Source organism: Aptenodytes patagonicus, chromosome 1 (assembly GCF_965638725.1).
Source record: "Aptenodytes patagonicus chromosome 1, bAptPat1.pri.cur, whole genome shotgun sequence".
NCBI classification, from domain to species: Eukaryota; Metazoa; Chordata; class Aves; order Sphenisciformes; family Spheniscidae; genus Aptenodytes; species Aptenodytes patagonicus.
Window position 1 is genome coordinate 3562508 of NC_134949.1, and position 69964 is coordinate 3632471.

The window sequence follows — 69964 nt, forward strand, 5'->3', positions numbered from 1 at the left end:
CTGCCTTGAATTTTCCCAGCCTGCAGCCCTTTAGGGTTGCTAAATGTCCCGGGAAATTCCATTTTTGGATAATTTTTCCCCAAGAAAATGGTTACCCGCTCAATTTGCCTGGGGAGAGACCCAGCCCCAGCATGTCCTGCCCTGTTCCCTGGGGACAGGGTAGAAACCAGCTGCTGCAGCTGGTTCCAGTCGCTGGCAGGAAGCCCAGCAGCCTATGCCACCAAATCTTCTATGCTTTTGTCCCTCACACGGTGAGGACATCTCCACGTGCAGCAGCCATCCCTCCCAGTGCAGGGCAGAGACAGCAATGCCATGTAAGCCACTGATGTCCCTGCCATCCCTGCTGGAGTTACAGCTCTTGTAACAGAGCCCAGGGGGCATTTTTTTGAGGGCTCGTCACCCACTGGCTTAAAGAGGTTTCTCCAGGGGGGTTTAAGCCAAACCTGGCAGACTCTGCACTGGAGCGGATGAAGAGTGCTCACCTTGACCATCATGGTGGTCTGGATGGGGCTGGAGCCTGCAGTAGATGGGCAGGGAGGCTTTATACCACCATGGCCACCGGCACAGGGATGGTTTGAGGAAGGTCTTGGTGACTCCAGGAGGGAGGAGTGGTTCTGCAGGGAGCAGACACAGCAGAGAGCTCATGGTATTGCTGTTCACCACCAAGGTGGAAGGACGGGGTCCAGTCCTGCGTAGCTTAAGGAGTTTCTCCTGAACTAGCTCCAAGCCAATGCCTCTTTCTACCTTCAGGGAGGGCAGTAAAGGAACCACAGTAAAAATAAACAACTCTCCCAGGCGGTAATGTTCCACCTTCACCTCCTGCTGCAACCTGAGCTGCAGGTTGAAAGGTAGAGATTAAGCCAGACAGACCTGATTGCGCTCCAGAACTCTGGGCTCAGCTCACGGCTCATTCCAGCCCCACGCCGGCTGTCCCTGCTGTCATCCCAGGAGAGGGGGATTTGCACATCCTCAGCACGGGGGTTGGCACAGCAGGATCTGAACCTCCAATTGCCTCGGCCTTGGATGGTCCAGCCTGTGCAAGGGCAGGCGGGAGATGCTAAGCAGGGGGATCTGAGTTTCTGGTTCCCTGGTGTTGGAAGCAGTTGAGTTTTCCCAGCTTGGCCCAGTGCCACCACAGGGAAGATGGAATCGGTCCTCTGCTGAGCTCAGAAGACCAGCAGAGGTGATGTGGGAGGCCAAAACCCCATTATCCCACCCACATCCATTACACTTAGTTCTGCACTGGTCCTACCAGGAAAAAAAACCACCACAAGCCAAACCAAAAACCAGTCCCCAGTGCCTTCCATCCCTTTCTAAGGCCGTCAGCAACTTGTCCTGTCCCTGCCACCTCTCTCCCAGTCCTGCTGTCTCCGGGAAGCGAAGGGTTAAAAGCTCCGAAATTGCAAGAGCTTCCTCCTTTCTGCAGTGCCTGCCCCCACATGACGCTGGTTTCTGCTGGGCTTTGCCCAAATAAGTCCGTTTCCTTCTAAAAGAAGGAGGAGGAGGAAGGAAGAAAATATAAATACAGAAGAAGAAAAAAAAATATATATCTATAAGAACAAGGCATCCGCGACCGCGGAACCCAAGCGTCCGAGCGCAGCCCTGCCTCCCGCCCGCCCCATGCCGTTCCGCAAAGGTAGGGGCTGGATGGGGGGACAGCACCCCGGGATGCTCCCCCGGCCGGGGGGGGGGATCTGGGGGACCGGGGCTGGGGCTGGGCTCTGTGCCCCGTGCGGTGCTTCCTTGCGGGGGTGGGAGATGGGAGCACCGGGCTCTGCCTGGCTTTGCTGCACCGCTGGCTTTCGGGGGAGGATGGGGGACACCCCACGATGCTGGAGTTGGGGGGGGGGGGGGGCGTAGAAATGCAGCCTGCGAAAGACAGCTGTCTCCCCTCCACCTTCCCTTGGCTGTGGGGTTTTTCGTCTCTCCTTGCTCTGGGGGAATAAGCCGCTCTGGGTGGTGCAAGGGCTGAGGAGGAGAGGGAAGCGGGGGGTGGGGGGGTGGGGGGGTAGGTTCTGGGCCGGGGGGTTATTGCCGGGGGTTGTTTTGGGCGATGGAGGCTGAGAACCGGCAACCTGCGTGCGTTTGTGGTGGTCCTTGGGAGATGCTCAGCTGGAGGAGCTGTGCGGTTGGGAGCCTGGGAGGAGAGACCGGGGAGGTAAATGGCTTTTGAGAGGGGTAGCCCACCTGGGCAGCCCTCTTTCACGCCGTGGTGCTCTCCGATCTGCACCCCAAACCACCTCTTTTCCCAAAAACTCCATCCCAGCAGCTGGCAGAAATCCCCCCTGCCATCCCCTGGCTTGGAGGCGTGGGGCAAGAAGGACCCAGCTATGAGACCTAAAGCCCTGACGGCTGCTCCTGTGCTTCCCCCCGGGTGCATGGATGAGTTTTCCATCCTCCCTGGCCCGCTGTGAAGCGGAGGCCCTTAATGTCGCCTCCTCCTCATCCGAGGCGGGTATCATAGTGCAAGCATGGTTGGGCCCAGAGCAGGATGCTTGTTGTGGCTCCTCGTCCTAGCAGCTCTACTGGGAGGAGAAACAGAGGGGAAAAAGTCTTCTCCAGGAGCCACAAAGGCCAGGGGAGGCAGGGTAAGTCGGGGCGTGCAAGGACATGGGGAGAAGATGCTGCTCAGCCTCTAACCCAGGTGCTTTGCTGAAGCAGAGAGGCGTCTCCGGACCGGTGGGCAGCCCAGTGCCGTGCCAGGGGCTGGCAGTGCTGGGGCAGGGGCGGAGGGTACCGCTGCAGGGATGTTACACACTGAGGCTGGCATGGCATGAAAGGGCAGCAGGGAGGAAATGAAAATTTGGGAGAGGGCTGGATTTGTTTTTCTCATCTCTCCCTGCTCTGGGGAGGACGTTTTGGGCGTGCGGCAGTTTGCCCGCAGTGATGTTCACAGAGCCCATGATCTCAGGCGTGGAGATTTATGTTGCCTTTTAAGGCTCAATGAAGCGTGATGTGGTTCACACCCTCGCATCTTGACAGCGCAGCAGTCTTCAGGTCTTGATTTAATTTTAGGTGATAAACGGATTCGTTTAAAGCAGAAGGAGAGATGCTGGGGGGTGGGCGGTTGGAGGAAAGCAGAGTGTGTCAGGCTTTAAAAGCACTGAGCCCTTGGGGGTGAGCACGGAGAGCCGGGGGGAGCTTCCCATGTTGGAGGGCAGCTCGCGTGCAGCTCCCGCTGCAGCCTCAGCAGGGATCCCAGTGATAAAAACGATGGGCAGGTCTCCAGCACCTGGGGACACATGGTGGGTTTGCAGTAATGAGGATGCATTTCCATGCGGTCTTGCCCAGCACACCTGAATTGGGGAGGACCTATTTGCTGGGGCACCGTACCGTGCTTGCCGTCGCTGCTAGATACCTGGGGCACAGCTAACCTGCAAGTCCTCGGGACCCTGCTATGGGCAATTCGGTTCTGCAACCGTTGTGTCACCCTCGCAGCCATACCTCCTCTACAAACTTCCTCTAGAGGTCAACCTTGAAATGCCAGAGCAGCTGCCAGCAGCTCCCTGCATCAGCTTGCAGCTCCACCTTGGGAAGGTCCAACATGGCACAGAGGCCAGCGTGGATGGGTTTTGTCCACTGCTTGTGCACGTGCATGCTCAGCTCATGCTGGAGACCCTCCAAGGACCCCTACTTCTTGCAGATGGAGACTGTAAGACTCGCTTAGACTAGAATAGACTGTGTGAGTTTGACATGACAATGCTTGTAGAGGTTCTCTGTAAGGCCTGGCTGCAGTCTGTGCAGGCGTGACCCCAGCTGAGAGCATCCTGTTGGGTTGGTGGGACTCCATGTCACCAGCCGTGCCTAGAGCACTGCTCGGTGGCTGCAGCTGGGCTGTCTGGGCTTCCCAAGGGCACATCTATAAGCCACCAGGCAGGAGGGTTGTGGAGAGCACAGTCTTCTGGCTGCCCTTCAAAAGCTGCACAGAGTGAGCTGTGCATATCCTTAGTTTGCAGGAGAGTCGGGCATGAAGATATTTTCCCTGTAGTTCAACTTGGTGCGTTAAAAATCCTTGCTGAAGGTGGTGGCCTCAGCCGGATTGGAGTCAGGATGCCTGCCCGATCCTCCCAGAGGAAAATGAGGACTCCAGCCAGCTCGGCGAGAAGGCTGAGCCTTTCCTTTGGGAGCCTTTTGGGAGCAGCATCTCACCCCAGAGCTTGCTCACCGCCACCCAGATCCGGGGTGCAAAGATGAGGCTCTGCCTAAAGGCTGCTGCTCTGCAAACCCCAGGTAGCTTGAGGCACAGGGAGACTTCAAGATGTGCATTTTGGAGGCCCTGAGCTGTCTTTGCACACCCCTGTGTGTGGAAATGGCATGTCCTGGGGAGTATAATGCAAACTCCACCCTAGCTCTGACAGCTTCTCACCGCTTGCAGCTTTGGCATCACTTTTCTGGGTCTCCCTGACAAGTCTCTGCTAAATCCTCATTGTCCTGACTCTTTTCTGCCTCCTTTCTCTCTGGGCATCGTAGCCAGTGGCATTGCCCCAGGATCTGCACTTCATGTCTGTACAGCAGTTGCCACTTAGCCGACCTCAAGGCATTTGGCAGTTTCAGATATTAAAGAAAGGTATTTCTAGCAGAGATGCTCGAGGACAGCTAGAAGGAATGAGCTTAGGGCAGGAATTAATTTCTAGCAGCATCACCGCATCAGCTGGGAGCGCTGGAGAAAGTCCTGGTCCCCAAGCGGTGCCGTTACCCTGGCAAAGCCCCATCCGTGGCTACAGCTCTACTGGCAGGAGGCGTTGGGAGCTTTCACCTAAAATGCCGTTCACCCCGCCTGAAAAATGTGATTTAATTACTGCGGCTGATGCGAGGAAGCCTGGGAGCGTGCAGGTGATAAGCAGCCAGGGTATTGCCAGAGAGCGGGACGTTTGTCATTTGTCAAAGGACAAATGAAATCCTGGTGGTGTTGCTGCCTGGGAAGGAGCTGGAGATAAGACTGAAAGCCAGCGAGCAGAGATCGAACGCATGATGCTGGGAGCGACCAGCTCCCCGGGGTATGGGCACAGCCATTAGCAAGTTGGCAAGGGCATGACAGATGCATGGCGCTTCCCAGCTGAAAAAAAGGCATGGCACCATGAATATATATATTTATGGGTATATATAAAGGTGTAGGTTGGCTTTGAACTGTTGGACGGGGGGACCTGTTGGGTGCTGCTTGGATCATCAGTCATCAGGGCATGTTACTGATCCTGTGGGGTGATGCATGGCTTGAGTTGGGCAAGAAAGAGGACTCGGGGCCCTGCTAGATGAGGGGGCAGATTCTGGAGTTGTCGGTGTTGATTTTGTCCGTTGATGGTCTTCTCTGGGACCGCCGAGGAGGATCGTGCTGGTGGCAGAGGTGGGCCTGGATAGACGCGGGCTGTGGTTTGGAGAGGTGACGGTGGATGCCGTGTCCCTGCCACGTCCCTCTGCTGACATGGACATCAGCTGCGGTTCTGCGACACCAGCGCAACCCCAGACAGAGGCAGAGCTTGGACGACTGCAGCCGACTGGGCTGAGCACGCTGTCTTCGCAGGATAAATGAGAAGAGCTCATAGCAAGGTGGAGATTAGAAGAGCCATGGGCACGATGGACCAGCATTGGATCCTGTGCAGCATCTGGAGGAGCAGCCACAGCGTGCAGAGGCAAGAGAAGAAGGAGGAACGCTGGAAAAAGCACAAGCACAGCGGTCGGGGAGCTCCTGAGGGGTCTGAGGCCGAAACCTGAGCTCTGTCCTTCATCTGCCGGGCTGGCAATAGGAAAGCAAGCGGTGCCTTGTGATCACTGCACACGTGAGTTGGATTAAACATCTCTTCCCAGGCTGAGAGCGATCTGCTGGGCGTCCTTGCGGATGTCACATGGGGTGAGATGGCTCTCACCTTCCTTAGCCCTCCGGAGTGAGGTGTGCAGCGTAAGCCAGACGTCCAGGTCCCTCCGGGAGGCAATGAATGGGCAGGCCCAGAGAGGGTGCTTTGATGATGGATAGGCTCAATGGCCCCAGTGGCAACCTCTCCATCGCCACTGACCTCAAGGAGAGCCAGGCACTTGGGTCCAAGCTGGCAGCACGCAGCTGAGATGAATACGACCTTAGGGCTAGCAGGGGGCTGGAGGAGCTGAGCACCCACCGCGCAGCGGGGAGCATGAGGTTTGAAAAAACAGCCCTAATCTTCCCAGGGTCCTTCCTCCCCACATCACACCTACCTCCTCAAGGACCTATTCACTCACCTTCAGCCAAGTTGTTTGGAGATCATGGAGACTCTATAACAGCAACCCCCAAATCCAGCCCTCGGGATGCTTGCAGGGCACAGAGCTGCTCTGCAAAGAGACCTCACTGTGTGTCGCATTTACTGACCCCACTGCAGACATGTTGTGTTGGATGTTTCTCAACCACCACGTCCCAGCTACGATGGGGTGCTTCTCTGCATGGAGGTTTGCAGCATCTCACAACGCTGGGTGGAGAAGAGCACCTGGTAGACCTGCACAAAGCCCTGTTGGTGTCCACCTTCCCGTGGCTCCTCTCTGCCGGTGGCCGCCAGAGCAATCTCCTGTGAGCAGCTCCTATCCAAAGGTGGCAGAAGCTATTATACAGCGGGAAAAGTGATAACAGGAATTGTTTTGGCAGGTGGGGACGACTTTGTGGAGGTGATTTCTGCCACCAAGCGCTGTAATTTCCAGCCACGTGGTGGGAGGAGTGGGTAGGCAGCCCGGCTGCTATAACAATCCTGCTCTTTATTAAGCCTTTTCACTCTCTGTTAGCAGAAGTTGTGACGTCTTCTGGTCTCGTTTCTGCTTGCTGAGGTCAAGGAGGCTCTTGTTAGCAGGAGCAGAGGTGCCTTTTGCACGTGAGCGTGAAGGGAAAGGGCAGGACGGTGCCACATCCTGTCATTATTATTTCTGCTGCGTGTCCCCTTCTCAATCGAGCAGTTCCTTAATATCACAACTCCTGCAGAGAGTCAGATTATAACACCCTCTGATGGGAAACTGCTTTTGCAGAGTGATTACAGCTAAGGGCGGAGATTTGCCTTTCTGCAGCTTTTTGGTATTAAAAGGGATAATTCTGTCACTTTGGGCTGCTGTCTGGCTTGCTGGCAATGCCCTGCAAATCCACATGCTGCTGCATTTGCTGGTTACATCACCCGTCGCTCCTCGATGTCGTGTTTTCCTGGCAGGCTTGGAAAACTTTTTACCCAGTGCTTCCCATCAAAGGCACCGGGGAGGATTTATGAGCACCGATGAGCAACGCCTCCAAGCGACACAGATGGGGAGAAGCCGAGCGGGGAGTCAGAAGCTGCTTGGGGGGGGGGGGGGTCCTGCTCACCACAGCTCCCCGCGGGGGCCGTGATGGTGACGGTGACGGCGTGGGCGTCTGCTTGCAGCCGTCTGCTCAAAGGGCAGGGAGGAAATGTGCGGCAGAGCTGGCCCCGGTTCTCCTGACTCACCGGCTCGTGCCTGAGTCAAAGCATCGCCTTGTTTTCAATGAACACCTTTCCTGGAAGGCTAGAAACCCCCTCGTGTCCTGCTTTGCCCCCTGGCTGGTCTTTCTTGCCAGGATATTTTCCTTCTGGCTCTTGGTTTCGTTTCATCCCCTTTCACCTCACTGGCCTCGAGTGAAACACGAGTAAATGACCCAAAGGAGCAGGTGTCTGTCCCCCCATCACACCCCTCCCAGCACACCCCTGCTCCCTGCAGCTCCAAGAAAGCACTTGGTGAGCATGACGTCTCCACTGCCTCTTTGACATTACGCTTTCTTTAGCGTTTACGACCCCTCTTTGAGAGTTTTTAATGGGTTTAAGGAGCCACTGTGCCTAGCAGTTGTGTTCCCGATGGTGCTCATGGGGTCGTGCACAACCAAGCAGCAAAGCCCACCACGTCTCATGGCGTTGGTGCAGGGGAGGACATGCCAGGCTGTGGTGGGGAGGTGGGATGTCCTTCGCCGCCAGCAGCTGGAGGTGGGACCACCCCCCAACTTGCAGCTGGGGAAGGAAGCTTGTAAAGGGTGTGCAGCTCCCTGTGGGGGAGCTGTAAGGTCCAGTGGGGGTTTTTGGGACCCGCTTTGCACCCCGATCGCTCCGCAGAAACCAGCCGGTGGGAAGAGATAGGTTGTTACAGCCTCTCAGACTTCCTGAGTCTGGGAATTGAAACCACGTAAAGATGCAGTCGCTGATAGCATCTCCTCATATCCTAACCTGGGAGCAGGCAGATATGCCTGTAACCTGCCTTCCCAGGGCCAGCAACCCACCGATCAAGTTGGAACGCTGGAAAACCTTCCTCTTGGTGTCTTGCCTCACTCCTGCGTGGATGGAGGAGGACTCTCCTGTGCTGTATTTACATGGTGAACAGGCACGGCCCCGTGCTTTCTATCCACGCCGCCGACTGAAGACTGGGCTTGGTGGCCATGTTATATAGGAAAAGCCGAGCTGGCTGGGCTAGGCTGGGCTTGGACCATGGAGAAGGGTTCCGACCCCTCTGCTGGGAGCTCAGCATGGGCTTGGACTTCACCCCAGTTCTCAGATCACACCACCGACACCCCCCGGGCCACATCTCCAGCTGGCATCCCGCAGTCTCTGACATTCCTCTTGCCATCAGGAGCCCATGCCAGCAGGGCGGCTGACATGCCGAACCCTTCCCTAACACACCCTCGGTGATGGAGAAATTCATCTCGGCATAAAACGACTCCAAAGGCTTTAAATCAGATGACCACGGGTTTTTCGTGGAGGGATGTGGGAGGATTTCAAAACCAGCAGCCGGCGAGGCGTGATCCCTGTTTGCCTGGTGCGTGCGTGCACACACGCACGCGCAGGCGTGCACGCCTCTGCAGGGCACCCCACTTTTTTTTCCCCTGCATAACCACATTTTAACGCTGAAAAAAAAAAGGCGATAGCGGACAGGCCCTGGTTGGGAGTCAAGATCAAACCTACACAAGCAGTTTCAAATTTTCCTTGTGTTCTCCCCTGGGGGATTCCTTGTCTTCCCAAGAGGTATTAGGCTTCTCCTAATACCTGGGCAACTTTCCCTCTGTCTACTTTAAATCTTCCTTGCTATCGAGGACAGCTATCATTTTCTTTATGACATCCTTTTTCAAACTGAAAGCTGTTCCCAGGTTTCCCCCGCCTCCGCGTTTCTCCTTCCTGGAGCACAAAACCACTCTCACTTTATGCCCTCCCATATATCCCGGGTTGGAAATATGTCCTTGGTGTTTTCCATCCCCAGTTAAACCTCTTCCCAAAAGCATGGGGCCGGGAGTGAGACATGCCCTTCCCTGGCCAGAGTGAGACATATCCTTCCTGGGTCAGAAAACCCAATCTCCTGCATTTTCTATACCACCCTCCTGCCAAAACTCCCTGGAATTGGGCTTTCCTTTTGGTTTTTCTTTTTTTTGTTTTTTTTTTAATCTCCAGGGGCATCATGCTCTTGGTTCATAGCTGGCTGCTGAGTTTTTTTTTCCCCCTCTCCCCAGTCCTTCAGTCCTTGTTGGACGATTTCCAGCTTTATCACTCAAGGCAGGGGAAACTGAGGCACGGGAGGGTGCAGCGATACACTGGAGGCCGCTGTGATTGTGGCTTTAGTTGCTCTTGTCTGCAGATCCAGCACTCCTGCATCAAACCTGGCTGTGCCAGAGCATCCTGCAGTGTGTCCCCCATGTTGGTACATTTTGGTGTGCATCTCTGGTCCAGGCCTTACCGTAGTGCAACGCGGAGCTTCAAAATCAACCTACGTGGGTAGGAGCAGGGTGTTAAAACCCACCCGGGGAGATGTGGGTTGGAAATCGGGGAAAGCTTTGCTCAGCCCTGGAATAGGTTGTTTGAGGACAGGGTGGGGAGTCTGAGACGGACAAATGTCTCCCTGTGAAATGGCTTGGGGAGAAATGATGCTGCTTCGGGGCTGGGGAAGGGGTGACGACAAATCCGCTGGGAAAAGGAAGTGCTGCTGTGTTCCTGCGCAGCCCCAGCCCCGGTTCGGGCTGGCCTGGTGGGGCTGGCAGTCCTCGGCAGCCGACGTTTGGGCAGGGACACGGCAGGGCTGGTGCTAAATGGCTGCAACCCTTCAGACAACCTGATTTATTCCCCTCCCTGACGCCTTAGCAGTCAGCTCCGGTGCTTGTTTGTCCAACCTGACGCGGGGAGAGCCTTTTGCAGGGCAGCGAGGTGAACTTTTTTACTGGTTTATTTATTATTTTTCGGCCGTGCACGGCCCGCTGGCATGGGGCCGCTGGTGGGAGCCCACGCTCGGCCGCCCGAGAGGGACGGTGGGGACGCAGGGCTGCCCGAGCACGTGCCAGCCCCGGGAAGCCGCACGGGCTGTGCATGCCCCGTTCACGTGCACGCAGGGAGGAAACGCTGCCGGGCTCTGCTTTCCTGACCTCGCCGTCACCCAGCACTGCCACCGTCCCTCCCAGCAGCTGCAGCCTCCTCCAGAGACATGCGAAAGGGGCATGAGCAGCTATCGCGGGTGCCAGGGGGCTGCCGGGCTTTCTGGCTATTTCCAGGAAAGCTGGAGAACAGCTGAGCCTGGTAAACAACAGGGATAACACGCCGGGACAGGAGGTGTTTTTCTCCCAGCGGTACTGGCAGAAAAATTGGGTGTCTTGCCTCCTGCACCCAGATCTGGCCACAAGCCCCAAGGAGGGATGTGACTTCCTAGTTTCGGTCTCTCTGGAGCCAGGATGCTCCGGCCGCTTCTGCCAGGGGATAAGCAGGAGGATGGGTTGCACTGCGCGTGTCTTGCTCGTGGGCTTGAAGGCAGGGACTGAGTGCCCGGCCCAAGGAGACTAAATTATTCTGCCCCTAAAAATGCAGACAGGCACTGCCGGGTTATCCTGCACAAGTGGAGAATAAAGGCTCCTTAGTCACTGATACAAATTTGTTCGGAGGAAACTTGTCCCTTCATCCCAGGTATGATCCAGGCGAGCATCCCACCTTGATGCTAATAGGAGACTCTAGCATGCCCAGGGCAGAAATCTGAGGTTTTTGACTTGTTTTTCCTCCCGCTCACTGATTTTCTTAGAAATCCTCCTTCTTAGCAAGGGATTTCTAACAGGAACAGTGGGACGCAGCTGAGGCTGCGATTTGGGCTTGGGCAGTCCGACGAAGCCCCTCCACCCCCGGCACCGCGGGATGCTGCCTGGCTTTGTGCCAACACCAGTGCTCCGGGGATGGATCCGTGCTTACGAAGCAACACTCCCTTTGCAAAAAAATTAAAATAATGAAGAAAAAAAAAGGTGTTTTTTTTTTTTTTTCCCCAGCCTGGGTCCATTTCCTAGCTGGAGGGCTGGATCCCGTTCACAGCTGAGAACAAGGCTTTGGGGTGGGAAGAGGGACTCGGAAGTGGCTTCGCCGCCGAAATCTCCGTGTTGTTGAACCAACCTGAGCAGGACGAGTTGAGACAGAAGAGGCACCTGCCAGCAGTGATTTTTGTGTTTATTTGTTTCTCCAAGGTTGATTTGCCAAAGGCAGGGAATGGATTTCCTCCTCCTACCGGCTGTGAAGAACACGTACATGGGGGGATGCAGTCAGTGAAGCCTTCGGTTCTCTTAAACGTGAAATCTCCCCTGGTGGCTGCCGTGCTTCCCCTCTCCTTTTTTTTCTTTTCGTAATTTTTGGGTGCAGCTGAGCTGCTCAGAAACTAACCCAAGACAAACACGTTGGCGCCGTAAATAGGAGAGCAATTTAATAAACCATTAAATGGTTTATGGCTGTTGCAATGGCAGCAATTTGGGCAACTTCTCGGTGGAGAACATGAGGGTGGGAAGAGGTCTTTTTTGGGCATGGCTTTACCAGTCCAAATTTTGGAAAACCTGGGGTTGCCTTTTCTGGCTTGGCTTTGGATGTCCTGCCATGTCCTGCTTGCAGCGATGGGGTTGGGTGGCCTTGGCGGCTAACGGCCCGGCTGCAAACAAGACAAGACAAGGCAATGTGGGATGAGGCCGGCGTGTGCCAGCGCCGAGTCTTAGTCACCCCGTTTCGTCGATGACTGACTCTGTCTGAATGCAAAAGGACCAGATTTTTGAGTAGCATCTGAAGGCAGCAGCGGCACGGGCTGCCAGGGATCGAAGCGGTTGCGTGTGCTCCTGCACGTGTCCGAGGGAGCTGTGCTTGTCCAGGCGTGGAGGGCTGGATCGGACCCTGCGTGAGATAGGTTTTCAAGGCTATTTAACTGGTCAGCTCTGGAATGAGCATCTGTGTTTAAAGCAGGACGGGGAGGGACATGCAACGCATCCATGCTCAGAGCATGTCCTGCAGATATGGGAGACTGCAGCTACTGTGACCCTCTGGCCACGCTTGCCTTCACCCCAAACCCATGCTGGTGGGATCCCCATTAGCCACAACTGCAGAAAGACCTTGCTTTTGCATAGCTGGCGGGTTTGGGAAACGGTCTGGGCTCTGCCCATGCAAACCTCCGTGGGTCTCAGCACCCCAATGGGTGCAGACTGTAGCTCCTGTTGGCTCAACGCACGGGTCGGGAGACCCAACCGTCCATCTGACCCACGAGGCATAACAAGCACCTTCACCCAGCAGTGGGAACGAGGTGCCCATCACTGGGGAGCCCACCATCGTCCCAGGTGCCTGGGACTATCCAAGCACGAGTGATAAATGCACAACATGAAGCGAAGGAAGGTCGTGCCTTGAGCCCAAGCCCGGCTCTCTTTCTTTATTGGGAAGTTGGCAGGAGAACCTGCCCGGGAGTCGGGTGGCCGTCAGATCTCTTGTTGACTCAGGCCACTCTCTAGCAGTTGTTTTAATTCAGCCTGAGCGCCGGGTAAACAGCCGGGCTGGGAAATGTGAAACCCTCGCTCTGACCTTGCCGTCGCCGCAGGCGTCAGCCCCGGGGAGGTGCCAGCGGAGAAGCACAGACCCACCGGCGCGGTGCAGAGGAGCGCGTGGGCACGGTGGGGATGAACACATGGGGTGAGCCCATGTCTTCTGGAGCCGTTTGTTTGGTTTTCAAGGAGTGAGAAGAAAAAATTCAACCCTATTTGGGGCACAGAGTTTGTGCTGTGATTCCCTGATGAGCCATGTTGCCAGAAATACTGAAGCAGACGCAACAAAAGTGGTTTTCCCCCTTCTCCATTGTATTCGGTGGGGACAACTCATGGTCAATGGCCAACGTGTGCTTCCGCCTGTGCCATCCCCTCATGGCTCTGGCTCTCAGCTCAAGTAACAGCAGTTGTTTTGGGAGGAAACTGAGGCACTCCCTAGTGCTACGAAGCACAGCATCTTCCCTCATGATCCCTACCAAACTACCAGGTACCCAAACGCCGGTTTGCTACTCTATGTTAAACTCCAGGGCAGTAATCTAAACATTCAGCTGAATTTTCTTCCCCCCCCCCCATTAAGCCGTTAACAGCTTGTCATTGCGGGTTGCAAAATGTAAATGCATTTGAGAAAATATGTTGGCAGCAAGCTCCCCATATTGTTTCAGCTTGTCCCAAAATTACAGAGAAATTTCCCGTTAATATTTTTCATGTCTGATTGGAAAATATCAAGGAAAGAAGAAACAAATTCTGTGGATGCTTTTGGACAATTTTTTTTTTCCCCAGCCAGGTCTCCATGGCATGGAAAAGATTAAATGAAATGCACAAATTAAAAACATCTGCTAGGAATTAGATAAATGCAAAATCTTTGCCCTATAAGCAGAAAAATTTTAAGAAAATCCTGATAAGGAAATCTGGTTATTGAACTTCTGCATTACAGCAATCTGTGTGATCTGATTCTAGTGATTTGGCTCCAAAAATTGGATAGGAGAGTTGTTAGGAAATCGGAGATCTGAAAGGTTACCTGAGGAGGCTTTGACTGTAGAGAGCTCCAGCAAAAGATATGGAAACCCAGACTGACTCCTGCAGCTGAAAAAAAAAACCCCTCCTAGAGACGTCTGCTGTGTGAAGGGCAGAGCCTCAATCAGTCTTTCATCTCTTGATCATTTTTGTTCCTGGTGCAGAGAGGTCAGAACTCTCTGCCATCTCACGATGGCTTTTCAGTTGGTTGGTCCTTGGGCATTTTTCAGTGTAGTTGTGGACCTTCCTATTCTAAATTTCAACCTATTGACCATACGCTTTCCCTCTTAGTTGTGTTTCACAGACTTCCTAAAAGCAATCCCTGAAGGTCTCGGGTTTAAAAGCACATGGCAACTGCCCGGAGAAGTGGGACACTTAGACCTCACCTCTTGATGCCTTGTGGTTTCCATCAGTTGAATGGAGAGGTGAACCCTTGGGGAGGCTGATCCAGGGAACAGCTCAACCCGAGGAGTGGTGTTCGTCCCAAAAGTGGTTCTTTGTGGACGGGGTTGAGGTGTGTAGGACACTGTTGAGCAACGATCACCTGGCATTGCCTGTATCATCCCAGCCCTGTGAGGAAGCAGGGACAAGCGGGTTGTCGATATGGCAGACATGCTCACAAGGGCGTGGGTGGAAAGATCCTCAGCACGTACGCGGTTTTGAAATGTATCTCCTCATCAAAGCTTTACTCTGCCTCCCTACCTGGGACTCTGGATTGACCAAGGAATTGTGTTTTGGGTCACCTCGTGCTGGAGTGCACCGAGATGTGCGTTGGATGGCTTCAGACGTAGACAGCATGAGGTCTCCCAACATGCTCACAGGCTACAAGCACCTCGAAGATACATCTCGTCCTGGTTTACAATCAATATCCACAGCAGGGCAAGTGAATTGCTCTGGGAGTGCCCATTTCTCTCTGTTGGATGGTAGAAGCGGTCAAAGGTGACCAGCCCTTTATAGACACCCAAAACGACATAAATTCTTCCCAAATACTACTCACAGCTTTGCTGTGGATGGAGGCAGACACAGCAGGAGCCGCGTGGGGCTGCAACGCTTCCTCCCTGCTCCGCATCCCCCAGGGAACGTTTCCATCCGAGCCTCCCAGACGGTGCAGATCGTCCTGGGATGCTGCTTCGCAGGATGGCGTTTAATCACCCCCTGATCAAAAGCCCCCGGGTCAGGAGCCGTACTGATACTAGTGGGGGTTGATAGCAGGGATAAAAAAATACCCTTTTTCCTAGGCTATGATTAATCCGACGCATGCTGCTGCCTGCAAGCACCTCCTTGACCAGCAGGAGTACGAACCACCACGGTTTCTTCCCGAGAGCTTTGTATTGTAGCTTCTTGCATTACTTTGAAGAGATTCCCCAGCATCTCCCGGGTACCCGGCTTCATGACATCATTGCCTACCACTCTTTAGAAGCCTCTTGGTCACCATGGCAATGCTGAGGTTGTCACTGACCTGGGCGTGTTACATCATAAGGTGAGTCAGCGCCAGAATGAAAGGCCACAGCCTTTGCCATTGTTTGATCTAATAACCTGCAATGATGAGATAACGATCCAGGCCCTTAATGAAAGGTGGGTGTTAATAAGACGTTAGGAAATAGTTCAATAGCAAAGTCCATGGGATAATGACAGGCTGCGATTTCCGGAGGGTGACCATCTTCCACCTTAAATGGGTTGAATAGACTCATCCGTTGGGGGTTTCATGTCCATCACCGGGGCCCTGCAGGCAGGAGACCAGGAGAGCTGCATCCCAAATGCATCACTGGACTGGGAATTAAGCTCTTCATGAACACAACCAACTTCAACCATTGGGCACCTCCATGGAAACGGCTCCTATAACAATCTGTGCTCAGAGGAGGGCTGGGATTTTAGCTCCTTCCCGCCGGATCTCCAACTTGCTGCGTTGCTTTGCAGCACAAATTAGGTCTGGATCAGGTGTGAGCACACGGCTGTATTTCTGCTGATTTATCTGGAGAAGGCGCTACGGTACCATATGCCAGGTTTATGCTGGCAGCAGCAGGAGGGGTAATGTTTGATCTGGCAGCTGGGACAGAGTAACCCTGTAAACACACTTTTCTTTCAAACCAGCAGGATTTTCGTGCTGGATCGGTGCCTTGTCCCAGGTGGTTGTGGCATCTCGCTTAGGGACGAGGTAACCTGAAGTCATGTTTAACACCTTTGTGGCTTTACACCCTAAATCAAATCCCAGGACTTTCAGTGGGGATTTTCACACCCTAAAATCACAGGGCAAACGGGGAGGTGTTTCTCTGACGTAACTAAAAGTACCTGGGAGTAGGAGGCACAACCCGGTGTCAGGCTCATGTGAATATTGGCTTCTCGGCATCACTGACAGTGCCAAAACCTGAATTTTGGCTCTCTGACTGACCTGCACCCTTCGACCCTTTCTGTCGGGACCAAGCCTGAAATTTTGCAGCCAGATTTCATTTCAGGCAGAACCAGTATCAGATTCCCAAGACTGGAATATCCCCAGCCTCTTGCCATCTAATTACCCTCTAACCACTTCTAAAAACCTGTATTTGTCTCCGCAACCTATGGAGTCAATTATCTTGATGATTTAGCCCGTTTATGGGGTGAGTTCTGTTTTGCACTAGTCTTGTAAGGTCAGGAACTTTCACAGGACGTTGCTCAATCCTCCTGGACCTGTTTCTGAGCAGACCTGCCAGCGTTGAGAAATGTCCCTGCTCCAATGGATGTTGCAGGTTCAGAACGTTATTTCCAAATATTTTTTTTTTTTTTGAGAATTACAGAATGTAGTTCTCAAAAATTTACAGATGAAACTCCTTTCCTGGGATTTTAAATAAGAACGTTGGCCTGGGAGTCTCCTTTGGGGTCCTCAGTCCTGGCTACTGGACACCCATCTTACACCTCCCCATCTCTGGCCCCGAGCTTTATTGGGTCTTCCCAGGGACCCTCCAAGACCTGAGCACAGTCGGGGGCACCCACCTCTCTCTGGGGACGATGGAGGGATCCTTGAGTGATTTTACTTCTAGTTTGGGGAATCAAGATTAAATCCAGGCTCTCGCCCCTCCTTCTCCCCCATATTCATCACAGCCAGGCAATGCGTTTGCAACCCTCCCATTTCCTTTCCTATCTCCCTTTAACTCACCCGATTATAACCAAACGCCTCTAGTTAAGGCACAGATCTGGCAGCTCAAAAGGAACTAGGTTTGAACCCTCATCCTCCTGCTTGAAGGGCTCCTAAATGAAAAGAAATTTAAAAAAAACGAATGGCTTTTAGCAAGGCTGACGGCGTGGCACGACAGAGGGTTGACTTCAGGCGGAATTTACTGTCCCTGAAATAGTTTCGGTGTTGCACCGAGTGCGACGGCGACAGCAGCACGCAGGGGAGCTCAGAGGGCAGGAGCAAAAGCGAGCAGGTCCCCAAGCTTGAATTGGTTGAATACATCTGAAAAAGCACTTAAAGAAAACTATAGGGAGCCCCTTTTTTGCCAGCGGACAGTGAAATGATTATTTTTTTTACTGCCCGGGTAGTACCCATCCTTGCAAGCGAGGTCATGTGCACAAGAGCTGATTTTTGCTGCTTGTTGCTGGAGTGTTGGGAACAGTGGCCCCGTGCATTTCTGTAATCCCTTCGTGGCTTTTCCTGCCCCTTGGCTGCCGGGAAAGGCAAGATCAGCTCCCGGCGCAGCGTTTGACTGGGGCTGATACAGCGGGGATGAGCAATGCCCTGTGCCTCTGCGGGGATTTCCCCCCCTGGGGGTCAGCACTTGTTTCTCAATGTCGGAGACTGAACCCCTTTGAATTTTCCCCTTCTCTGCTTGCAGCTATTTTTAAGAAAAGCTGCACCCAAAGGCGCGCGTGCGGCAGCCCCGAGCGCTGGCTCTGCTGGTATTTCGGTGCTCGGCTGTTGTTAGCAACTAGCTGAATTTCTTACGATCGGGGAAGGAAGACCTTTCATGAGCACATCAGTTCCAGTTACAGCGTGCAATAGTCTCAAAAACTGGACGGCTCGTCCCCGGATGGGGGAACGGGTGTATTTCTCTGGCGTTTGAGGGATGGCTCAGGGGCAGCCCCGAGCACGCGATGTTCCCTGCCTCGCCCTGACCCTGCGCCCCCGGCAGGGTTCAGCCCTCCCAGTTGCAGCCCCGAGAGGTGTCGATCGGGAGCTCTCCTCTGATTTTAGGGTGGGAGACTGCGAGTCCCGTGCTGAGCAGCATCCCGTAATCACTGCAGGAAACCCCGCCTTGAAATAATATCGTGAAGAAACTATTTTGCCCGATACCTGTTCCTCTTTGGCCAGCAGCGGGGTTGATGCTACGGGTTTGATACGTTGAGGAGGAATGGGAGCGTGTGATTGCAAGGGCAGGGGGGTGAAAGGCAAGAAATGAGGAAGGAAAAACCACCTCGTTAAGAGGAGAGGAGGGAAAAAGCTCTTTTCCATGGCAGAAACACCCCGATGCGTTACAGGGGCTGATGCAGGAGCTCATCGCGATCCCCCCCTGCGGCAGCAGGGCTGGGGGGGGACGAGGGAGAGGGTGAGGTCAGGAGAGGGAGCGGTGATACCCCCACCACACGGGTACAGTTCGCACTTCGCACCTTGTTTATTTATTCTTGTAACTGAAATACCTGTGAGGGGCGAGAGGGAGGGAGGCGATTGAAACGTGCAGACACAAAGGACCGTGAACTCCAGCTGCCTCTCCAAACCCAAGCATTTTTTATCAGCCTTTGCAAAACCCTCCCCACCGTGAGCCTGACCCTCAGCAGCTTTTGCAAACTTCGAGTCCCTGCAAAGAAAGCGCCATCAGCAGCAAAATCAGCTCAGCATCCAGCGGGCGAGAGGGGGAGGCAACCATTTGGTTTCCTCCCCGACTTTTTTGAAAGCCCCCGCTTCCCCTAAAGCATCGCAGACAATTTTCTTGGCTTCTCTAGGATCCCGCTGATTTTTTTCGGAAGCGCAAAGAGCTTAGTGGTTTGTTTTTTTTTCAAATAAGTGTATAAATACCCCTCGGTCAGCCCGGAGGAATAATTTTCTCTGTTGCAAGAGGGGGTCGTTAATGCACTAACAAGAATTTGGGCAGCTGCTGCCTGACTTTTGCAACCTCCCTCCCAGGTTAGGGAGAACTATTTGTGCCCATGTCCCAGGCTGGTAAACCGAGGCCGTGCTGGAAATTCAGTGGGTCAAGCTGCCCTGCCGTTAACCGAGCACACGTGTGGCTGCATCTTTATGGTGATGTATGCACAGGTCCCAGCCACCGTCTGCAAATTTTAGCGGTGCAAAGAGTTGCTGGGTGCAGGGTTGGACCGCACGACTCGGGTCCCGCTGGGCGTCACGCACGCTGCACCCCGTCCCCTCCATGCCGCATCCTAAGGAGATGGTCCGTGTCGCACTGAACGTAGGCATGAACGTGACTTGTCCTTTCCTTCCAAGTTTCCTTTTGGGGGGGGGGGGAAGAAAAAGAAAGAAAAGGAGGATGAATCATGGCTTAGTCAGAGTTGGGGCTCGCCAGAGCAATCGCTGCCGTTGCCTGCATTTTGATGCCAGGGGAAGGGTGCCGGGGGAGGCTGGCTGGTGGTCTCTTGGTACCGGTGGGTTCTTCCGAAGGGGATGGGGAATTTAGTCCAGGATTGTGATTTTTGGGCCACATCCAGAGCGTAATTCCACCGTTTGGGGTGGGTTGCTGCGTCAGTTCGGTGTTTGAGCAGCAGAGGAACAAAAAAGGGAATTGAGGGGTTTTGGCTTTGGTGTTTCAGAGAAGTTCACAGCCTGTAAACCCCGTAAGAGACGGGTGTCCCATTCTCACAGACCAGGGTTTTTCACCCTTTTCCGCCAGACTCCCCTCCTTTGCGCTGCCCTCCCCTCTGGACCTGCCGCCTCCATCCCTCGGACGCTCGAGGTCATGTTTTCCCCATCTACCAGCAGGACCTTCAGATTACGAGCCCTGGCGTTACATTTATACCCCTGTCCCTTCGCATTTATTAAATCTCGGCAGGTTCCTGCGATGGGGTCGGTAAGGCAGCACCTCTGGCGAACGCTGGGGGATTTATTCCTCCCTCCGCACCTTTTGTCACCCGGCGAAGCAGAGGCTGCGGGACAGCATCGCCGGCCATCCCATGGCGCGCCGTGCCCGCGGTGGCTCTCAGCAAGCCGACGCACCTCTTGCTAACAGCATTTGGCTCCCTTGGCGACTTGATTTTTCGAAAAATCGCTGAGCTAAGCACCCCGTGGGCTCCTTTCACAGCAGCTGCGAGCAACAGCTTATTTACCGGTCCAGGCTCTATTTATAGGGAGCAGCACGACCCGAGAGGGGAAAATAAACCCTCTTGGTGCACCTAGTGCTGTCCTGCCCACCACCCTCTCCCCGTGGTGTAAGTGCCTTATAAATAGTAATGATGATTCTTCCAGCTGACCTCGCTTGGGGCAGCTGGGTGCTCGTGCCTTTGAAAACCAGGCCATTTATTTAGGAGCTGAAGCTTTCCGCTCCAGTTATTTAGGAGTTTTTAAGCCAAGAATTACTAGGTGGATCTAATTTGAAGTGGCTGTGATTTTAATTCAGGCGGGGTTTAGCTTCTGGGCTCCTTTCGAAGGTGTGGGGGTGGTGATTTCTGAAGAGGAGAGGAGCTGCAGAGGAGAGCTGAGCTGCCGGAGGAAGGGGGATGCCCAAACTCCTCGTCCTGTAACACCACGTGAATTGTCTTCCTTCTTCTGACTCGCGTTTTAGCCGGGAACCGAATTTTCCTCGCCCTCCACTGGAAAAGGTCCAGGATTTTGGACAAAAAAACCCCCCCTCCTGCCCTTTCCCGAGGACGGATTTTGTGCACTGTTGTGTCTGACCCCCATCCCCACCTTTGCCAGCCAGAGCGCTCGCTGCTTTCCCCCATCTTCCTTCCCACATCCCAAATCTCTGGCTCTTTTCCAGCTCCCTATAGTAGCTAATATTTTTTTTTTTTTTTTTTTTTTTTTTGCCTGTGAGTATTTTTTTCCTGCATAGGAGAGGGAAGGATTGTGCATTTTTTTACTCCATCCATCTTGGCTCCATGTAAGGAGAATAGCCCAAAGTATTGTTCTTTCTAGATGCGTTACAAGAATACAACACTTTGCTTCTAATGCCCTAAATAATAAAAAAGGGCTATTGGACACTTTAAGTGTCTGAGCTGCTACTTATCGGGCTTTAAATTTTCGAGCAAAACTGGCTTTATTAAACCCATCAAAGCAGATGCTCCCAGCTACGATGTTATTTCCACATTTCCCCGCTGTGGCATGTTCGCCACCCAGCACCCTGCCAAACGGACACCCCACACCCCCCCCCCAGCCCTGGGGGGGGGGTGCCGGAGGGGGGGTGCGGGCATCTGCAGACTTGGGGCTCCGGCATCGCTCCTGAGCGGTTTTGCGGGTGGCCCCCGGATGATGTCCCCCAAGCCCCCCCCGGATGATGTCCCCCAAGCCCTCCGGGCTGCGAACACCACCCGCTTGCTTCGGGTTGTCGTTAAGTGTTTGCAGCCTAATTTAAGGTGGTCACCTAATTTAAGGAGAGGTCACCTGCGGGAACCTGGCCACTGGATTAATAATAACGATGAGAAGCGCGATAAGGGAATAAAATAATGAGAAGCATAAAAGAATGGAAATAATACAATTAATAAAAATTATAACTAATAATACAAATCATAAACAATGAAAATAAGAAAATAATATGACCGTGCCCATCGGAGAGCGAAGCCTCCCCGGGGAGCACCCCCCCCCCGCTTCACACACCCCCCCCCCCCCCCGAGAGCCGCTTTCTGCGGGGAGGGGCGCGGGGGGGGGGGGCGGGATGCCTGGGCCGCCGGGGCCGGGGCCCCCGCCCGGGCGTCTTGCGCGGCCGCGGAGCGGGGCGGAGCGGTGGCGGTCGCCGCGGGCGGAGGCGGAGGCGGAGCCGCAGCCAGGGCATCCCCGCCGGGGGAGGCGGCCCGGCCCGGCCCGGCCCGGCCCGGCCATGTGAGACGTGAGCGACGTGCCGGAGCGCGGACCCCCGGCCCTCCGCCGGCTGCCGGCCCCCCCGCCCGGGGAGGGGCGCTGCAGGCGCCCCCGCTGCGGGACCCGCCGCGGGGGGGGGGGGGGGGGGTGCAAGGGGCGCGCTCGCCAATCCCCCCGTGCCTCCGCAGCCTGGTTAATTTTTAGTTCAGTGTTATTTTATTTTGGGGGGTTTTTTTACATCATTTTTTATTATTTAATTTTACTTTTTACTTCATTTTTGCCTTTTTTATTGTTTTCTTTTTTATTTCATTTTTTATTATTTTTACTATTTAATTTTTAAATTTTATTTCTAACATACTTTTTTTTTTTTAGCTTGGGGACCGCCTGCCTGCATGCACGCCCCCCCCCCCCCCGGGCGCAGCGCTGAGGGCACGGTGAGGGCCGATCCCCCCCCCCCCCCCGTCCCCCCCCGGAGAACAAAGGCTCCCCGGGCTCAGCGGCCCCTCCTTTGTCCCCGCTGCAGTGCGGGGGGCCGGCGGCAGGCGGCAGCGCGGGCCGAGCCCCGCCGAGCCGCACCGCCCCCCCTCCCCCGCCCTCCTCCCCCCAGCCGCCGCCTCCGCCGCCTCCGCCTCCGCCTCCACCACCACCGCCGCCGCCGCCGCCTCCGCCTCCGCCTCCGCCTCCGCCTCCTCCTCCTCCTCCTCCGCGGCGGCGCAGCGGCCGCCCCCCGCCCCGGAGGGCGGGAGCCGCCGGCCGGGCGGCCTGTCGGGCTAGAAATAGGCGGCCGCCGCCGCTGCCGGCTCATCGCGGGCGGAGCGAGGGGGAGAGAAGGAGCCGCAGGAGGAGCAGCAGCAACAGCAGCAGCAGCAGCACCGCCGCCGCCGCTTCCCTGCAGCAGCCAGGGCCGCCCCTTCCCCGACTGCCTCGCGTTGAGATTTATTTTTTTTTTTTCCCCCTCCTCCTCTTTATTTTTATTGCTTTGCAAAATAAAAGGGAAATTTTAATTTTTTTTAATTTTTTTTTTTTTTCCCTTGGCGTCCAGATTTATATCAAAATTAGCGGGCAGGGCTCGCCCTCGCTCCCTCCAAGCACGCAGCGGCGGCATTTGTGCCGTTCCTGCCGGCTTTGTGCCCTGAAGCCCCGTCCCTCCTCTTCCTCCTCCCCCGCCGTGAAGCCTTAACGAGACTCCGAGGAGCATCCGAAAGCGCCGCAGCCGCTTATTCAAACCACCCCGCAGCGGCGACTGCAACAAAAAGCCTTTTTTTTTTTCTTTTTCATTATTTCCCCCCCCTCCTCTTTTTTTTTCTTCTCCCCTCCCCCCGCAAACGCATCAAGGTGGACGCGCAGCGCAGAAAGACCTTTGTTTTAAAAATGCCCATGGAGCTGACGCAAAGCCGCATCCAGAAAATTTGGCTTCCCAATGACAACCGCCCGGCACTGCCCCGCCGCTGTGAGTACGGGCACCGCAGCATCCCCGCGGGATGGGGTGGGAAGGGAATGGAAGCAGCCCCCCCCCCCCCCCCCCCCCCGTCCTGCACGCCCCGGGGGGGCTCTTTGCACGCCCTCTCGCCCCCCCCCCCCCCCCCCTCGGTCCTCCATCCCGGTGTTCCCACCCGTTGCTATCCCGTGACTTACTTCCAGCCCTGGGAGCTGGAGGAAGGTGCAACCATCACACGGCACCTCCCCGGCCCCGTGGAGAGCAGGAGGATGCGGAGAGGCGTTGAGACACGCTTGTCCCAATTTCCACCACCCCCCCCCCCCCCCCCCCCCCCATCTCCAGCCCTGGGATTAAAAGGGAAGGGAGCAGGTTGCTAACCCCGGCACCCGGGTACCAGCTCAGCTGGGATTTCCAGGGTAGGCGGCACCTCGCTCTGAGATCTGTTAGTGATTTATTAACTGGGGGGGGGGGGGGGAAGCAGGATTAGGGCAATGGATTTGGAAAAAACCACCAGCCGTTTGCACTTTACCGCTTTACCCCGTGCTGTGCTTGGGGTGAGGCGGGAGGCAGGTGGAGGAGAGGGCAAAAATTAACGCTGAACCTTCTGCAGTGGTTTCCCTTCTTTTCAAAGCTCGGGAAAGCATCTTGAGTGTTTTAAAACCAACCTCCGCGCTTAAATAATAAAAGCAAACGCTTGGGTCATCCCGGTGTTACTATAAAACAAATCATGAATCATAACACAATACTAAAGCTCGAGAGGCAGCTCTTTTAACTCGCCCAACAGCTAAACTGACAACCTGCCAGTTGTGCAACTCCCCATAACTCTAAACAAGCGTCGCAGGAATCCACAGATCCGGGGCTGCGGAGAGCCAGGACGGAGGAGGTGGCACTTTGCAGCCTGGCAAAGGATGGAAGTGGCTTGGGCAGTTGGGTGAATCAGTCTCTCCGATGTTTTCCTTGAGCAGGCGTTTTTCGTCGCTTCGGACATCTCTTTCCCTTGGCCGGAAAGTTCCCCCTTTTAAAAAATAATAATAATTGGGGGGGGGGGGAATCTGAATTTGCCACATGTTGTTGCCCCATGGCTATGGGTCAGGCACGCAGCGAGGGACGGCTGAGCCCTATAGCAGATGTCCGCGCGGGCAGCCTGGGCTTGGCCAGGGCAGCTCTGCAGCAGAAGCTGCTGAGGAAATGGCTTTCAGCAACAGGCTGAACATCTGGGTTGCCACGGGGCTTTGCTTTTAGCTGGGTAAAATGTCTCCTGGCTTAATGCTTTGCAGATGTATCTGTTTGGTTTGATTGTCCTCAAGGACTGACACCTTTGAAAGAAATCCCTCGTGTACGCGGAGCCTCCCGGTCTGTTTTGCCGCTTTATTCACCTGGTTTCTCAGAGGAGAGAATTCCCTCCTTGGCAGAGCAGAAAACTAACGTACTTTAATATATTAAGTCACCAAGGGGCTCATTAATACCATAACGTGGCCTCTAATTATTTTCTCTCGGGGTGGGAACAAGCCGTGCCGGGCACCGTTCACTGCGCTCTATGGGAAGAGCATTATCAGGCTTTTTTAGGGTTTGTTTGTTTTTTTTTTTTTAAACTCGAGGTGGCTATTTTAAACTCGAGGCGCTATTAATTCCTCGGCAGCAACAAAGAGCAGAGCCACAAAGCCGGGTGGGAATGGAGGTATGACAGAGACGCGAGGCCGATGCCGTCCCCGGGGGGAGGAGGGAGCGGGAGCATCCTCGAAAAAGCTCCAGCCTGGCTGCTCCCTGCGTGTGAAATAATTAGTCCGATTGTCCGCTCCCTCGTCGACGGGAGGCTCGAATGGATGCGAAGTGATGCCTTCATCTGGCCTTTTGACGGCGATCCATTAAATTGCTGTCAAGCTGCACGTCTCTCACGTAGGGGCTGGGAAAGTCAAGTCGTCGCAGGCGGCTGGATGGGCAGAGCCAGGCGAGGGGAGGGGGCTCGGGTGGGGGATGCTCCAGGAGGAAAGGGGCTGCTGCCGCCTTTCTCTCTCCCATCGCTCCGGCTCGGCAGATGAGGGCACGTGAAAATACGTCGGCGATGTGCATGCAAAACCACAGCTCGCACGTCGGCGGGGCGGTAGCAGTTCCACACGCCTGTGCGCGACGCGCAGCGCAGAAACGTGTTCTCGGTGCATCCGCGAGGGTGTCAGGGAATTGCAATGGGAAAGAAGCTGGAAAAGGGGAATGTAAGACTAACGTAGAACATGTGGCGTGGGCTTCGGGGGCGGGAGGTGTGTGGGAACGCTTCTTACTAGGAGACGGTAAAAATGCCTGAAATGGGGAGGTGGCTGCTTTATCTAGCCTTTTATAGAAGCAAATTTCCTTCCCTTTTTTTTTTTTCCCCCCCCTTCCTTCCACCCACTCCGGTGAAGCGCGAGAATGCACCGACGCTGGCTTTCTAGCAGATAGAAGGCACAAGTGACGAGCTACTTCTAAATATCCTGATTGAGCCTTTCGAAAGTCATCCCTGACCTTGACTTACCGGGATAGATGTCGACAACCAGTAATGAATATGCATTGAAATCCCTGATAGCTTTCCAGCAGTGGTGAAAAGAAATGATGAATGAGGTCTTTGTGAAGCACCGGGAGCAAAACACTGGTTTCTGTTACATCCCTGATGCAAAGTTTCCTGGAGGCTTTTGTGATTTAGCTGGGTTTGGGCTCAGGTTCCTGATAAAAAGTTGCACGTCTCCATGCCCTGGTGTTTTGGGAGGTGCTTCCCAGGTCCATAAACAGATGCTTTTTCCCGGTGCAAGGGGAACCTGGATCTTTCCTTTGGCAGCAAACCGAATCGGGGAGCGATTCCTCAAATACAGGTATTTAACTCCTGCAGCACCCTTTGGAGGTGTCATGTGTGCGCCCACGCAGCGTCAGCTCTGGGACCGTCTCAGCTGTCTGGAGCCAAAGGGGCATGAACAGTACCCGGCATTGTCCCCGTCCTCTCGGAGTGCCGTTACTTTAATGGCCCCAAATTCTCTTGGCTCGGCTCTTTTGAGATCCTTTGTCTGCTGGCAGGTAGGGAAAGGAGGAGTTTCTTTATTCAGGTGTTATTCCTTCCCCCCCCCCTTTATTTAATATGTGGTTGTTTTTTGTGGGGAAAAAAAAAAAAAAAGACTTGCACCCATAGGTTGGTTGAGGATGTGAGACTGATGGAGAGGAAAAATATATATTTTTTTTCTTTTTTTCTTTTTTTTTTCTGGATACGTTGCACAGCCGCCTTGGTACCCCAGCACGCAAAATCAGCGCTTGCTGCTGAAGTCGCTGGGAGCTGGCCCCGGCTTTTGAAACGCGGCACCGGGGGTGCAGGTTGCGCAAAGGGAGCAAGTGTGAGGGCAGCTCCAGCCTGAGGAATGTGGAATATTTAGGAAAAAAAAAGACAATCTCTTTTAGATAGTTTTCTCATCTCTTGCCTGCTGAGTCTGCCTTGGCGAGACGGCCAAGCAGATGATGAGTGGCTCTTCTCTGCCCTTCTGGGCACCAGTGCTGTAACTCTTCCTTGCGGCCTTAATTCAGTTTCTTTAGCTGTTGGATTTATTTTTTTTTTTTTTTATTAGAAAGGGAGGGAAATCCCGTATGCTTTGCACGCTCTCTGGATGCCTCTCGGTTTGTTTGCCGTTCCCAGATCTCCGCTGAGAAAAATCTACCCCAAGCCACCACCCCGTCCCCATCCCTGGGGAGCCCCTCGCATCCCCAAATCGCTCTGCCGCTGTCGCCTGGTCCCACCTGCGGGCAGCTGGGATGGGCAGGCAGAGCTCTCCGCCCAGACCGTAATTAAGCTGCATTTTTATGGCTCTGCCACCAGCCACTCACTCCCTGCATTCCTTTGCCGTGAGGTCTCCGGGCTTGCCGGATGGATTGGGTGAGAAATCCCCCGGAGGGTCTCGCCTATTGGGGCTGGTCTCTGCCTTCGCTGGGAGGGCTCTTGGCATGTCACGCCAAGATGACATGAAGGCGGCATGACAAGGGCGGCATGAAAGGCAGCTGGCTAATCCAAATTCCATTAGGCATCGTTAAGATCTTCCTTTCCCGTATTTGCAGTGCTTGGCTTTGCGCCGCGGCCTTTCATGTGTGCAGCACCATGTGAGAAGTACTTCTGCAGGGCAAACCCTGGAGAGGAGCAAGGGTGAGACGTGGGAGAGGGATGCTGCCATGTTACGTGGTCCACGGGGTGTGTGGTCCAGATAGTCCAGACGCATCCCGTGGCACTGGGACCAGGCTGTGGAGGAGTAAAAAAATTCCCAAACTGCATTCCCAGTCCTGCAACCTCAGCAATTTCTTCCAAACTGAACCAGGAATTTACTTTCTAAAGGATTTATGGGGGGAGAAGCGATTCACCTGGGCAGCTGGGCAGCTGATTTGTCTGCATTTTGGCCATGCTATTCGGGTGAATTGGAGAGGAGTTTCTCTTCACTTGCCAAGACATCACTAAGTAATGCCTCTGGATTTATTTCCAGCTGTTTGACGTGGGCCCTCTTTAAAACAACACCCCCCCGCCCCCCCCCCCCCCCCCCCCAGCTTAAAATAGGTTTAAGAGGAAAAAGGGATAAGTCACTCATGTACGTGCTTTTAAATGGCATCCTGGCCTGTATCAGAACTAGTGTGGCCAGCAGGAGTAGGGAAGTGATCGTGCCCCTGTACTCGGCACTGGGGAGGCCGCACCTCGAATACTGTGTTCAGTTTTGGGCCCCTCACTACAAGAAGGACGTTGAGGTGCTGGAGCGTGTCCAGAGAAGGGCAACGAGGCTGGTGAGGGGTCTGGAGAACAAGTCTGATGAGGAGCGGCTGAGGGAACTGGGGTTGTTTAGCCTGGAGAAAAGGAGGCTGAGGGGAGACCTCATCGCTCTCTACAACTCCCTGAAAGGAGGTTGTAGCGAGGTGGGGGTCGGTCTCTTCTCCCAAGTAACAAGCGATAGGACGAGAGGAAACGGCCTCAAGTTGCGGCAGGGGAGGTTTAGATTGGACGTGAGGAAAAATGTCTTTACTGAAAGAGTGGTGAAACATTGGAACAGGCTGCCCAGGGAAGTGGTGGAGTCCCCATCCCTGGAGGTATTTAAAAGACGTGTAGATGTGGCACTTAGGGACATGGTTTAGTGGGCATGGTGGTGTTGGGTTGACGGTTGGACTCGATGATCTTAGAGGTCTTTTCCAACCTCAATGATTCTATGATTCTATGATTCTAAATGCCAGTGGTTCTGCAGTCCTCGGGCCCTGCTTGTCTTCAGAAAAAACAGTTAGTTGCGTTTGCATGTGTATCAGCTAAAAAGCTAGCAGAAGTTTTTGGAAGGTGGGATCTTCACCCACTCTCTGTGGGTGAAGATCTCGGTGCAGACCTGGTATTTCAGCACAGCAGCCATATCTGAAGTGCGCTGCTGTGAGGACTGGACCAAAGTCCTTGGCCATCCTGTAGCTTTTCACAGAACCGGCTAAACCGCGGGAATGGGAGGTTGTGTTTGCCTTGGGTGTTGTTTTTTTGTGTTTTTGGGTTTGTTTTTTTTTTTTTGCAAATGGGGAAACTGAGGCACAGAGGTCCTGCAGGGAGCCTGGGGCAGCTGCTGGTTCCTTGCCCGCTTTGCAGCCATCAGGATGTTCCCCTCTTGCCTTGGCTGGCAGGTTGTGACTCCCACCCCCAGGTCTGGGTGGCACCGGGGACGCGTTTGGGTCGGCATGGCTTAGCTGGGACAGTTGCGTCTCACCGGTGGTCAGCTGCAGAGCCGTCTGCCATGCCCCCTGCTCTGACATGTGCTCGTTCAGCAGATCCCATTGCAAAAATGAGTCAGTGGATTCGCCTGCTCAAAGTATTGGTTGTCCAGGCTCATGAGAGGGATGCACAGGAGATACTGCAGAGATGGTGGTGTGCGGGGAGCGGAGGCTCTGACTTTCCTCTAGCTGCTGAAGGACTTGGGGGAAGGTTGAGTCAAGAGCAAGTGCCTTGTAGGGTTGATACAAGATGAGCTGGAGGATTAACGGCTGCTCATGTTATGCTTTCTCTTCCTCCTTGTAGCCTGTGGGCCGCAGCTTGCCAATTCCCCCACTGTGATAGTGATGGTGGGCCTCCCAGCCCGTGGGAAGACCTACATCTCCAAGAAGCTGACTCGCTACCTCAACTGGATCGGTGTCCCAACGAAAGGTGAGGTTTTCGCTGGCTGCCTGGGAAAAGCATGAAGTCTGGATCCTTGGGAGATGCTCAAGGAGCTTAGTCCCTTGGGGAGTGGAAGGTGGTGGGGGATCTTTCCGAGATCCCATGGGCCAAATCTCCATGTCCTCCCATCGCTTCCCATCGCAGCCCAGGTTCTCCTTCGCTTTGAAGACCAAGGGATGCCTCTGAGCCTTTTGCTCTAAGGATGTCACTTCTTGGCCCATTGCTAGAAAGTGTTATCTGCAGGAGCTGCACAGCTGAGTCAAGCTGAGCTGACGCCCGCTCCTGGTTTTGATGGTCTTTGCCTTTCCCACGCAGTTTTCAACGTAGGGGAGTATCGCCGCGAGGCAGTGAAGCATTACAGCTCCTATGACTTCTTCCGCCCCGACAATGAGGAAGCCATGAAAGTCAGGAGGTAAGTGTGGGCGCTGCGTCTGTGCTTGTACCCAGGTCCCAAATGAGTGGTGAAGCCCACGGCCCGGCAGCGGGGTTGCCCAGCTTGTTTTAGGGGGCGAGGGACAGAAAAGCTGGGCTCTAGCTCGAGATCTCCTTGCCTGCTTAAGGAGGGCCTAACTTGGGCGCCGGGAGCTGAAAACTGAAGTTGTCAGGGCTTGGTGGCTTCAGGGTCACCAGTGCATCCTCCATCAGTGGTACCCTAAATTCACCTTCAGGCTCAGCGATGTAGGGTATGAGGTCTGCCATGAGGTTTGGCCTTTGTTTCTTCATCTACCATTGCCTCTGCTGTGAAGACCAGCGTGCCGCTCGGCACGCATAGCTCTTGTATTTTTAGCAGGCTGAGGGTGTCTTTCCTAAATGTCCCTGGGAGAAGGGGAGAGGTGGCAAGGAGGAGCTGCAAAGCCTGCCCTCCTTTGTGGGGTTCTGTGTGCTGGCTGCTGCAAGCATCTCTGAGGACATCAGGACCACGCGTCTCTCGCCTCTTTTGCAGGCAATGTGCCCTGGCTGCCTTGAGGGACGTCAAGCTGTACCTGACGGAGGAGGCTGGCCAGATTGCGGTAAGCTCAGAGACGTGCTCCGTGGGGTTTGGCAGCAGTCCTGGTGTGAAGGCGCTGTGCCCTGTGCAGTTCGCTCTGCAGTTCCTTCTCTGAGGAATGGCTCGGGTGGAAACCAGACGCTCTTGGTGCTAATTGAAATCTTTGCTTTTAAAGGTTTTTGATGCCACCAATACCACGCGGGAGAGGAGAGGGATGATCCTAAACTTTGCCAAAGAAAATGGGTTCAAGGTTGGTACCATTGGGCTGCTGCCTGTATTGCATAGTCCACGATAGTGTGTTGTTGGTGTATCTTCTTTCACTAACGTGTTGTCCTCACGACGCTCCTGTGTAAGGGAGATTCACTGCTGGGTTTGGTTAAAAATGTGAAACTCTTCCCTCATTCCCAATCCCGAATCCTGGAGAAGGAGAGGATGGGAGCGGGGCAGAGGGAGAGCTCTCCGGTCAAGGAGGGAGGAGGCTGGGTTTAGCAAGGAGCTAAAACCTTATTGCTGGCCTTCAGGTGAGCTTTGTTTTGCTTTGCAGGTGTTCTTCATTGAATCTGTCTGCAATGATCCCACGGTAGTTGCCACCAACGTTATGGTAAGCGTGGAAACATCTTGCTTTTGTTTTCCCTCGTGTAGGATTTTCCACCTGCGCCCAGCTGGTTTCTTGGTCTTGCCAGAGTTGGTTGAGGATTAGGAGGTTTTTATCTTTTTATGATGTATTTGTCCTGGGGTGAGAAAGGAGCTTTTATCTCCCAGGAACCAGGGCCGCCTGGAAGTAATGAAGATAAAAGTTGTTGTAGCCTTTCCCCAGCTCCCTTCTATGCTCTCTGCATATCTGCTGATCTGTAACTTGATATTAAGGACAGGATGCTTTGGTGACCCCCCCCAAAGTCCCACTTTTTGGAAGCGATGGATGCAGTTAGGGGTTTAAATCCCATCAGAGAGCAGTCAGACTTGGTGTCTTCAGCCACATGCAGCTTCCCAAAATGTGTTGCGGTCTGCTTTGAGAAGAACAGTAGCTCAGCTTAGAGGTTTCTTGCCACTAGCTGAAGTCTTGGCTGGGAGAGCAGCATAAAACGTTGCTTCTCGACTCCTTTGGGAGCTGCTGTATCTTTGATTTCCCACCAGCAGAAGAGCTCCTTTACCCGTTAGGCTCAGCAGAAGAGCTCCTTTACCCGTTAGGCTCAGCAGAAGAGCTCCTTTACCCATTAGGCTCAGCTAGGGCAGGTAGATGTTACTTGGTCTACCTGGGCATGATTAACTTGAATGAAAGTGTCCTTTCCTCCACTGGGCTCTGCTCCAGCCTTATCTCCAGTTGTACTTCTGAACTTTGCGAGCCATTTTGTGGTGTCTGGGAATGCATTGCAGGATACCCAAAGTCTGTGAGAAGGGTTTTGTTGGGTTTTGTTCTGCCCCCGGGACGGGCTCCACAAAGGGTGTTATGGGGGGGGCTAGAGCAAGCGTGGCTTTTGCTCCTGCTGGGAGCTGGTGTCCCATGGCCAGCGATCAGCTTTTTGGGAGGTTGTACGCAGCCTTTTCCATGATGCTAATAAAATGCTCAGTTTGCTCTTTTTTTTTTTTCTTTCTTTTTCCTCTTTGCAATACCGTGAAGCTAGATTTTTTTTTTTGGAGGATTTAATCCCTTTCTCTGGAAACTAATGCTTGAAGGGGGAGAAAATGAACTACTAGCTGAGCGTAGGTTTTTGCTCCACGGGGTGCTGCAGATGAATGGTGCTCTTAGTGCTGGGATCAGTGCGGAAAATACGCTGCGGGCCTGGGGCGCTGCCATGTGTGTCGCTTGGTTGTGTTATCCTGTTGGTTTCAGGATTGCATGTGAAGTTACTAATGTGTAATGCTGCTGCTCAAACACAAATCTTCAGGAAAAATAGCCTGTTAGAATAGTGAATATCCGGAGCTCTCATGAACGTTGCCCGTTTCTAGCCTCTTTCAGCCCAGTAGCTCGTAGCAAACGCTGCACAGAAAGGGGTTGAATGTTGTTATCCTGCTACCTCAGATGGTGGACAGCCAGGTTGATCTCAACCTCCTGGGAGCTTTATTCACTCAAAAGGCCCGGGACAAGCATCTTGCCTAAGGTTATGCACTTTCCATCCTCAGCTTGAACTGTTTAAACCTGATGCTTTTCTTTAGCCATAAAAAAGCTCAGTTTTCCCACTGTGTTGGATGGTGACGTGTTGCCCCAACTCTTGGGAGAACGGGAGCAGACTGATATGCATCTGTACTGGTCGTGCAATGGTTTATACCAGATTTTCTCACCTTGTGCTTAGTTTTGGGTCTAGTTTACTTCTTTTCTGTCTTCTCATAAGTGATGGCTGTAAACTGGCTCAGCCAATAGCTGGATCTTGACAGAACTTTGAAATTTGAGATTAGTATGGTCTGGCTTGGAAAGCTTCCTAACCTCTCCTTGCGGTGTGTTTTCATTTTTTCCCTTGCCACAGGAAGTAAAATTGTCAAGCCCTGATTACCGGGACTGCAATTCGACCGATGCCATGGAGGACTTCATGAAGAGGATCAATTGTTACCAGGCCAGCTACCAGCCACTCGACCCTGATGACTATGACCGGTAAGAGACTGTGCTGACTTTTGAACTGGCTTGAATGCCTGCCTTCTCCCAGGAGAGGAGTATGGAGCTGTATTTCACTTTTTCTTCAAAGACGTGACTGTGCTAGAATAACATATGACCAAGCCTCATTGTGAATTCGGCTTTTTCCTTGAAAATGCTGGTTTTCCCCAGCCTTGTGCCAGGGAGCCAGGCACTGAAACCTTCCCAGGCTCTTCTGGGCTCAGATACGCTGGTTCTGCAGGTCTAAATACAAAGGTTTTGGAAAAGCAGTTCTGTTTGAGTGTTTCTGAGATGCTTTTTGTCAGTTAAAGGAAGGGAATGCTTGAACAGGCTCAAACTACAAGGTTGAGCAAGCCCTGTGGTTTCTGCCTAGTTGTGTGCCATGGGAAGACCTTTGCTGTCCTGCATGACCATGCAGGCACCTCCCAGCCTTTCCAGTGCTCACAAATACGTCTGTGTGCTCTGCGTGGATAATCCCGGTCCTGCTGAGCCCTGTCCTAGGGAGGAACATGCTCCCTGCTAGTCCTGTTTAATCCTCTTTACGGCTGCGACGAGGAATGGCGATTACACTGGTGTTAGTTAGCTCTCCATCAATCGCCGTTACCTGTTGGCTTCCTGTTGAAAATAGCCTGCAGGAAATCCTTTTAGCTGGGTGATTATGTTGACTGAGATACCTCACAAGGCTGTTTTTTCAAGGATGGTGTTTCTTTCTTTCTGCTTTCCCCACTGGCAACCCCCTCATCCTTGCTTTTCCTAGGGAGCTTTCTCTCATCAAAGTCATCGATGTTGGCCGGCGGTTCCTGGTCAACAGGGTTCAGGATCACATCCAGAGCAGGATCGTTTACTACCTGATGAACATCCATGTCCAGCCCCGCACCATCTATCTCTGTCGGCACGGCGAGAGCGAGTTCAACCTCAAGGGGAAGATTGGAGGCGACTCGGGCCTCTCCAACAGGGGCAAGAAGGTGAGGGAGAAGGGAACGTTCCCTTATGGCTTCTAGGAGTGATTTGGCCGTAGCAGATGCCATGCATTGGGTTAAGTGTATATTTGATGACGGCTGGGGTGCTCAGAGGAACCATCTATAGGGCTGGTTAAATTTGGGCTTGGGCATGGCCTCAAAACAAGACTTTCCAGCCATCAATGTTACATGTAGGCTTGCATGTAGTTAGGGGTTAGCAGAGGTCGGGCTGCAGAAATCTCTAGGAGAGAAGGGTATGAGTATCTTCATTGAGTTGGTTCAGACCCTGCACAGGCAGGGCGGGATGTAGAAGGACTGCTGCCACCCTTCGGTAGGGATAGCCGACTCCAAGGGTGCTTTCAGATTGCTCACTACTTGATTCTTCAAAGACACGGTCAAGCGCACTGCTTCAGGGAGGGTTAAGCTATTTTGGCTTGCCCAGACCATTTTGAAGTCCAAATGGAGTCATGTGAGGTGTGACTATTGTCAAGGACTACAGGATACATCGATTTAGCTCTATGACAAATAAGCAGAGCTGTGGTTAAGGGTGGCCAGGGATCTTCCATTGCATTGTAGGAGAGCCCAGGTTGTGGTGCTGTTTCTTGGATGCTGATGTTGTTCCTTGATGACGTTAGGTTGCCGCTTCCTCCTCTGCTTTCTCTCTGTCCTCATACCCCTCATAGCTTTTGGGGATCAATGCATGTGTGGCTGCTCTTCACCTCAGAGCAGAAGGCTAAGACGTCTGCCTATGGAAGGCAAAAGAGGTCCTGGAGAAGGCATTTACTGGGAAGCAGGGAAGAAGGCCCATTGGGAAGCTGTGGATCAGGAATCAACCTCTTTTATGTCCCACAGTTTGCACTGGCACTGAACAAGTTTGTTGAGGAGCAGAACCTGAAGGACCTCAAAGTCTGGACCAGCCAACTAAAGAGGACAATCCAAACGGCAGAAGCTCTCCAACTGCCCTACGAGCAGTGGAAGGCACTCAATGAAATCGATGCTGTAAGTATCTTTGATTGCAGTAGGAACAGCTGGATCATGCTGGTTGCTGCTTGGCGGAGAGGGTGATAGCACCGGTCTCTTCACTTTTGCCTAAATCTCGCCTTTTGTGGGGAGACTTTCCTTCTGTGGGAAAGGGTGGTACTTCTGCTGCAATACTCACAACTTGGCTTCTGATCTTGGCTCTATCCTGTGCAGATGCTTCAAGATATTGGCTCGAATGAGCGGATTAAAATGACTTTTGCTTGGAGCTGCTCCGTAGCTGACCACTCAGAGGGTTATAGACAATTGCTTCGGAGAAGGCTTTGCATGTTGGGTGTGCTGATGCTTTTTGACTTGAGCATGTCCAGTGACCTCATGGATGTCCTGTTCTGGCAGGGTGTGTGTGAAGAAATGACGTATGAAGAAATCAGGGAGCAGCATCCAGAGGAATTTGCTTTACGTGATCAGGATAAATATTACTACCGCTATCCTTCTGGGGAGGTAGGTCTGCAAGGAGACCTTCAGAGATGTGACTCTTACTTTAAACGTGGCCTTCTTGTCTTCATGCTGTCCTCTACACTCGGAGCAGGGAGGCAGCGAGTGCTCCAAGAAACTAGAATCAAGACAGGTCAGGGCTCATATTTACCTTTTGCATTGAGCTCTTGTGAAATCGTGGTATGAGAAGATCGCATTAAGAAATGTAGCACTTAACAAACAGTCCCGCTGACTTTACAGCAAACTAGTAGGAAGGGGGCTCTGGAGGTTTCTAGTCCAACCTCCTCCGTTACATCCATGCAAACTGTTGTGCTGCCCCAATTTCCTTTTCTTTCATTTCCAAAGAAGTAATTTCTACCCCTGCTCTCGGTATCGTTCCCTAAGGGTTGATGTTGATATCTCTGTTCCTGGCAATCTGCTTTCAGGGTGTGACACAATGAGGTGGGAATTGACATCAGTTCTGGATGATATTTTAGGTTGTGAATTGGGCTTTTTATCCCCAAATTAAAAGTCACATCCGTAGACATTTAGGAAGAAATCTTTGGAGACATCCTTATGAGAGCGTGTCTAACAGGAGAATGTTTGGGGATGTCTGACACTGACTCTGTGTGTCTGGGGTTCCTTCTGGCTGCCTGTCATGGTTCTTTATGAAGTCCTTCAAAACCCTGGAGATTTTCAGGTTGCTCCAGACATTTCAGAACTTAGAAATCCTGTAGAAAATCAAATTTCAAGATGATATAGAGAGATTATGCTCAAAGCCCCTCTGCAATTGTTGCTTGCCTTCATAAACTTTCCAGGACTGTAACTGAGATGTGAATGGCTTCTTCCTCCTCTGACCGGAAGAAGTAGCTATGTTCTAGAGTAGACTAGATGAGGATTTGTTGAACTTTTCTTGTTTTTTAGCAGTAGTTACGATGGTTTAGTCAGAGGCATGAAATCCATAGATGTACCAAGACAAGGACCATTGTTTCTTGTGAGGTGCTCGTTTTCTTGATTCTATGCCGTGTCTCCCTTCTCTTCTTCTGTCTCAGTCCTACCAAGATCTGGTGCAGCGCCTAGAGCCGGTCATCATGGAGCTGGAGAGACAAGAGAACGTCCTTGTGATCTGTCACCAGGCTGTCATGCGCTGTCTCCTGGCATACTTTCTGGACAAGTGTGCAGGTGAGCTCCCTGTCCCTGGGAAGAGGATCGATCCTGCTGGAGGAGGGATGATAGACGGAGCTCTGAGGAGATGAGAGATGTGTTCAGGTCCACGCAGGGCCTGGAGCATGCATCTCTTTGGTGTGGGATGGCCTTAGCTGTTGATGAAGATGTCTAAACCTGCTTTTGGAGAGGGGATGGGATAACCCTCCTGCTTTGCTTTCTCTGCAGATGAAATGCCCTACCTGAAATGTCCCCTTCACACAGTGTTGAAGCTGACCCCGGTGGCCTATGGTAAGTGGGGCCTTTCTACTAAACATGCCAAGGGGTTCGACTTGTACCTCCTCCTGAATCCAAGCTGCCTCTGGGGTGGAGCACTTTGTAGCATCCTGTGCCCGTTGGGTTTGCTGATGGCCTCTCTGTCTCCTTGTGCTCCCTTCTGCAGGCTGCCGGGTGGAGTCCATCTCGCTGAACATCGAAGCCGTCAACACCCACAGGGAACGGCCAGAGGTGAGTGTTGCTTTTCCTCAGAGCCATCCTTTGGTGTCCCTCTCCTTTCCCCTACGGTCAGCTGGCAGCAAGGATGCCCGGGTTGGGCATGGGGGGATTGCTCAGCTAGATGCTTAGAGTGCTGCTGGAGGACTGGAGCATCAGATGGGTTCTTGCTCTGCAAAGACGTGGCCGGTCAAGGGTTTTCCAAGGGAAAAGGACTGTTGAATGTGCCTGCTTCCCACTGTGTTTGCCCAGATTAAAGCTGGCCCAGGGAAAGCTTCTCCCTGGTCTTTGACTTTCACCTGTCCAGTCCTCCGCTCACCCGAGCGGGGAATGGAGCCATGGACGGAGAAGGTGACTTCTCCCAGGTCTCCCAAGTGGCTGGCAAAGCCCAGGCTCAACGCCTTGCCCAACATTTCCTGCCTTTGTTTTTTTCTTGGCGTGCCCACGGCTCCATGTGGCTGTGTTGTGGTTTAACCCCAGCCGGCAACTAAGCCCCACGCAGCCGCTCACTCTCTCCCCCCCGATGGAAGAGTAGAAGTGAGAAAACTTGTGGGTTGAGATAAAGACAGTTTAATAGGTAAAGCAAAAGCCGCGCACGCAAGTGAAGCAAAACGAGGAATTCATTCCGTCCTTCCCATGGGCAGGCAGGTGTTCAGCCATCCCCAGGACAGCAGGGCTCCATCATGCGTAACGGTGACTTGGGAAGACAAACGCCATCACTCCGAACGTCCCCCCTTTCCTTCTTCCCCCAGCTTTATATGCTGAGCATGACGCCATATGGTGTGGAACATCCCTTTGGTCAGTTGGGGTCAGCTGTCCCGGCTGTGTCCCCTCCCAACTTCTTGTGCCCCCCCCAGCCTGCTCGCTGGTGGGGTGGGGTGAGAGGCAGAAAAGGCCTTGACTGTGTGTCAGCACTGCTCAGCAGTAACGAAAACATCCCTGTGTTATCAACCCTGTTTCCAGCACAAATCCCAAACACAGCCCCATACCAGCTACTGTGAAGAAAATTAACTCTACCCCAGCCAAAACCAGCACATTCTACCAGAGTGCCATTCTCTAGGGTGGGAGGTGGCGGCGCTGGGCTGGGGATGCTGCGGGGAGGAGACTCCTCGCATGGAGGAAAAGCCCTGTAAGGTCAGGTCTGTCTGCCCCATGCTCCACCGGGAGCTCGGAGGCCAGAGCAGGGGGATGCCAGCTCGGTGTTGGGGCTGGGCGGCCACCCAAGGCGGACCCCAGGGACCCTGGCAGTGCCCATGTCCCAGCCGCTGGGGCCTTTCCAACTTGTGTGTAGTGGCAATGGAGCCTGGCTGGATGTTGGACGACCAGAGCCGTCCCCTTTTGGCCCACGTCTCCCTTCCTTTGCTTCCCAACCTCAACGGGTGGCAGCATCTGAGCTGCCTTTCCCTCCCCACGGCTGTAGGTGGGGAAGCCGGTACTTCCCCCTGCTGTGGGGGCCATCGATGCCTTCCTCCACCACCCTTGCTGGGGATGGCAGGAGAGCCGTGGGCTGCGGGTGGGATATAGAGCAAGACGCGTGTGAAGCGCTTGGGTCCCTCCGCTCGGCTGCGCGGGCGCTGCCCCTCCGTCCCACCTCGCTTGAGTTGGAGCTTGGCGCGGTGCCGACCCTCGCTAGCTGCTCTGCCCCCACTTCCCAGATCTTCCTTATCGGCCCGGGCTGGCTCGTCTTCCCTCTTGCTTTCACACCCCTCCCTGGGCTGGAGGGACCGGCTTTGAGGAGGAGACCGATGGGTGCCTCTTTCTGTCGTGCGAAGTCATGGCTTTTGATTACCGCTAGGTGTTTTTTAGCCATCTATATTTACTTTTTTGTGAGCAGAGGCTCAGGTGAGGCGAAAGTCTGTCTCGTTTCTGAGTGCAGGGCCTTTTTGGTTTTTTTTTCCCCTCCCCTTTTTGGGAAATGACATTGCGTTCGTGAACATTTTGCGTTAGGGTTTCTTTTTCTGTGTCCAGACCTTTCAGTGCATCCTTTGCATGTCGACAGCGATTGTGGGGGGAAAAGCAGAGGCTGCTTTAAGAGAAGAAAAAAAAAAAACCAACCAAACCCAAAAAATCAAAACAACCTGCTTCTTTTTTTTTTCCTTTATAACTGTCGCCTTCTTCCCTTTATTTTATTTTATTTTTTTATTTACCTTTTTTTTTTTTCTTTGTCTCACTCTAATTTAGGAAGCAAAGAAGGGACCTAACCCGCTCATGAGACGTAATAGCGTTACCCCTCTAGCAAGCCCAGAGCCCACCAAAAAACCTCGCATCAACAGCTTTGAGGAGCATGTGGCTGTTTCTTCCGCCCTGCCAGGCTGTGTTCCTCAGGAGGTGCCCACGCAGCTGCCGGGACAAGTTAGTTGAACTCTTTTTTTTTTTTTTTTCTTTTCTTTTTTTTTTTTCTGTTGTTGTTATTCTCGTTGTTTTATTGTTTGTCCTCCTCCTGTCGCTCCTGAAGCTGGGGAACGGCTTGCATTTGTTGCAACCTGTGCTGCTGTCTCTGAGATACATCTTTCTCCCGTGGCTGCTGTCCCTCCCTGCCTTGGGTTGGTTTCGGGAGCACCCGGCGAAGGGTCGCTGTTGATCCTCTCTTGGGATTTGAGAGCGCTGTAAACCCTCCAAAGCTCTAGCTGCGTTAATTTAGTGCCTTCACCATCTGGCATCATGGTGTCACACCCCTGGGGAGCCGCATCCCTAAGAGTGGGCAGGACTGAAGGGCTCGTGCCTTCCCCCTGGATGCGCTCAGCTCTGGCGTAGACCTGGGCATTGCAATAAAGCAAATATTCTTGCGCTTCCCTTGAGAAGGAGCTGCCAGGACCCATCTTTGACTTGAGGGGTCTCCTCCTTCCCGGAGCAATAGGCAAAACGGACGAAAAATGAGTAGAAGCCTCTTGGCATGGTGAACCTGGTTGCCTTCTGCAGCCCTGGGTGAAACCCTGTGGGTAGCTGCCGTGATGCTCATGTGTCCTCTCCTCTTTCACCCACCCGTGAAGGGATGTAGAAGGAGAGACCTTGCTGCACACTTCTCCAGGAACAAAACCCCCCTCTCTGTGCTCGTTAAGGAGCTGGGGTGGTACCAGAGAAGCAGCATAGGAGCCCCTTTGCCATGCTGCCCTTCCCACCAGCTGCTTGTTGGATCTTGCTGTCTCACCCAGCCCCTCTTTGCGTTGTCTGTGTTGTCCGGTGTCCTCTCGCCCCTCCTCGGCCAGTTCCCGGGCAGGTTAGGAAGGGTGCCGTGCTCCTCCAACCGCTCTGCTTGGTGGCCGCTTCACGTGAGCCTTCCCACCCCGGCAAGCACCGAGCAGGGCAACTCGGTCTGTCCCTCGGCTTTCGGGGCTCTGCTTGGGCTGGTTGAGTCTTGCAACAAACCCTCCGATGGCTTCAGGTTTGGAAGCTCTCGCTGTTCAGGTGCCCCTCGCTGCTGTCCGGTGTCCTCTGCCCGGTCTCGCGCGGCGTTACTGACACCTCTTTCCATTCTCTCTGTCTCTCTGCAGCCTTTACTAGGGAAGGCATGCCTGTAAGTACCTTCTTGCGTCTTATTCCCCCTTTCGCCCCCTTTCCATGTCTTTTGCCATCCCACTGGTTGTTTTGTTGTTGCTGTGAAACCCGGCTGGGGCGTGGACTTCTTGGAGTTCATATTTCTCTGTGTGGGGGGGATTTGGATGCGTCTTAGGAAAGGTAAAGAGGAGAGTATGGGTGCTGCTTTGTCCAACCTCTAAGTATCCTAGCTTGATTAAATGTCCCAATTTTGTTGCGAAATGAAGCAAATTATCACTTTCCCTCTATTGATGATGTCTAAATTCCCTGCCTCCTCCTTGGACAGTCATGGGATGGGAGATGATGTTGAGTTTTCCTGGGGTTATCTCCTCTGTGATAGCACGTTGTACTGTAGGTGATAGACCCGTGTGGCCTGTCTTCCCAGGGGCTCCGAGTTGTGTCTATGAGTGATGGCACCAGACTGATCTCTGAGAAGGTTCTGACCTCAGCCCCAAGCAGGGTTTTATAGCCTGCATGGGAGCAGGAGTGTGTTTTCTGGAGCTGGACTGATCCTGGGTCCTGGCATCTGCAGTTCTGCAAACCTGGATTTTTGGGAACAGTCTGCCTAGATGTCTTGGGCAGAGTAGATGCAAGGATATGGTCCTCTAGCTCTACTAAGAAAGCCAAGATGCCTTGAACATTTAATGCACTAATTATGAATAATCAAGGCTTCGACAGTTTGGCTCAGTGCTGTTAGATCCTTGTGTAATAGGGACGGGACAGCTTCTGGATAAATTTGAAGCCTTTGGACTTAATTCATGGTAACATCATTGAGCTGAGAGCAGCAGTTGTCGGAAGCTGTGCTCAAATGTCTTCTCAAAGACCAGGGAGAGTTTGGGGCTGAGCTGAGGCTGGGGTAGTGCCCAGGGGTCTTTTTGCCCCTTGTAGACCAGTTTGAATCAGCCTACGTGCATCCCTGTCCTGGTTCATTTTGTGGGCTGAAGATGGAGGAATCTGCTATAACATGGCCAGGCCTCAGCCCTGCTTGCACGTAACAGCTGGTGAACCTCACGTTTCTTCCCCTTTTAGAGTAAACCTTTTTTAGAAAAGGGAAGTTAGGAAGGTCACACTTGGCTTTGCTGGTGGATGGGTTGGGGAAGATCAATCACGCTCATGCTCCTGGGCGAATGTAGAGATTGAGTTGCTCAGCATGGCCTGCATGTCTGTGCTCCTTCCCATGCTGCTCATGGGCACAAAAAGCCCCTGATGAAGTGCCTGGTCGTCTTGGGTTGCTTTGAAAGCATTTTTGTTTCTTTGTCCATCCCTCCATCCACCTTTTTCCCCATCCATGTTGTAATGAAAAGCACTGCATGCCTCAGTGCTGGCTGGGATACTGAAAGCATGCTCTGATGTTGAGTTGGGGAGATGGCTGCATCAGGTTTTGCTAGACCAGGAGCTCTGCTGGAGCAGGCAGTGATGGTACCCATCCCAGCTGTAGGCTGGCAGCAGCATGTTTAAAATCTCCAGCTGCTGGGAGCCTGCCTCCACCTACTAGCGTGGGACTTAAAGGCTGCTTTTGAGGGAGTGAAGAAGACTCCCCAAACCAAAGATCTGGTGTCAGTAGCTCTCTTGGAGGCTGTTGCCTCATACGTGCATGCGTCCGGTCCTCACTGTGTCCCACCACAACCCATATGGGGTCAGGGGAGGTGGAAGGTACCTCCTTCCCAATTTGCACCATGGGACTTGGTTGGCAGTGGGCGCTTTGTTGCATCAGCCCTCACTGTTGGGGTCTTGACCCCCATCCAGGAGGAGCAGGGGACACCTGGAGAGGCTGGGGACATGGCTGTGTAGCTCAGAGTCCTCCTGACTGTGGGATCGAGCCAGTTTGGGGTCGCGGGATTACCTGGCGTGATGATTTCTTATCCTTTTTGCTTGGTTTGTGATCCAAAGTGCACTCTTTAACAACGACCTGATCCCCTCCCTTCTTCTCCCCTTCACTTTTCATGCTTAAAGACGACCCGTTTGTCACTTTCTCAAAGTTTTCTCTTTACTAATATTTCCAAGGTAAATGGCTGTGGTGCATGTGGCTTTTCCTAACCCTCCTCCTGTCTCCTTAGATAACAGAGAGAACAGCTCAGCCCGCTCTGCCTCATAGCCTGGCCAAGATTCCTGGTGCTTGTAAGAGGCAGTTTAGGTAGTAAAAGCAAAAAGCAAAAAAAAAAAAAATGTTGAGAAACCTTCCTAACTGTTTCCTAGTCCCCTTTTCCCCACCCCGTTCCGTGTAGTTTTGTGACCTGGGACATGTCCTTGTGATCATCTCCCCTTGGGTTTCTCCTCTAGCGGATGCTCTCCTCCAGCCACCGCCCTCGGGGCTGGTCCTGCTTGTGTTTAGCTGGTTGTCTCTGGTTTTGTGGTCCTTGCCGCGTGCTGGTGGGTGCCCGTTGTTGTCACCCTGCACCAGGGCTGTGTCCGAAGCAGCTCCGGGGTCCGTGAAACCTCATGGGGCGTCACTGGGGGAGCGGGTGCTCCTGCCATACTGCTGCCGGCAGCTGGTCCCCATGCCGGCCCCTTGGCGTGGCTGGCAGGAGCTGCATCTTCTCGGCAGCGCCAAGGATGGACAAACAGTGACCTCCTTGGTAGGCGGGGGGGGGACACTGCCCGCCCTCAAGGGGAGCAAGAGAGGTGTTTAATTTGGCTCCTTGAATGAACACCGTGATCCCCTGTCACCTTGCCTCGCATGGACCAAAGAGCAGCTTCAGAAGTGCAGATCGGGTGGGGTGGGAGGGTTGCCTTGGTTTTTAGCTCAGTTTTTAGGGATATCTCTGTCAAATTCCCACCCTGTAGTTAAAGCCAGGTGATGCTTGAAGGGAGGGGTGTGGGTAGCAAGTCAGCGCATCCCCCCTGCATCTCTCTCCCTGGGTGGACGGTGTCCTCTCCTCTGTGGTGGATGTTTTTGTAGTGACCCGTGCCGTGGCTTTCTGTTACTTCCCCCATCCCCTTCTTGATGTGCGTGTAGAAGACGCTGCCGGGATGGGGTCCAGCACGACCCCCAACCCCGGTCCTTCCCCTCTCGTTGCAGAACATGAACAACTCGCAGAAGCCGTCATGACTCCGTTGGCGCTGTCGCGAGGCCACCAGCGACGCCACCGTCGACGCCAGCTTCCCATCCCATCGCCATTTCCGAAGCTTGCTTATAAACCGGTCTCCTCCGTCTGCGGCGAGGTCGACCCTCGGCTGTTTCTACCCACGCCCGTTCATTTGCAAACCGCTCTGCTGAAGGGGGGAGAGATGCAGGAGAGCGGAGGAGAGGAGCCGAGCTCCCTGGGGTCACCACCGGATCTTTAGGCTGCAGCATTTGCTCTCCTCTCCGGCGTCCTGTTAGATCGTAGCAAGCTGTAAAGTGCTTCTAGCGCACAGGAGTTTAATTTTCCTCTGTAAGCAGTTTTGATCTCCTTTTGTATAGACGATTGGTACCCATCCGTCTCCGGGTGGGGTGTATATATGTGGATGGTGCGGGGTTAGCAGAGAAATAAGGGGAAGGGGGGGGGGGGGAGTGAAGGGGTTTTGAATTTTTTTTTTTTTATTATTATTATTATTAATTACTTTCCAAGAAAGCCCCTAACATGCTGTGCTGCAGTCCTTTACCCACGCTACAGCCTGTCGCACACGCACAGCCCGGCTCACCCAGGCCCGCGAGCACCAGGGAGGCAGTTGTGTGAAGTCCTTCACAGCGAGAACTGCTGGGTTTAACCAAAAAAAAAACCAAACCCCCAAAACATGCTTTTTTTTTTTTTTTTTTCCCTTCTTTTTTTGAATCGATACACCTTAAAAGGGTTTGCAGGGAATGTAGATCTGCTTCTAAAACTGGTCGTGAGCTGCCTGTAGTGTAGGGGGAGCCACACCGACGGTGGCTCGGGTGGTGCTTCCATCTTGGGGAGCACCCGGGGACGCTCTTGAGTTCAGGTGTGTGTTGATTTTTTGGGGAGACTGAGCACCAGTTGAGGTGCTGTGCTGGTACTTCATCTCCCCTTTCCTCTTCCTTGGAGGAAAGCGGAGATTTTGAGGGGGGGGGGGGGGGGTTGAATCCCTGCGTCATCGCAGGACTTAGCAGGTGAACAGGCTGAGCTAGGTGCGTTTTGCAGACACACAGGTCCTGTGGCAGTGGCCGGAGGTCTGGCCGGGATGCAGGAGTCCCTGTGTGGCTGCAAAAAAACCACAAGAAGGGACAGTTTTATCTGTGTTACTTTGTGTTTTGTTTTTTTTAATATATATACATGCACACGTGTGCATGTATACCTAGAAACCGCTTGGTTTTTGCACTTTATTTGTGGCAGGAGCGTAACTGTTTTATTTTTTTTCAAGTCATGCCCCTTAACAGGGGAAGCCTGAACACAGGCAAAATTTTTTTTTTTTTTTTTTTAGATTTGATTTTGCATGCTGGAAAGCTGGGACTACAAAAAAATAGTATTAGGGCATTCAAGGTGGGGGCGTGTGTGTGTGTGTGTGTGTAAAAATGGGACGAGGTCCTGACTTAGACTCCATCAGCCAACTCCCAGTGGTTTGATATGCGAGATCCCTTCTTGGCAGCCTGTCCCGGGCTGTGAGACAGTGGTTAAAAATGGCAATTAACCACTATTGCTTTGTGCAAAAGTCTGTGGATTTTGAAATTTTTTTTTTTTTTAAGGATTTTGGGTTGTTTGTTTGTTTTTTTTTTTTTCCCCCACTCCGATGTGCAGCATCTTCTCCGTGGCCATCTCGTGCTCTTTGCCTGCACGGCTCAGCTGGAGGCAGGAGGTGAAGGCAGCCAAGCCCTCCTGCAGCGCTGGGCTGGGGGATTGGAGATGGGCAGCCCTTTGGTTTCATCCTTCCCATGGCTTTCCCCGACCTCCTGGGTAGGAAACAACATCCCTACAGATGGGAGCAGAGACGTTTGGGGAGAAAGGATGATTTTTTTTGTGTGTGTGTGTTTTTTTTGGGGGGGTTTGGTCTGTTTTTCCTTTGGGGAAAAGGCGAACCACAGTGCCTAGCGCTTCAGCCTCGTGCAGCCAAAGCACGTGCTTGGAGCGGCACCGACGGCGGGAGGGGGCCGGGACCGCGCTTGCTCCGTATCCGACCGGGGGAGAGACGGTCTCGGCGGTGCCCTGCCTGTGTGAGCTTGTGCATATGTGTATTATATTCCTGTACAGATGAAACAAAGAACACCCCCCCCCCTTTTTTTTTTTTTAATAACCTCGTTAAAAGCAGAATTCTCCCTGTGTGCACGATTGACATCTGCCCTTTTGGTTTCTCTGACTTTGAGAAAAATGAATGTTTCGGGAAGGCGAGTCACTTGTCTTTTCAGCCTCCTTCCTGGGGAGTTTTATCTTTCTCCTCCTGCTACAAAAAGATAAGCCAGCAAATGCAAACATGACGTCTGGCTGCCCTGTGATCAATCCTGTAAACATGTAATTCTGCAGATGTTTTGGCGTGTATTTGTGTGTGTGTGTATATGTATATATATAAAAAAATATATAAAAAAAATCAAACAGCAAAAAAACTTAATTACCCTAAACTTTCTTCCTTTGGGAATAATAGAAGTCTCGGTAGGTCCTACAAGAAGCCTGGCATTTTTTTTCCAGCAAGGGGAAAATTGGTCTCTGAGCAGCAGAGAGGTCCTCTCCTGCTGGAGGGGCTGGTGGTAGGTGGGATGGTGTCAGCCCCATGCCATCATCTGCTGCCCCAGAAACTCGCTGCCTGTCGTGTTTCGGGTAACGGAGCCGAGGACGGGGCAGCGATGCTGCAGCCAAGGCGGGTGGGGAGAGGGGACTTGTTGAACCACACCAATGATTTCTTCCCCCCCCCCCTTTTTCCCCCCTCCTCCCGGTTTTGTTTTCCTTTGTGATACTTGAATTTATTTTTTTATTAATTTTTTTGATAGCAAAGCGCTCTATTTATTTAATGTATACTGCAAAGCTTGGAGAGAAGGGTAGTTACTTGGGGTTTGGGGGTTTTTTGGGGTTTTTTTTTTTTGATTTGTGGTATGTTAACTGTTCTGTATATACGTCTGGAATAATTGCCTGATATAAAGCTGTGCCAGCTTAAAAACAGGGTATGCCTTTCAGAAATTTGTATATTTTGCAGTTGCTGGACCAATAAAATATCTTGTTGAAATACAGACGTGACCTGGTTCTTCCTTGCGTTAGGAATTCTGGTCTCAGGGCCCGTCTCACGTGTGGCTTGGTAGCCCCAAGGGTGACCACGTACCATGCAGTCCCGCCTCGCACATACGTTCCTGTGCCTCATAAATCCCTCCCGACCCCGCAGTGAGTTTTCTGAGGACCGTCTCCAAGGGAAACCATTTGGCTCCCATGGTATGATCCTTTTTTTTTTTTTTTTTCTGACCACGTTACAGCAATTTTGAAGAGCTCATCAGTGGAGTTGAGGGTGTGATTCCTCCGAACAAGTGTTGACACCTACTTAGGGCAAGCGAATACCCCCCAAGCTCTGCTTTGTACTGTTGAGTACAAAGGTGATGTGCTGCAGTATGTCCTGCCTAGATCTTCATCTAGGCTGCAAGTTAAGCAGGACTAGCTGCTTCTTCAAACCTGGCACAGTTCTTGAAACCAAATACTTGCTTAAAATTGATTTGGTGCTAAATGAAGCCGAAGGGCTGGACAAGAGCTGTCCTCTGACTTCACAGCTGTCTTTGCCCTGAAGGCAGGAAAGAGCAGATGCCACCCACAAGCAAAGCTGTAAAATTCCCTGCAAAGTTGTTTCTTTTTTTTTGGGTTTCTTTTTTTTTCTTTTTCCTCCCTGACTCCAGAGAAAAGGAGGGGGAGGAGGCAGGGAAAGGTGTAATTTGGACATGATGCTCCAGAGCACATCTTGGGTCGATGCTCCCCATGTGGTTGGAGGCTCGTCCCCCTCGAGCAGTTGTTATTTCTGGAAGCTTTTTGGGAGCAAAAGGAGGGAAAAGGGTGTGGACCACCGTGTATTCAAGCTCAGCTCTGTGGGCAGCTACTGCTGGCTGACGTGCAACCCTTGCTCTGATCTTCCCCAGGCTTTCAGAGCAGGTTCAGCCTTGCTTTGGGCTGGGGCTTGCTGCGCTGCAGCTGGGATGCGCAGGGGCTGTCTGCCTTCTCCCTTCTCCTGATTGCCCTGTGCTATAGGGCCCCTCACCAGAGAGGGGGGGTCTCTGATTTTAAGCTTGATTGAGGCATCTGCAATAACTTTTTTCTAGGTGCGCACGCAGACACGCGAGACTTTAGGGCGATGCTCATCCCTGCAAGCATCCTGGGGGCAGGGATGACCCATGCTCTCTGGGAAATCCAGAAACCGCAAGATTATTATTTTTTTTTTAATTATTATTATTTTTTTTAATCTCCAGCAACCCGGCCGTCTCCTTGACCCAAGCAGAGACGAAACGCGCTTGCCTTATTTTAGGGCAGGGAGCGTAGCCTTGCACCCGCTTTGCAGAGAGTTCCGCGAGGATGCGGGGGCTTCGATAACGCCGCCAGCCGCGGTGGGCTGAGATCGCGTGTAGCCACAACAGCAGTGCTGCTCCCCTGCCTTCCCCGGGGTGGGCAGGGGCTGTTTTGAAGCCGTGATAACCTTGTCCTTGTGGGGGGAGCACAGGGGGAAGGCTTTGCCTCCCGGAGTGTGGCTGTGGGCAGCACTTTCAAGGCTGCTCTGCAAGAAAACGCCCCCTCCGAAAAGCCTTTTCTCCTTTTTCTGCGTGCAGGGGGCACGATGGGGCTTGTATCATGCCATCCACGCAGGAGAGCTGTGCAAGGAAGGGGGTTCATGGGCCACCGCCATCCCAGGCAGCATCCTTTATTTTTCTTCCATGTGATGCATTTTGCAGCGCCGCAGAGAGGAGACGTTCCTCAAGGCAGGGCGGCTTTAAAGGTTATACTTGGTAACAGGAACATTTCCCTGCTCCCAGTCAAGTCCCATTTTCATTAAAAAACAAAACAAAACAAACCAACCCAGCTCACTGCTGGCAAACAAGGCTAGAGAACTTGTGATTGCTAAAAAAAAAAAAATAAAAAAAGGACAGACCAGTCACGCTGGCTGACTCAGCTCCGATTGATGGCTCAGGAATGTGTCTGATACGTGCAAGGGATTAAATAAACCACAGGCAAACCTTTACAATGCAACATGTTGGATGAAGCGCAGCCAGCACCCTGCTCACCTGCCTCCGGCTGGGGAGTGACAGCCATCACGTCATGGGGTTTGAGGGGTATTTTTTTGTTTGTTTTTCCTCCTGCAAGAAAAAATAAAAAGAAATGGATATTTTGGGGGGTTGCTTTGCAGGGGAAAACAACTTGCTGCTTGTGGCTCTAACGGGAATTATTTGCAACAGCTCCAGGTATCTAAATGCATTTGTGCACTTTTGCTACAACACAGACGTCCTGGGAAGGCATATATTTCTACTGAAATATGGCAAGTTTATTTTGCAGCTGTGCACAGGCCTGTGTAAATCACATTTTCTCAGGTCCTAAACCCTGCTAAATGCCAGGGTCCCTTCCCCATCCCCAGGGTGGGCTCAGAGCCCAGGCTTCGTTCGTGGCTAAGGGAAGGCTGCATGATGTGAATATTTGACCCTTGCATTTCCCTTGCTCGTGTGTGCACCTGTGTCCTCCCTCCTCCCCGACACTGAGGGGTGCGATGGGGCAGCACCAGGCTCCTCTCCCCGAGCTGCCCCCTCCCTGGGTGTGAAACAGCCCGTTCCCATGAGCTCAGTGTGGGTCTGGGGGGTGCAAACTCGCTCCCGGCAATTTCATGGCCCCAGTAAAACCCTTCTGTTGTGGCTCCTGCTGCGGAGCCTAAGCCCTTCTCCTCCCACCTCACCCCTGCCCATTGAGGGGTCCCTGGGCCCTGGCACCGCACGTCTCTGCCAGCCTCCCCAGTCAAGTGGGCAAGGGTCCCACGCTGGTCCCATCCTTCAGCTTGCCTGCCTTCAAGGGAGTCACCACTAGCTGCTGGCTCCCCTTCTTCCCACCTGCCCATCGTGGCACTGAGAGCCTCTTCCACCCCTGGCCATGCACGCCTTCGTTTTTCACCAGGCAATGTCCCACTAGCAGTAGATGGGAAGACCTACCACGCTGAAGTCCTGCTCTTTCCAAAAACCACACAGACTTCGAGTGTTTTTTGAAAACCTCTCTGAATTTAAAAGGTCAAGTAAAAGAGGACCCACCTAGAAGGAAAGGAAGGGGACAACAGTAGCCATGCCACCAGCAACAGCCATCCAGTCTGCAGCTGGGCCTGCTCTGATGCTTCTAAGCCCTATGAGTTGGTCCTGCTGGAGAAACCTCCATCTGCAGCCCCTCTCTTACCCTCCTGACCACTGCAGAGCATCCTCCCAGCCCTGCTTCCCACCCTGTGCAGCAATGAGGAGCAGCCATCAGAGCCGTTCGGAAACATTGCTGCCTTTGAGCTGCTGCTTCGAAATAGCTGGCCGGTGCCATACCTTGTGACGGCCCCTTGCAACTTCCTGGATAAATACACAGAGGGTTTATTTTTTTCCCCAGACAACAGGTCACTTGAGAAATCAGATCGTGTCATTTCCCCAGCCATGTGCTTTTCCTTTCTAATCTCTTTCCTCCTGGGGTATGACCTGGTCGCCGTGGACGATCTGGCCTCCGTTTGCGGAGCTGCTGTTCTCTGCAGCCATGGCAGGACTCAGGGGAGACCTTAAATGTTTGGTCTGGGAGTGGCCTTCTGCTGGGAGTGCTTCTGGGAAGGAACTGGATAGAAAAAGTGAATTGAAACTGAATCTAGTTGTCAGCAATGCTATGAGAAATTACATCACGTGGACGGAGGAATAGTGGTAAAAGTCAATGCCAAAATGGTTGTCATACCCCCAAAATTCACGTACAGTGCCTACATCCACAAAGTTGGCTTCATGTCTCATGTTCCCTCTGAAAGTGCCCTGCTGCATCCTGCTGATCCTCTGTCCTGCTCCGTGGTCCACTCCCCAGGACCTGTGCCTGGTCTGGGGAGACCATGGGAGGAACCAGTCCTTGCTGCCGCTGGGGCCAGGCTGGGCTCTGTGCCCTGGGAAACCTTCATTGTAAGGTTTGCTCCGTGCTTTCCTCGTGGTCTGATGCACCAGCCGACGTGTCAACATGAGACAGTCCACAGAGCAACAGAATACAAAGAAATCGGTCACCGGTGTACTGAGTGTTGCCAGGCCTCAGATCTCCTGGTAGTCTCTTCCCTCATGAGCCACCACTATCCCTTGAGGACCCGGCAGCTCCAACCCAACTGACGATGGGCTAAGTGCCTCGAGAGGTCTTCTTGAATGTTATCTCCCACGATCCTAGAGGAAATCTAATTTGCAACCTGATAAGACCATGGCAAGATTACTGAGCTTCATGACAAGCCAGACAAAACCCAACTGATGCATCTGTCCACCCAGCTTGTTGGCAAAGTGAGAAGATAATTTCCTGCTGATCTAAGAAGACTCAGAGCTAGCATGATCTGAAGGGATGGTGATGAGACAACGTTCAAGATCACACAGGCTTTGTGAATTGATTCTCCCTCTAGTACAAGGTACAGACTCTTACATTGCATCCACTCCTAGTCAGACACACAGCAAACATTAATTGGTCTTTACTGCCACAAGAGGTATCTGAGTGCTCTTCGTACTGAAATCAATGTTGGCAAAAATTTGTACCAACCGGTGGCCTGGTGCAGAAGTTAGAAAAGTGAATGGCAGCAGAGGTTGCGACTGAAAAGCACGGCTGAATTGGAGCTATGAAGAGAAACAGTAATTAAGACCTAACGAATAATTACCATGGTGGAGGGCAGCTCGAGAATGAGCACAGCCCCAAATCCAGATATTTCTAGCTGCAGCTCAAACCCCACAATTAAGCTGTGATTTTGGTCATTATGAGGAGGTATTTCCAGAGCTGGGTCTTGCCTTTTGCTGCCTTTATCCACCAAAACAACTGACTCAGCATCAGCAGAAAGAAAACCCAGCATTTTGATAAATGTCATCCAAACCAGACTGGAGAGCCTGTGTTAGCCTGCGTTGGATGCCTCCACCAAAGCTGGATGCCAACCTGTGGGCAGAGCTGCCTCTTCCTGATGAAGAGACGAGAAGGCTTTCTGGCTGGCGGGGAATGTGTTGCTTTAGGGGAGGTGGGAGGTATCTAAAAATACTGATGTCCTCCCTTGGGAGCAGGAGTCCCACCATATGGCAGCATGGAGAAGCAAATGTCACCATGCATTTCTCTGGTTCTTGGTCCGTCTCTACCTGCTCATTACTCGAGGGCACCGAGGGACCAGTGAGAAAGGAGGGGAAGGAAGCTGCAGCGCTCATACGGGTACCTGGTCGCCTCATCCACTCTGTGCTGCAAGCAAGCTGTCCTCGGGGGTGTCTCCACAGGCAGATCACACCACTGACCTGGATTTCAGGGTGATGGTACAAGTGTTAATGGCTGATTTCCTTCCTGGTACTCCCACTGACGGTGCTGCAAGGGCTGTGACCTACTCCGGCTGTTCCAGGGCTGCTCTTTTACCTTCCAGACAGTATTAATGTCACCCACTACGATGGGTGACACTACCCTACCAACCAGGCACCCTGACTCACTTGCTCTTCCTTCTGCCCAGCCTTGATTCATCTGTGACAAGTGGCAGACGTGCTCTTCTGCCACGCATCCACCTTACTCTTTCTAATTGCCTCATCCTTTAGCATTCGCTAGGCATTTGCAGCGCCACGCGTTCGCTTCTTGCTCTGTGTTTTCTATGCAATGTGTAGGCATCTCCCAAGCCTGTCCTCCTTGCGCAGTACTCCGCGGCCACCTTTTATCCTTTGACAGACTACAGACATCCTGCTCATTAACCCACTCTATAACTGCTCAACCACCACCAGCAGCTCCCCACGCCCCGTTTCGGCTGTATGGGTACAAGGGTTAGACGTCAGGTTTTTGGGGGTCTGCACTGGTGGCTTTAACCTACTGGAGAAAGGTGAGAGAAAAGATCTGGGAGTCATCCCCAGGGCAGGTTCTTGGAGGAGGAGGTTGCCCTTTCTACCTGAGATGTACCTATCTACAGCGTCAGAGTCATTGCCACAAAATCCCAATGCCTTTCCAGCTACCACTTCGATTTATCTTTCTAATATTTTCTCTAAGTTTTTCCTAAGAGGATATAATCTATTTGGGCACGTTCTCAGCAACATTTCTGCACCATTACAGGCCCCATTGGTGTGGATGAGCCCACTTTATAGAAGCTACTTGGGGCAGGGAAGTTATTTTCTTATTTAACTATAAATTACCCAGCAGGGACTGGGTGCTGTGTAAGCAAAGCATAATAAAATAATAAAGCACTAATATTCACCATAATTAATTTGTAATAATGACTGGGATGCCTTTCCAGACTTGCTAAACCAGTGTGCAGGCTTATAGTGAGTATTTCTGAGCATGGCCATTGCACAGAGACTAATTTCAAGCCTCTTCTTCTGGCATGTTTTTGCCCATGACTGGGTCTGTTGCAGAGGTGAGAGAAATCCATCTGCATCCGTTACATAAAATCACTTGCAAGAGTCTGTAAACCCTGGAGAGAGATGGGGCTGGGAGGAAAGTGAATTAAGTCAGAAGAGTTGTAATAAAGGGTTTGCAAGACTCGTGGTTAAAGCTGGCTGAAACCCAAGGCTTTCGGTTCACCAGAGAACTTCTCTTTTAAATGTAAATAAAAATAAAAACATCTTCCTGTCCCAATGGGATGGAAACCAATATTATTCTAAATTTCTAAAGCTCCTTTCGACCCCATGAACGTCACATCATTTTCCCTGTTTTGCTGAAGACGTTTTAAACAAAGCGTTGGCTTTTTTTTGGCAAAACATTCCTTTTTTGGAAAACGCCGCACTGGATTAACTTGCAGTAACGCTGGGGGAAGAAGCACCACTGATGACAGAATGGGGGATGGCCCTTCATCACTCATGAAAGATGAAATGGGGGTTTCATTGCCCTTATCTCGCACGAGGCTGGACGCCCACCTCGCCCACACAACAGGTCACCTCCAGGCACCTCCTGGGAGACCCGGCAGAGAGGAGCTACGGGCTCAGGAATGCAGATACGGCCCAGCGTGGTGTCTCTGGCATCTCACTATCATCCCTTGAAACGCTCTTGGAAGCTACGTGAGCTGGATGGCCAGCAATGCCCCGGACAGGGATAAAGGTTGGGAGAGGTAGGCTCAAACAAAAAGCCCACCTGTGTGTCCTCGGTGGTTTTAACTCAGGTATTAATTACCTTCCTATCTGCTGATCTGATCTGAGCATGTCTGCGGCTGGCTGCTTCCTCCTGACGCTGCTCCTAGCAAAGCTGCTGCTGTCTGTGTACTTGCACGGCTGTTCCGAGGGCCGAGAAGGACGGGACCGGTGCCGATTAAGGGCTGCAAGGATGTCAGCCAGCCCGGGAAGACTCTGCTATGGCTGTGAAGCCGATTTGCCCGCAGAGAGGCTGACTCAGCGGTGCTGTGAAGGTTAAGCTAAGCCAGGCAATTGCACGCCTGCCGCAGGGTGAGACCACGCACGTGTTGGGCAGCTGGGATTTGGCTGATGGGCTGCCATTGCAATAGCTCGGTCGTGTGTCCGAGCCTGTAATGTGAGTTTTGCAGCTTCTTTGGGAAGCTTTATTATTTTTTTTTCTCCACACATGTAACCTGGGAATCTGAAACCCTCTGGTATTTCCCAATGGCAGTGCAATGCATTGCACAATATTTCCCTTTCTGGTTGCGCTGGTGGGTTTTTGTGCTGGCCTGGGAGGGAGGATTGGGCTTCATGGTTTGTCTTTGGTGGCACAGCCAGGGTTTTTGCAAAGCCTGATGTTTGCCAAGAGCAGGCAGGACCCCACACAATCATAATGTCCAGCCCATCCACTGGCTGTGGGATTACAGGAGTTCTCATGTCTGTGCATCTCTTGCGGGTTATGGATCAAAGTCAGTGCAAAAAGAAATACAAGCAATAACCAATAAATACATACTGTCCAGGAAGCTGATATTTGAAGTGCTAATGAACACAAGCAAATTGGCCATCTACTTCAAACGGGGCTGCATTTGCCTCTGTGCAAAGGTCAGATGAAATATGAAGCAGCAGTTACATCCCTCTGCTGTTTTGAAGAGGTGATTTGCGATAAACAGCTGCGGGACCCATTGCTGGAAGCCGTCTGGGTCCAGTTTCGTAGGAGGATGTTCAAAGCCGGGCTGCGTGGGAGATCCACGCTAACTCACAATCAAATCGCATGCTTCAGTACACAAACACCAGAGGTCAAGATCCCTCTGGATGCGTAAACATTTGCTGCGAGGGCTTAGGAATAAATCCACTGAAGGAAATGGGCCTAATAGCTATTGCAGAATCAGTCCCTGTCTCCTCTGTTGAACCGGATATCTTTTAGATAGATCCCATTAGCTGCAGCCGAGCCGCTCTGGGTTATCATCACCTCCGCTTGCGGCAGATGAGACAAAGCACAACACTGAAGCGTTCATTGCCAAACAGATCTATTCCAGGGTGGAAATCCGGTAGCATCTTCTTTCAAGTAATTAATCAAGGGACCAAAGCAAATATGCACAAAGAGAAATGAAATCATTGTGGATTGGTCATGCCTGCAGAAAATAAAACTGTCAGGGAGGTTGTTTCTTATGCTGGCTGGGGTTATTTATAGCCGCGCTGTCTGTAGGAGTTCATCTGAGCAGGCAGGGAGCAGAGCAGGGGCTGTGGCTGCTGGGAGAAATCGGCTGTGTTTAAGTAAGGCTGGGAGCAGAGGCAAAGCCAGGCAGGATCCTTCTGGGTGAGCTTTTTTCAAGCTGAAAACGTTGGTTTGTCAAAAATTGAAGCTTTCTGCAGCAATGTGCCAGGCTATGTTTATATTGGCACACCAACAGGGTCAGGGCAAGGGCTGGAGCCGGGGCTGTGACCGTCCACGGTGTTTTGGTGTGTTCCCTGGTGTGGTGTTGGTCTGGGCTAACTGGGACCTGTGGTTGATGGGGGCAGGGGACGGCACAGCTCAGGGATGGGTCCTGGATGCAGCCACACTATACCCAACACCCAGCTTGGGTACGTGCATCAGCCGGGGGGTCCTCCTCTCCAAAGAGACTCTCCTAAAATTGATTTAATCAGAGTGCTCAAATTAGCTCCTTATTTGAGGCACACTGAGCAAGACCTTGACTACAGATGCAGTCTGTGGACTGCAGGATTTTGTGGATTATACCTACGGGGTCTGTGAACATGGCTGAGGGCAGCAGCCTGCTGTCAGGAAGCCAACGTCCCTCCACGGTGGGTGAACTGGAGAAGACTGGGAGCAGCTGGGCGAGGAGCAAAGAGGAGGCCACGTGAGCGTGATGCACACCATGGCCATGCCATGCACAGCCCCAGGAAAGTCCCAACGCTCAAAGCGAAACTCCATCCCAACGGCCGCATCCCCACCGCTTGCATGTGGAAGGGCAGAGCTGTGGGAAACCACCTGTTTCTCAGAGTTTTGGGGCAGAGGCAGAAAATGGTTTCGCCCTCAGCTGCATGCCAGCTCTGGTTAGCCGGAAGGGTGGGCAAGCAGCGCTGCTCCCCAGCTGGCATTTTGCACGTCTCCATGGGGGACCTCTCCTCTGGAGGTCGTCACCCTGTGGAGCAAACCTGACAAACCCCCGCGCTGTCCCTGCCACTGTGGCCCCCTCCATGCTTGAACAGCAGCCCCCAGCTAAAAGGCATGGCTGGGGTCATTAGACCACTGAAAGCTGCCTGTTGCGCTGGTCTCTGAGCCTGTATGTGTGTAAGTCACCCCAAGACAGGTCTGTCCCTTGATGGATGGAAGAGTTGTATTATTGTTATTTTTACTATTACTATTATTATTCTTGTCGTTGTTACTATTATTACTATTGTTATGTCTGGGAATGGCATATGTTCATCCAAGCACCTCGGGAGCCGGGAGGTCAGAGAGGGATCCAGGCTGCACAAGGGATTCAGTATGGCTCCGCTGGAGCCCAAAGCCTTTATTTGGTTTCTTTGTCCAGGAAGGGTCTGGGAAAGGAAGTGGTAAATTGTCTCTTTTCTCATCCTCTGGGATCCCCGGGCACACTTCGCTGATCCCTAGAGGGATAAATTCCTGTTGTAGCCTCTAGCCAGAGTCGCGTACCTGCCTGGATCTCCAGTAGTTTGAGTGAACAATGAACCTGTAGGGGGAAGACATCAAAACCCAGGGTTTAGATGTGAAGTCCATCCCCAGGGCATCTCCCAAAAGACAGCCAAGGTGGAAGCACAACCTCCCTGCCTTCCAGAGCCAACATCCCCTTCCCCCCCACCATGGTCCCAGCTATGGAGTTTCTGCAATCCTGTGACCTGGCATTAAGTAATCCTGAGAAAACAGCGTTCCCGTGGGGCTCATCAACCTTGTGCTCTCACCTCACTCCAGCCACTGCCTTCTAGTTTAGGATTTGCTGGGGGTGGGGGATTGCAGCAGAAGTCACGTCATCTAACGGGGCAGATGATGGACCAGCGGAGTCACAACACACAGGGGAAGCTGTAACTGGTGTCCAAATTGGGTATTTACCCCATCTTAACTTCTTCACATTGCAGTCATTAGTGCTGATGCTTTGATTTACAACCTATGCCTTGGCAAAAGTTTGCAGCTTCTTTTGCAGCTGGCAAGCAGGGTTTAATTGTCACATTGCCTAACTCTCCACCGGGCTGGAAAAAGTTAGCAGCAGCCAGCCTAAGCAATAAGGCTGTTTGACTTCAGGTGCATTTTGCCTATTCGTTTCTAATAAAGCCTGTAGACAGCATGCGGGTTTGGCAGACAGAGGCTTTGAGTACAGCGGTATTTAAAGCCGTGGGTAGTTAGTTTCCACCAGTAAATGCAGTCTGCTCACATGTGGCGAGTGGAAGAAGTGACTGAGATTTGCATCTCTGCCTGGCGCTGGCTCGGAGGCGAGAAGCAGCACAGCTGCTCAAAATGAGAGAGCAGAGCCAGGGCTGCAAGCATGGGGGAAGAGGGGAAGCAAGGGGGAGGATGTCACCACATGTCGCTGACAGCCGTTTCCAGTAATCAGTGCGAGCTGCACAGCTTAGGCAAAGCTCATGTTTAATTTACCGCCAGGCAGATGTTGGATAGCTCTCCCACTGCTTGGTCACAGGGCTTGAAGTCTCCTTTTTCTTCTCTGCTGTTGACCCAACAGAGGCAACCAGCGACACTGATCTTATGATCCATCTCTACATGTCATCTCCTGGTGAGGTTTCTTCCAGTTAATTCACTTCAATTGCTGGTCTGGCAGAACTGCTCTCTTGGCCCTGGATGGCTGAGAACAGGCATTGTTGGACCTGGATTTGGTCCTACCAGTGCCCCAAGCCTAAATTGCATGAGATGGGGGTCAGGTGCTTTGAGTTCCCTGCAGCGGGGCTCCCAGCACAGCTCCTTCTGGCTTTGCTCAGCAGGGGGGTTTCAGAGGTGCCAAACAGCCTGACCTCGCTGGCACCTCCAAGGACACCAGTGCCTTGGGAAACTCAAGTCCTCAAGTCAGTAAGTTACAGGTGAGGCCAATTAAGTCATGAGGGCAATGCCTAGAGGCTGACCAAGATGCAACCAATATTGCACGAGGCCTTGCATGGATGTGGAGCTGTAGATAGGCCCTTGCCATGCTGAATTAACAATCCAGAAGGTTTTTTGCAGAGCCCAGAGGCTGTGCACTGGGAAGTCAGTGTGGGTGGGAGGGGAGGAGAGGAGATGAGGAACCAAACCATGCCCATTGTTTAGGTGCATAAATCTAGCAAATTCCTTGCCAGCTAGTGCTTGTTTTACAAAACATGCTGGGAACAGTGTTCATTAGTTATGCAAAGCTGTGTGATTATGAAAATAAAGTCTCAGATAAGCCAAACTAGCCTGTCATGAGGTCCACAAAAACCAGAAAGTGTTTAGAGAGATGCAAAAACCGCCCTTTGCTCGGAGCACTGAAGCTGGGAGAAATGGCATCATTGCTAGTCCAGGACTGTGCATCAAGTCCTATCTGATCTCCCAGACAATGCACCAGCTCTTTGTCTCCTCCTTCTCTTGCCCAAGGGATGTTTTGACTCCGGCACTGAGCAAAGAGAAAGGCATATGTGACCTAAATCAGGTTTTACTTCTGCTCACATCCCTCTAGCTTGAGTAAACAGCAGAGGATGTGACTGAGAGCACATACAGTGCCTCGTCAACGCCTCTTCTCTGCTTCAGGTTTTTTTCTCCCTTCCCCAGAGGTGAGTTTGACTCATTCTGTATTTAGAGATGCTTCCCCTTTCCCCACACCGCTCATTAAACCTCCCTGATCAGCCGGTCCCCAGCCCACCTCTGCAGCTTTTCTTGTTACACGGAGTAGCTTTGTCCGACAGGACCTACCTCCCAAGCCAAATCCCACTGAAGGGCTGGGAAAGGATGGGAAAAAACCCCGGAGACTGACAAAACAAACACAAAAAGGCTCACTTGATCAGCCTGAGTGCCAGCCCCACCCTGGGGTGTGGAATAAACACTGGCAAGTATTTATCCGTCGCCACTCAGCATCCAAATATTTGTTTCTCTTTGTCACACGGGCATACACTCACATTCACGCTGCCTGCCAGATACCTTCGTCCGCAGCAAACCTGGGCACACTTCTGTCTGCTAAGGTGGGGGGAGGAAAGAGAGATCCTGCCTGCGAGATTTGTTATAAATACGCTAGGATTTCTAGCGATCTGATGTCTAGATGCACAAGGATACATCTGAACTTCCACCTAAACACTCTTCTGGACCACACATTTGTCTATCCATTTATATTCATGCACTCACAAATTTTTACGTCTGCGTGTGTATGCATATGCATTTATGCATGTATGTACATCTATTCACCCACATTCACCTACGTATGAATACACAGTGCTGGAAATTATCATCTGGATGCCTTGACATTAATGATGCATCAATCCAATGTTTGCAGAAGTGAATACGTGGCACATGATGCCATTTTAATCTTTGGATACACACATATACATCTTTTCTCCATCTGTCTAGTTACGAACATGCCAGTATATAGGTGTGCTTAATACCACTAAATGTGACCTAAATCAGGTTTTTCTTCTGCTCACAGAAGAAATACGTGTGTTATATATATTCTTCTTATAACAGAAGAACATATAAGTGTTCTTATATGGGAATGCGGATGAATTAAGTTAGCACACTGCACTGGTTATCTCAGCCAGAATAAACGTCAGCAGAACCATTTAACTAAAAATCATATGCCTGTCGTATTCAGCTGAATCAATATGAATCCAATGATGTCCTGATCATCTTGATGTAACTACCGAGAGAAGAATGAGATGTCCTTGTATGACTAAAGAGGAAAAGTTCCTGGCTGACCCCATGACCACTAAAGCGCTTCATCCACTGATACACTGAATTAGGCTGCAGGTAAAATGTGGAGGTGTGGCACCTGGGAGAAAAGCTTTCCGTAATGGTGAGCTCACACAACACGTGATAGCTACCCTTTGATCTGTCCCAGCTTTATGGATATTAGGGGAAATGTCTTTAGGGCAAGTCAGTTCGAAATGTTGTCCGTGGCGATTAGATAAGGGTGTTTAGTGAGAAGCTTAATTTCCTGCCTAAAATGGCCATGATGACCTGCGATGTGCTGAATAGCGATGGGCTGCTAGAGGTCAGGGAATGGGCCCGAGGGGAAGGTTTTTTTTCAGTGTCTCCAAGGATGTAAAAGGGAGGGGATTTCTCAGCTAATCTGAGTACTTTACGGAGCTGGGATTTTATCCAGAAGTGATCCTTAGGGTGATTCTCCATTGCCCTGGTGAGACTCGTGAATTTGAACTGAGAAGTGTTAAAGGCAACATGGAGATTCTTGTCCTGGCCCGAGTCTGGCTGCCCCTATACCCACAGGTACTTAACGACATGTTTTATCCCTATCAGCGGCAATCTACTTTTATAGTCTTTATGATAGTAATTTGCTAAGAAGACACAAGACTTCACTGATATATACCCCACCGCAGCACCTGCAATATGCTTCAGTGCCCACATTGCAGTTTACCTTTAAGAGAAAGGCGGGTGATGCTTGGCTCCCAGTGAAAGCAGGGGATGTGATGCCCAATTTAGGCACAGGTGACTGTCCTGGTTTCGGTTGGGATAGAGTTAATTTTCTTCCTAGTAGCTGGTACAGTGCTGTGTTTTGGATTTAGGATGAGAACAATATTGATAACACACCCATGTTTTAGTTGTTGCTGAGCAGTGCTTACACTAGCCAAGGACTTTTCAGCTCCCCATGCTCTACCGACTGAGAAGGCTGGAGGTGCACAAGAAGCTGGGAGGGGGCACAGCCAGGACAGCTGACCCAAACTGGCCACAGGGACATTCCATACCATGGGACGTCATGCTCAGTACATAAACTGGGGAAAGCTGGCCGGGGGGGGGCCGCTGCTCGGGGACTGGCTGGGCATCGGTCGGCAGGTGGTGGGCAATTGCACTGTGCATCACTTGCTTTGCATATTCTTTTATTATTATTATTACTACTATTATATTTCAATTATTAAACTGTTCTTATCTCAACCCACGAGTTTCCTCACTTTTACTCTTCCGATTCTCTCCCCCATCCCACCAGCGAGTGGGGAGTGAGCGAGCGGCTGGGTGGTGCTCAGTTGCCAGCTGAGGTTAAACCACAACAGTGACATAAATGCCCGTGTGCCATTGACTCCATTGACTGGATAGGGAGCTGGAGTCAGGCAGCTCTGGAGATCTGCTCTGCTCTCTGTGCTTTTAAGATGGATAGAAGGCACAACTCATCTTAGTCACACCAGAAAGTGGTTCAATATGACACATGCTCCACCTGAAGTCATCCTTCCACTGCTCATTGCTGTGGGTGGCTGTAAATGTGTTTTTCTTCCACGGGCATACCAACCCACCAGTGGAATAGACACAAATTTCCATTTTCCAGCTAAGAAACCTGTGTGGTCCCAGAGCCAAGCCACCATAGAGGTGGCTCCTCCAACCATACCACGTGTACATCACCTGTTACTTAACAGGCCAAAGGAGTACCTTCCTCTACTTTTTTTCCTGAAACCGTCAGAAGAACAGGCAGGGAAGCCTGGGAGGTCAAGGTAGTTTTTTTTAGTCAGATGTATCAAGTTCCACTTAAGATACGGCACGTTCTGTCAGATAAGAGGAGGTATGAAGGCTCCTGACCTGAAATCCCGCAGCACAGGCTGTCACAGCTTCCCAGCAGTCTCATGGTAACAGTGGCAGACAGTGGCTTGGAGCTGACTTGCAGCACTTCTGTAACTGGAGACACGCCTCTGAAGCTATAAATGTAATTGCATCTCGAGAGATTACTGAGGTCAGAGAAAGAAGGCCATCAGCTGCTTTGTGACCATGCTGAACCCTCCAAATAGACTGGAAGCAAAGTCTATTGAGAAGGCATTATACAAGGCTGCTGTCCAGAAACAGGGCTCTTCCGTGGTCCATGGCTTGCTGCCATTTTCATACTCCCAGTTAGACCCTCTAACCATCATCCACAGTGCGTGATCCCACTTCTGGTAAGAGTATCTCTGAACTTAGCATAAGTCAAGTCCTGCTCTGCACTGAACCCAAAGTGGCCCAGATTTCAGTGGCAAGGTCTCCCTGTGTCCCTCTGTGGTGGTTTCACTGCAGAAGAGGAACACAGGGGGAGAAGGCTTTTTGGGAAGCCCTACAAGGTGGGTATGGGTTGACCAAGGCTTCTTGGTAGGCTCCAAGGTCTTCAGCGCCATCTACTGCCATGCGAAGTCTTGGCTCCCTTGTCATCCCTCCGGGAATGGGTTTAGAGGATACTTTCAGGCTCATAGGATGGGGATAATCAGTAGCTACATGTATTGCCCTGCTGTTCCTATGGGCTGAGCACAAATTAAAAAACATGCTAGTGTCTGGAGGCAAAAACCTGGTGCTACTTCCCTTACAAATTCATACAAAGGGCAAGAAAAAGCAAATACCTGAGGACTGTAATCTGGCAACAAGCAAAAGCCAGGCAAAAGATAATAATTGGGAGCTACGGTGCTGTTCTTTCTGATCTGCTTCTGCTTATAGGATGTTCTCCACTGTCAGCATAAAATTACAAAGTGAAGGTTGAGTAGACCATTCAGTGAAGGTCAGAGGGAAACAGTAGTTTCAGAGTTTCAGAAAACAAGAGTTTGAGAGTACTGTCTACAACAGTAGAGTAGTTATCACTTCGGGTTCATTGACTCATCTGCGATCAGATACCAAACATCCCTCACATTAAGCAGCGAAGAAGTGTGGCTGAAGCAATGTATCTGTCTCTATGTCATGTTCTAATCTCAATCAACTTGAAGCAAATCAGCTGAAATCAGTGAATTTACACTGCATTTACAGCCCTTGTATTAGCCACAGAACTTGATTCTCTGTGCTCTTCCCAGGAAGGTGAACATAGAGGTTCAACAGCTCTGCCAGGCCTAGGAAAGATCTAACGTATGGAGCAGGACAACAAGTCATCTCTAATGTGTCTCAGGATTTCATCCATGTGAGAAAAGCCTTGGCAACGAGCTGCAAAAAACATCTCTTCAATCATTTGGGAGCTGGCGTCATTGTAAGGCATTTTGTGGGGTATGTTCCTCCCCTGCACTCTCAGGTCGTAGCAGTGGTTCGAAATACACATGCTCCTCTCTACCTGCCTGAGAGCCTGGTTATTAATTTTGTAAAGTGAAGACCCAAAATTGAGTGTGTTCAACTTTGCTTCTTCTGTAGATGAAGCCAAAGGCCATGCAGGAGCTTCAGCATATTCCAGTCCTCAGCAGTCCACACTCTAGGCAAGGGGGAAGATGAACCACGACGTGTAGCTGTTTTACATTGTCTGTAAAGCTATCCTAGGGCATTAGAAGGGTTTCAACATAATGGAAATGAGCAAGACGGGTATCTTCTGGATGGCCTCTGGTGTGAGCGAAGGTGTCTGGGGCTCCAAAAAGCCCCTGTCGTCAATCATCTTTTAGAAGAACTTGCCCTTATTTAGGGAGTACAAAGTGTTCCAGATGCATAAATGACTGATCCCAGCTCAGCAACGTTTTTTGCTCCTGTGTTTGCCAATGGCCAAGAAGCTAACGTACATTTCTTTGCATTTAATTCTTCTGGTTAATGAAACCATTATTAGGAACTGGGATCAGTCTGAGCTAATGAGAGGGGCTGTGGAATGGCTCCAAGTCACAATTTTGACAAAATGTGTACATTCAATTTTAAATACCTCTCCTGTGATCCTTGAACAGGGCAGGGAATCCTACAGGTGGCCTGGACTTCATCTAACCTCTTGGATGAAGAATTTGGGAACTGATCTCAGTATGCTCGCACACTAAACACTTTGCCTTCCCCAAGGTCTGATATGCTGTCAGGTCCTCTGGGACCTGGAAAAATAGAAGGGAGCAGCTTTTGAGGAACTTGTAGCCCAAAAGCAGGGGAGATTTTGGAGGAGAAACTGGAAATTGGAGATTGAGCTCTTTAAAAACAGTTTGTTTAGTGCCACCAACAGTCATCTAGGAGTGCTTGTGGTCTGAGAGTTAAGTACAACCTCAGGACCTCTTGCATGCTCTTCTGGTGAAGATTTGATCAGCCTGATTCAGCGTTGTTGGAAGGAAAGTGGTCGATATTAGAAACAGTCGGGAGGTTCCCATTAATGCAGGTTCAGAACATAGCCTGGCATAATTGCAACCTAAATGCTTCTGCTGAGCTCCAGCTGGTGTTGATTCGTCACCAGCTTTCTGCTGCAGATGGTTGGGTAAATTAGAAGTCCTCTGTATAGCAACCTGTAGGCTTTTTCCAAGAAAAAACAAACAAAAAATCTCAGTGCTTCTGCAGGAATGAAACTCCAGTTGAAACTTGGTCTTTGTCCCTCTCTACTGAAGAGCAGTCCCATTGACCACTTCTACAAAGGGCACAAATAAGGACTTCTCTCAACCAGAGATAGCCTCCTGAAAAACTATGATTTTCATCAAATTCTTAGCAACATCTCTTCTAGCTAATACACTTGTGTTGCTCCTCCTGGCATGCTGAATGTGCAAACGCACCCAAATTCCTAGTGGGCATTGCCCAGGTCTCCAGCTGGGAAATTTGACATGCAGAATGTGACCCTGATCACCTGCGGAATGCTCCAGGGATGACGTGTTGCAATCAGCCTTCCCGGGATGGCTTGTAAGCATGTGATAAGATTAGTATGTGTTCTCACCCACCTTTGGTGTCCCAGTGTTGCCAAACACTACATCCTCTTTGGTAGTCCTGCACCTTGGCATAGAGAGAGCTGGGTTCAGGAATTCACGGTGACCTTACAGAGTATCTCTGATCCTGGACATACCTATGACTGAAAAGGACAGGCCTGGGGTTGAATGATTTGACTTTCCAGTGCTTCAATTTACCTAGATGCAAAATGGTGATAAGGAGTTCTTGGAGATCTTTCCAAACTGCATCATGTCTTGCTTATGTAGGAGTTGATTATTCTAATTATTATACCCTTTTTACCGCCAGTGACTTAGCACAAAGGAATCTACCTGAGGTGATGGGACAAGACCTTGGCCAAGACTCTGTGGCTCACATGACCCATATCTAAACCAGAGAGAATAATACTGAGCACTCTGCAGAGAGGATGAATCCCTCACTGTCTGTAAGATGACTAGAGAAGCCTTGAGTGCCAGGGAATGCAAAAATGCTTACCCTTTTCCTCCTTGCGGCCTCAGCTTGTGGTCTCGGCATCCATGCTGTACTCTGGAGGGGCCTGTGACAGCAAGTTTGTATTTGACTTACAACAGCCAACATGAGCAAAAGGGATCCGCGCCTCTGGTAGAAAATGCTCCAAAGTCAGGGAAAATAGAAAAAAAAAAGAAAAAGCTTGCACCACTCTGCCCTATTCTAAACACGGGGTAACGGAGATTTTTAAACATACGTGTATTAATAGGCTCTAACTTGCTGGACAATTGACTCTTTCTTCATGAATAGTCATGGCAATCAAATTCAGCTGACATGGTCTCCAGGTACTGAGCTAAGAGTGCCTGTCATGTTGACTCTACCCATCGGTGGTTTCCAGAGGGCGTTTCTCCACATAGAAGTTGCTTCTCTTTTACTCTAACACAGCTTGAATTAGTCAGACTGCAGCTTCTGACCATCTTCCCAGAGACACGGCCATTTTCAGACTTCTGGAGATAAGCATTTCCAAGCAATGTGTTAAGAACAGCTAAAATTTCCCCTGTGGGAGACAAGGGACACGTTTAATCCATTCTCATGCACCACAGGTTCACCTCTTACACCTGCCCTTCATCCTTTGCTGTCAGTAGTGCTTTAGCAACTATATATTTTTTTTTCTTTCCTTTTTTTTTCTTTTTCTTTTTTTCAGGTTCTTATCCATTCTGAGTTGATGTGTGGAAGAACTGTAAAAGTAACAAAAGAGCCTGAAGGACAGGACTTTGACTCAGTTTGCCAAGCGTCTTTCACCCTGGCTTCAACGATGAGTCGAGGCAGAATTGCCTTTTCAGTCCCACTTACCCACGGATCCTACGAAGACGTGGCTGTTTGCGGCTCTGTGAGGAATCACACCGAAATCATGGAGAATAAAGATGAGTCACATGCGTGGCACGAAGTCATCCAACACAGAGAGTTTCCATTTTTCTCACCAGTCGCTGATGTTTAGAGCATGCTAACGTGATGCTTGAAACAATAGCAAATAAAAACCGTTCAGGGAGAGGTGCGATGTTTAGCTTGGCCAGAGCCTCCCAGGATTTCTAAAGCACATTAAGGTCCTTGGATGAAAGACAGATTGTAAGGGCAAGAATATCATTATTATCAGTTTATATTCTGCCTTCCAGGCATGTGAAGTACCAAGATCCCAAGGTCAGGGCAAAAGAGAGCTACACACCACATGCAGCAATGGAATTTGATCCTTGCTGCAGGGTGAGCTGCTAATTAGAGGGGGGACTTTGTACTGCCTCTGTCAACATTTCCAGTCACAAGTTGCTTACAATAATTAAAAATGGAGTTCTAAAGCAAGCCTGGGATGAGAAGCCTGAGATTTAATTTCAAGAAGTTCTCAAGGACACAAGGCAGAATAACACCGTTCTTAGCAAATTAATCTCTTGGTGTGGGAGCTGGCCTGGATTGAGGCAGCTGCGGGAATATTGGAAATTTTTATTCTCACCTTTCAGGTGTTAATATCAAAATACTGGGTTTTTTTCTTTTTCTTTTTTTCTTTTTTTCTTTTTTTTAATACTTTCTTTTTCTTCCACACTGGAAATGTAAAGAAATAAAACCAGAAGTAAAACTCAGTTGACAAATGAGTAGCTAAATGTACTCAGTCCTGACTCATGGTCATGAAGCAGGGGTTCAATCGGGGCCGCATGTGAGAGCTCATTGCATGGGTTCGAGGACTACTGGAGCATGGATTTAGGGATGCCCTTAGCCAGCCATGAAGTGCTCCAATGCCACACAGCGGTTTCATCTGGCTGCAACATTAACTAATAAAAGAGAAAAAAGCTACCTTATTTTGGCAAGGAGCCCCACAGGGCCCTTCCCAGCAGGTGCGGAGGTGTCCCAAAATTCACCAGTGCAGCATTTCCGCATGTGTATTCACCTGCTAAGTGAGGCCCAAGGCACCCAGGTGCTGGTCACTGCCCCAAACCAGTTCTGCACACTGAGCACTGTGGAGAGCACTGGAGGAGCTGGTGTGAGTGGTTATTGCAAAATGCTGTGACTTGTGGTAAAATGGTCAGCGTGACTATTTGGTAATGGTCAGTGTGACATCCCCCGGAGAAACAGAAGGAGAAAGAGGAAAGGCAGCCCTTGCTTACAGTAGGTCTTTCTTGAACCCTTGATCACAAGACTCGTCAGATTCGTTGACTAGAAATGCCTAATCTTCAGTGGGAATGGTGATGTGAAACGAAACAGCCGTTGGCCTCTGGCTCTTCCCCTTGAGCATTGCATAAGATCCTACAGGTGAAAGTCAGGTTGGTTGGTCCTAGGCACCTCTGTGTTGAATGCACTGTCAACCTGAGCTGAAAAGTGAAAGGTTGCAAAGCCCAAAGGTCTTTTCTCCTCTGTGTTGTCCCCCATCACTGCTTTGGAGTTGGTCCAGCTCCCTGTGCTTTGTGAAATCTCCTGGGGCTAAAGTTCAAGATGGCAGGAAAGACAGCTCCTCCCCTGGAAATAACCAACTTGTGGAAGGATGATACCTTTACCTGGACCTTGTGCACCTTGTGTCTTCTACAAGAAGTCTTCTGTGAACCCCTGAGAGATAAAACCCCGGTGTGACTGTACAGCAATAGCAAGAATGCTCCTCCCATGGGCCTGCCGTTCCCTTGGGCCCAGCGGAGCTCAGGAAGGAGGTTTTCCCTTCCCAATAACTCCCTTCATCTTGGTGAGAACAGCATTGGGAACAGAGCAGATCCTGCCCTTGTAAAACCATTGAGCCCTCTCCCCTGAGACCTCCATAGGAGCCCCACCAGGTGGGCACGTTCCTGGATGAAGCCCATGTTCCTCCTGAGTAGGAGCAAACCTGCCGTCTAGAGCAATTTGGTTCCAGTGGGAGACCTCTTCAAGGATCAACCACGCTGGGTCATTAGGACTTCCAGCCCTGCAAAGTAGGGGGAAGACTGGAGAAGGCAAGTGAGACATGCATCCAATGTGGATCCTGCAGCCTGATGGTCTTAAGTTATTTCTACATGGCTGTCTTAGGCTGTCCAAGGGCTATAGGTTATTTTGCATAAGAAAAGGAGACAACGTAAATGAGAATCCGTCCACGAGCCTTCCCATTTTGGTCAGTGTCATCCAAAGAGCAAGGTTGGACTCTTCTTGGCTGACATTTAGACCATTGTGTGATGTAAATTTTTTTGGGACCATGTTGCCACTAAGCAGCTGACAAGGACAACACGGTGCAAGACAAACGACAAGACTCATTTTCTCATGTAATTGTGTGCCATTTCCATCCAAAAGGAGAGGGAGATGATAACATTACCTGCTGCAGTTCCAGCCTTAATGAGGCCTGGAAGGAGGAGTTGGTAATTAGGCTCATGATTCATGTGTTGGGTGCGAGTTTGTGCTCCAACGCTCTGCCAATGAGTGCACACTTCCTGATCAATATGGGGGTAATTATGAGGTTAGGGTTAATGGGTCAGACTCATTGAAGGCTTCCTATTCTATGCTAATGTCAGATTAGCCGAGTCCTGCTGTCATTAGTTTTACCTTTCCAGGTTGCTGGCTACAAAGGAACAAGGGGGAGAAATGGGTTGTAATTACCTCTGGTTTGCACAGGAAGACTCCTACACCAAGGTTTTTAGATGTGAGATGGGTGTCTAAGTTCCCATCAGCCGAGATCTAACCAATGGAGCCAATGGTGTCTACAGAGAGATTCATCCTGTCCTGAAGGGGACAGCTGGGGTGGGATTCATTTGCCTAAACACAGCTGCCAAGTGCAAGGGTTGCCCTGGACATCCACACAGCGTCGGCTGATATACACAGGGAGAGCCATTCCCCCTGGGCGGAGGACAGATGAGAGTCCCTGAGACATCTCAACTGTGGATAGCAAGGCATGGACAACTTTAAGCATCTGGCATGTCCAACCAAGTGAGCTATGAGGGTTTCAAACCATCCCTTAGCTCAAGGCAGTCAGCTTCAAGGAGAGGGTTGGGGGTAAAACTGAAGGTAGGCACCTACACGAGGGTTTGCAGTCCTGTCTCCAGGCCACAGAGACCTCTGAGCCTTATCACATGCTGGAGATCTGCTCCTTCCCAAGCCTGCGGGTTTTATTCCCAACTGGGAGAAAGCCCTCTGTGGATGTCATCTTCTACTTTGACGACATTATTCAGGGAGCCAGGCAAAGCCAGATGCTGAGGCTGGAGCTGAGATGTGAATGTTTGCCTGCCTTAGCAGAAATGAGGAAAATAAAAATGTAAGGAGTTTTCATTACAGAGAAAAGGTAGGACTCTTACGACCAGCAAGTTGTCTCGGAGCTGTTGGCCGAGTAAAACCATGAAAGAAGACCCCATATGGGAAAGACAGTGCTTGAATGAGTTGAATGGGAACCAAAATCCCTGTGACACCTATGGTGGGTACCAAATAGGAACATCACCTAACTGATGATGCCAATCCCTGATCCCCTGGAAAGAAACACCTCCCAACCCCAGGAATAAGATGAGAAGAAGCAGGTTCTTCCTGGTATTTACAGGTTAGTTTTGCTGGCTCCAGAAAGAGGGAAGCACCCACAGGGACACTGATGAGTCTCCAGGGATCAAGTCACTGCCAAGACAGTTTTGCTTCCGTGACTATGCCTTGACCCAAACTTTAGGCCTACTAAGATCTTCCAAGTGACACTTTCCTCATGTCCATTGAATCCTTTGCTTCTCTGCTGCACGGCAGGCAAAAATGGTTCCTCTGCAGGGTTATTCCAGTGAGGTGGTGTGAGGGGACCTATTTTGCTATCGCAGGCCCTGTTCAAGTAGCATCTTGGCTGAGAATGAGATATTCATCACACAGGTTTGCAGTGTTCATATTTCCCTTGCAAAGGGACCTGAACCAAACCTTGACATTGCTGTTCAGACAATGCCCTGGCAGTTTCAGTCATTTTAAGTAATT

General features: G+C 51.6%; 1 protein-coding gene across 5 annotated transcripts; it reads left to right on the plus strand.

Moving 5' to 3' along the window:
• The first annotated feature begins 1578 nt into the window (after positions 1–1578).
• PFKFB3 (6-phosphofructo-2-kinase/fructose-2,6-biphosphatase 3) lies at positions 1579–46560 on the plus strand. Of its 5 annotated transcripts, none has more exons than XM_076348741.1 (17): positions 1579–1636; positions 29153–29278; positions 29606–29702; positions 30234–30300; positions 30454–30528; positions 30823–30879; positions 32741–32865; positions 33623–33830; positions 34677–34823; positions 35199–35303; positions 36329–36458; positions 36669–36731; positions 36883–36947; positions 39114–39284; positions 40424–40446; positions 42420–42470; positions 43486–43540. In XM_076348741.1, exons 1-17 carry the CDS (start codon positions 1621–1623, stop codon positions 43490–43492), a joined length of 1533 nt encoding a protein of 510 aa, XP_076204856.1. In that variant the 5' UTR covers positions 1579–1620; the 3' UTR covers positions 43493–43540. The 5 variants fall into 5 exon arrangements, 4 of the variants coding, with proteins under 4 accessions (XP_076204856.1, XP_076204567.1, XP_076204657.1 ...); XR_012996215.1 differs by lacking the exons at positions 1579–1636; positions 42420–42470 and adding exons at positions 22973–23139; positions 45143–46560 and having other exon boundaries at positions 43486–43840; XM_076348452.1 differs by lacking the exon at positions 1579–1636 and adding an exon at positions 22973–23139.
• Positions 46561–69964: the final 23404 nt, after the last annotated feature.

Coding starts and splice junctions, on each gene's coding strand:
- PFKFB3 (XM_076348452.1), top strand. CDS start 23,061: ATGCCCATGGAGCTGACGCAAAGCCGCATCCAGAAAATTTGGCTTCCC. Junction 30,529..30,822: donor CCAAAGAAAATGGGTTCAAG/GTTGGTACCATT, acceptor TTTGCTTTGCAG/GTGTTCTTCATTGAATCTGT. Junction 30,880..32,740: donor TAGTTGCCACCAACGTTATG/GTAAGCGTGGAA, acceptor CCCTTGCCACAG/GAAGTAAAATTGTCAAGCCC.